The 70135-nt window shown below is 35.3% G+C and overlaps 6 protein-coding genes, 2 long non-coding RNA genes and 1 other non-coding gene across 16 annotated transcripts; 6 read left to right on the top strand and 3 right to left on the bottom strand.

Annotated features, from left to right (window-relative positions):
- Window positions 1-58: 58 nt before the first annotated feature.
- LOC104109477 (histone-lysine N-methyltransferase ASHH3-like) lies at window positions 59-12836 on the bottom strand. 3 transcript variants are annotated; one of them, XM_009618797.4, is made up of 15 exons: window positions 12685-12821; window positions 11515-11623; window positions 10719-10778; window positions 9672-9801; window positions 9351-9462; window positions 6031-6130; window positions 5221-5299; window positions 4973-5144; window positions 4779-4859; window positions 4487-4664; window positions 1762-1789; window positions 1583-1673; window positions 991-1039; window positions 807-888; window positions 59-480 (listed from the first exon to the last, which is right to left on the bottom strand). In XM_009618797.4, exons 3-14 carry the CDS (start codon window positions 10746-10748, stop codon window positions 811-813), a joined length of 1128 nt encoding a protein of 375 aa, XP_009617092.1. In that variant the 5' UTR covers window positions 10749-10778; window positions 11515-11623; window positions 12685-12821; the 3' UTR covers window positions 59-480; window positions 807-810. The 3 variants fall into 3 exon arrangements, with proteins under 3 accessions (XP_009617092.1, XP_009617091.1, XP_009617093.1); XM_009618796.4 differs by having other exon boundaries at window positions 11552-11623; XM_009618798.4 differs by lacking the exon at window positions 11515-11623 and having other exon boundaries at window positions 12685-12836.
- Window positions 12837-19844: 7008 nt separating this feature from the next.
- LOC104086352 (cysteine protease ATG4-like) lies at window positions 19845-26016 on the top strand. Of its 2 annotated transcripts, none has more exons than XM_009590602.4 (8): window positions 19845-20681; window positions 20798-20883; window positions 21354-21404; window positions 21603-21982; window positions 23748-23886; window positions 25213-25268; window positions 25354-25424; window positions 25531-26016. In XM_009590602.4, exons 1-8 carry the CDS (start codon window positions 20222-20224, stop codon window positions 25749-25751), a joined length of 1464 nt encoding a protein of 487 aa, XP_009588897.1. In that variant the 5' UTR covers window positions 19845-20221; the 3' UTR covers window positions 25752-26016. The 2 variants fall into 2 exon arrangements, with proteins under 2 accessions (XP_009588897.1, XP_009588896.1); XM_009590601.4 differs by having other exon boundaries at window positions 21354-21488.
- Window positions 26017-26620: 604 nt separating this feature from the next.
- LOC104086351 (inactive protein RESTRICTED TEV MOVEMENT 1-like) lies at window positions 26621-28134 on the bottom strand. Its single transcript, XM_009590600.4, has 2 exons — window positions 27849-28134; window positions 26621-27047 (listed from the first exon to the last, which is right to left on the bottom strand). The coding sequence occupies exons 1-2, from the start codon at window positions 28041-28043 to the stop codon at window positions 26727-26729; spliced, it is 516 nt and encodes a 171-aa protein (XP_009588895.1). The 5' UTR covers window positions 28044-28134; the 3' UTR covers window positions 26621-26726.
- A 1163-nt stretch (window positions 28135-29297) lies between these two features.
- Window positions 29298-30920, top strand: LOC104086350 (inactive protein RESTRICTED TEV MOVEMENT 1-like). Its single transcript, XM_009590599.4, has 2 exons — window positions 29298-29575; window positions 30342-30920. Exons 1-2 carry the CDS (start codon window positions 29390-29392, stop codon window positions 30657-30659), a joined length of 504 nt encoding a protein of 167 aa, XP_009588894.1. The 5' UTR covers window positions 29298-29389; the 3' UTR covers window positions 30660-30920.
- A 513-nt stretch (window positions 30921-31433) lies between these two features.
- LOC104086349 (uncharacterized) lies at window positions 31434-34112 on the bottom strand. The gene is made up of 4 exons (XR_684061.4): window positions 33975-34112; window positions 32725-32836; window positions 32426-32643; window positions 31434-31687 (listed from the first exon to the last, which is right to left on the bottom strand). It is a non-coding gene; the product is annotated as an uncharacterized lncRNA (long non-coding RNA).
- Window positions 34113-46968: 12856 nt separating this feature from the next.
- LOC104086348 (probable ribonuclease P/MRP protein subunit POP5) lies at window positions 46969-55839 on the top strand. Of its 4 annotated transcripts, XM_070188388.1 has the most exons (5): window positions 47115-47204; window positions 47853-48043; window positions 54787-54976; window positions 55083-55220; window positions 55385-55839. In XM_070188388.1, exons 3-5 carry the CDS (start codon window positions 54799-54801, stop codon window positions 55531-55533), a joined length of 465 nt encoding a protein of 154 aa, XP_070044489.1. In that variant the 5' UTR covers window positions 47115-47204; window positions 47853-48043; window positions 54787-54798; the 3' UTR covers window positions 55534-55839. The 4 variants fall into 4 exon arrangements, with proteins under 4 accessions (XP_009588891.2, XP_009588890.1, XP_070044489.1 ...); XM_009590596.4 differs by lacking the exon at window positions 47853-48043 and having other exon boundaries at window positions 46969-47204; window positions 54795-54976; XM_009590595.4 differs by lacking the exon at window positions 47853-48043 and having other exon boundaries at window positions 46987-47204.
- An 897-nt stretch (window positions 55840-56736) lies between these two features.
- On the top strand, window positions 56737-58586 carry LOC104086353 (uncharacterized). The gene is made up of 2 exons (XR_011411908.1): window positions 56737-56860; window positions 58110-58586. It is a non-coding gene; the product is annotated as an uncharacterized lncRNA (long non-coding RNA).
- A 1081-nt stretch (window positions 58587-59667) lies between these two features.
- On the top strand, window positions 59668-59740 carry TRNAA-AGC (transfer RNA alanine (anticodon AGC)). Its single transcript has one exon. It is a non-coding gene; the product is annotated as a tRNA-Ala (tRNA).
- A 366-nt stretch (window positions 59741-60106) lies between these two features.
- Window positions 60107-65394, top strand: LOC104086347 (formate--tetrahydrofolate ligase). Of its 2 annotated transcripts, none has more exons than XM_009590594.4 (5): window positions 60107-60451; window positions 61160-61309; window positions 61981-63156; window positions 63748-63894; window positions 64854-65394. In XM_009590594.4, exons 1-5 carry the CDS (start codon window positions 60296-60298, stop codon window positions 65127-65129), a joined length of 1905 nt encoding a protein of 634 aa, XP_009588889.1. In that variant the 5' UTR covers window positions 60107-60295; the 3' UTR covers window positions 65130-65394. The 2 variants fall into 2 exon arrangements, with proteins under 2 accessions (XP_009588889.1, XP_018622904.1); XM_018767388.3 differs by having other exon boundaries at window positions 60144-60451; window positions 64730-65394.
- Window positions 65395-70135: the final 4741 nt, after the last annotated feature.

Here is a 70135-nt window from a genome sequence, read left to right as displayed (position 1 = left end):
GCAAATCCTCTTTTGAAGGCCAAAGTAGAAACAGAATGTGAAAAAGATCAAGAAAAAATGAACAGAAACAAACACATTTGACCATATCCAAATTCAGCAAACTTTACACAATACACGAGCAATCAAGGTACAAAAATAGAGAGCTAACGAATTTCTCTCTTCTCTCTAGTTAATGAATTATGAACCACATAGTCAACTTGTTTATCAGAGATATCCGATACAATTGGAACGGGGTGACCTATTGTTACATTTGTTATGTTTATACATGGGAAAGAATCATCAGAACTTCCATCACCAGTTAAGGAGAGTACTAACATCAGCAGACTTATATCAACAAATGAAATTGGGAGAGGAAACATGCTACATTTGGTACAACAGAAACAAAGCTAGCGGGCCATTGCAATTTTGGATGTTGAACAACATATCGCATCTCTGCTGCAGATGTTGAATCATGTATATCTTTATCCTGACAGCTAAGACCTACAAAACAATTGTTCCGCAATGAACTCCTTAGAAACAACAAACAATAGTACTATGTCTAAATCCCAAACAAGTTGGAGTCGGCTATATGAATCCTCAGCGATCATGTCTCTCCATGCAAGCTCATATCATGCCAATATTATACAAAATAGAAATGAAGAGTAGAAGTTTTCTATATTTTCTACTGGTATATAATCTCTGACGACTTCTTAGAATATTATCCCTAATTAAAATTCAACCTTTAAACCTGAACTGGGTGCATGGATCCATTCTGCAATAGTATACAAATAATAGATTGAACCTTAAATGAAAAGTTGGACAAATACCTGATTACACAAGAAAGTTACAAAATTCCCAATCTTCTGTTGACATGTCAACGTATTCGACACTACCGTCTTCAAACATGATCTGTTAGGTTGGATTGGGGCGGATGAGGGAAGAACAAAAGTGAATAATCAGCCAAATCACGGGTGTCCGAGTTCCACAAGAAAAAATTCAAAGCTTCCTTACCAAATGTTTTTTGGTGATGCTGTCAAACTGTTTTATAATTCCAAAGGACCTGAGAAAAACAAGGTATTCAAGACCCACAGTAAGTCAGTAGGACTGGAAAAGGTAAAACATGAACAAATAAATGAGAAGAAACCGAAGATTAAATTGGCAACCAGTGGAAGAGTATCCACGGAAAAACTTCCTAGCTTCTAGGTTTAGAGGATACTGTCTTTATCAAGTTAACAAGATTGCAACCACTTTCATACTTGGCTACCACACACACATAAAGTTAGTAGACAATTCCTAATGCAAAACAATGTTTAGTACAAACCTGAGGATTACATAAGAAAAGCTATAAAAGAGACCTCAAAAAAGATTCCATGAAAAATGAAACCATGGATACCACATGTGAAACAAATTTCTAATTACTTCTCTGAATAGAGATGCAGGTTTCATGAAAATATCTCAGCATTAATAACTAAAATCTGAAGTTTGAATAGACTTCCTAGAAAGAAACTAAAATATTTCATAGTATACTACAGTATCTAATCATTGAAAAAAGATAGAAAAGATAGAAAAGATAGTGAATTTTACGAATACTAATGAGACATACCTTTGATCACAAGAGCGAATTATTCTTATAAGATGACCTACGCAGTTACGAGGACGCTGGATTCTCTGAGCAGAATCACAATTCCAACTTCCTAAACAGGATGAGATCCAAGTTAAATCAAAGAGACACTAACTTTCCTAACACAGATATCATGGAAGTCAAATGACTACTTAACCTACCTTTTGGAGGAACTCCAGTTTGACAACCCTGGTATAAAAGTAAATAAAAGGTTAATAAGTCCAATATCGGGGGAAACAGATAATGTATTATAGGAATCTGAAAGATAATAGAATAGCGTTCGAAATCGCTTCTTCGAGAAACAAAGTGTATGCAACTATTCGGTCTGTATCCATCAATGGAACCAAACCAAAGGCAGTAAAATGGGAGAAATATGAAGGAAATAGTCAGACATAATTAACAACATATAGGTACCCATAACTTGGTCTTTAAAGGAAGTGCAAACGAGATAACAAAACTTCCTTTTTTTTAAAAGCATAACTTAAGCTGGGAGATATTCTCTGTGGTATCCTATTGTTTTCTCTGCTTTTCCTCTTTGCACATATCAAAGTCATCTGCCTTCACTTCGAATGAAAATTAAACAAGGGAAAGGCATTTCAAAACCCTCGTTCTTCCTCAATAACATCAACCTTTTGAGAAAAAAATATAGAAGAGGTAACAAATCTGAGAAAAGAAAAAATAATAAGAAAACAAAGCAGAAAAGAGAGAATAATAAGAAGAAAGAGTTGGCCTTACTCAAATATTAGAGTGCTTTGCAGCTCCTTCAAACTATTTACGTGTATACATTTACGAAGCAAGAACCAAAACAAATTATCAAAACATCATTAACACTACTCTTATCAATTTCTGGGAAGAACTAGCTAGTTAGGTTAGAGTTCAAAGATTGCAAAACGCCAAACCACATCCTAATTAGTGAAGAAAATATTTTGACCCACCTCAGAATGATATCCTGTTATTATCCAAGACAGGCATCTAACACACTTAGTAGGCTCATAGATCTGGGATTACCATGACACTAGCCTCTGCCAAACACAAACACTAAGTCAGTCATCCGTCATGCATGCTTTTCCAGCTATCTTCATCTTACAAGAATCCTAACAGGTTATTAACTCATAACCAGAGGCGGGCCCAGGATTTATAGACAGTGGGTGCACCCGATCTTAATCTATATAGTTGGCTGTCGCCATAATGCATTTGATTAGTTGTTCGGTTCTGCGTTAATTTAGCGCAGTTCCTGACTGAATATATATTAACTTAGTTATATTTATTCAACTTATATATACAAATCGATCATCCAATTAATTAAATAGATTTAACTTTGATTTAATCAAATATTTTTACTTCCAGATGAGAATTGTATGTTTTACCAGCATTTTATAAATTATAGAGAATCACATCCATTCTAACGATAATACATATAAAAAACAAGATAGGTAAACTTAAATATTAAAATCCTGAAAAATAATGTAAATGGATTAGAAATTAATAAGATAGAAAAAAATTAAAGGAAAAGAAAAAAGGAGCAAAAGAAGAATGAAAAATGATAGCTAAGGACACTACCGGTAAGAACGGTAAGAAACAACGTGAGGGAAAAGGTGGAAAATAGTAAAAATAAGGAAATGACTCAGGAATTAAGGAAGTGCCATTTGCCATACTCAGTTTTTGCTAGAGTAAACTATCTTTGAATTCAAAAGAAGAAACAAAAAAGAACAGTTGCATGAATGGGTTTCAAATCCAAGACGCCAATCAAGGGAAGGCGCTTGAGCAGGCTTCTCGACCAACGGTCCCGTCCAAGTTTTTGTAAATAAGGGGGCAACTAAATTATTTAAGGGGTCCTCAATGTATATACAAATATATATATATATATATATATATATATATATATATATATATATATATATATATATATATATATATATGACATATATGCAGTGTTTTTATCGAGGCTAACGGGTTCCGGTGACCCCTCTATAATCAATGTGGGTCCGCCTCTGCTCATAACACACTTCATGTACCATCATGCAACCCTTGCACTTTTACTTCAGATGAAGTCTATTTCGCCCTCACATCCTCGTGTTACCTTTCTTTATATATTCTTCTTTGATAACCGTGGTGACCGTGCCAGCTTGCGCGCACCTTGACTAATTCCACGGGATACCTGCTACCTCCCACCAACAACATGCAGGTAGTGTTTTTTTGTCTCCGCTGCGATTTGAACATGAGACCTCATGGTTCTTAACCCACTTCATTAACTACTAGGCTACACCCTTGGGTGCCCCTTTCTTCATATTTCAAATACAACAAAGTAGCTTATGATCATCATTTAAACCTCTAGTCCACTAAGGGTTTGAGATAATTTTATGTTTTTCTGCAAACATATAAATACAGGTCACAGCCAAATAATGAAAGCAGAAAACCTCAGACCTTGGCAGTTGGCTATCTTATACAAATTATCTTCTTTACTGTATTAAGTTTCCAACAAATGCAAGAAATTTCATTTAGATAGATCATGTCATTTCGCATGGAAAAGTGATCTTCCAACTTCTTTCCAGGGAAAAGCAGCATGGTTCTTCCACAGGATGGCCCTGCCCAATTGGGAAAAGGAATGAAGGGAACTATTTTTAGACGGTAATTTCAAGCATCTTGTCCTCTTTACGACTCCCTCTAACAAAATTCAGAAAGGAGCAGAAATATGTATGGCTCGATAAAACTGAAGGTCATAATTTGCTATCAATTTCATTTTCGCAAACCACCAGGACAATTATGGACAAGCACTAACGAATTTGGTCATAAATCTAGTAAATAAACGTCCGCGAAAAGAATGAATCGACCCGACACACACACTGCTCTTATATCTCAGATCATAGACAGAGTAGAGATGCACACATGTTTTACAGATAGCAATGCTTTCACTTTGGGAGAGGACGCAGCAACTTGACATGCCACTAACTTTAATGCAGCATCTGAAGAGGAAAGTTTTCGTTTGTTAGGTTTAATTCCCAGCTTTCGCCTACATTTTACAGCACCACAGTGGCAATCTTGATCTGCGCCAAATTGAACAAACCTGCTACACTTGTTAGACTGAGCAAGGGCAAATGCACACTCGGAGATAACACACTGCTGACCGAAAATGCTAGGATGGCAGAAAACAATCAAAATAAAAATTCAATGTCCATACTGATAATCGTAGGTCAGATGCTCGCCCTTTTTAATGTCACGTGTCGCAAATATGCCAATTCTTGTCTCACCATCCATCAACCTGAAAATATGATTCAGTATGAAAACAAATAATTCCCACAATAGGCTGGTATCCCTGAGAAGAGGGTTTGAGAGAGCTACAAATGATTAGTAAATATTAAGCCGTTTATATACCATTTCTGCATCTCAGTATTTGGACAACAGCTATGATTAATGTATCTGGATTTGTTGCCCTTGTAAGTGGCATCAATCACCATATCCCGATTGATCTCACACAAGTAAAAATTTGTTTCCCCACTGTGCTTCATTTTCCAAAGTCTCTCTTCACATGTTTTGTCATCAATAACTGCAGTTGTAACAGCTCAGAATGTGCAAAACATGAAATACTCCTCGTAATAAGCAAGAAACTGAAAGAACTTCACCTTCTCCAACATATTCTATAACAAACTCTTTTCTCTTGATATCTTCACCTGCCTCAATCCCACTGCCACATTTCTCAGTCTGCATTTTATGTGTCAACAAAGCTTGACTATCATAGATGATTATTGGTTGGTTTTCAGAAGAACGAAAGTTGGAAGAGTATGAAATAAGCAACAATAATTTAATTCTACACCAGATATGTGAGAAAATGAAATGCAAAAATAGATATGGCAAATGGTACCACCCTGCATTTTTTGAGGCATTTGGAAGCTGGTACCATTTGGCAAATTTTATGTTTGTTTAGGTACTAATTGATTACTTTTTTTTACTGTATCATTTATTGATTGATTACTTTTTATGAATCCATCATTATATAATGAGCTTGACTTACTTCAGTCGGCTTGTAAACTCTGGTCCTCTTTTTAAATGAGTAAGCTTAGCAAACAATGATGTGAACGGAAAAACAACAAACAAAAGAGAACCTAAAAGAAAAGATGAACATGAAAGGAAAATTCAAAAACCTATGTTATGACCAAAGCACTAAGATACCAATCATAACTACTCAATCAAAGTATGTACAACCTCTTAAAAGTGGAAAAATAAGAAACATCAGGTTCTAAGCTTCTTTGGTGTCAATTGTCTGAAAACTGAAAATGCTCTATATGGGAAAGGAATTGTCTACACTCCTGGTAACAAAAAGACTAATAAAGACAAGGTCACAAATGATATAAATGATGACTCAATGCTGTCAAAATGCACGCAATAACTAACATATGTCCAAATATCCCAGTGTTCAAAGTTTATGTGCATACCATAACTATTTTCATCTTCTTCACAGGACGTTGATGGAATGGTTTGTTCAGACAAGCACTCCCACATTTACACCCTGAGGAGCAGCTAGACCACAAAATGCTGCAAGAAAAAGCAAAGTGAAATAACTAACAACCCACGACTTTACAGATGGTTTAAATGTCAAGATGCTGAAAGTAGTATCTCTTTTGCGCCTCAGGTGCTACTTCATAGGATTAAGGTTTGCATAAAAGTTATCCAACATAATCCCAAATTATGTAAACCCTGGATTGGATGATTCTGGATAAATCATCCAAAGAAGTCTCGCCACTTTATTTACAGGAGGGGGTAACTATAACTTTTCGCTGGATAAGCACCTATTTTTTTTTATGACCGAGAAATCCGTCTGGGGCCGATCCTTTGGACCAACCGCAGCCTTCGAAACACGGTGGATAATGGGTCCGCCCCTCTACCCTTCTCCACTTAAATACCAGGCTTTGCTTTGCATGGTGTGGGGGCTTGAACCTGTGACCTAAGACACAAATCCACCACCCTTTGCCACTTGAGCTAGGCCCTGGGGGTACTGGATAAGCACCTATTATGATATATAACATATTAAGGCACCATCTTCTTATTTCATCTCTTCTATTTTTTATTTTTTATTGAGAAGGTAACATTCATCTCTTCCTTTTTTTTCACGCCCAATCAAGCCTAGGCTTCCTGTCACATCCCCTTTCATCAAAGTCCAGCTTTCCTCCCACCTTAACCCGTATGCCAGGAACCTTGCTATTCTCACTCTTACAACATAGTCACGAGCTGCCTCCCTACCCATTTAGAAACCCCATCCTACAAGCACCACACTTGAGGATTAACCAACCCCCACCCCATGCGAGCCCTCTCATATCCCTTTCAGTCCCTCCTTCCCTCCCGTATGAAGACTCAACCCACACTCAACTTCCCCTTCTCTATTTTCCCTTCCCCTTCCTTATTCATCCTTCCATGTGAATTTAATATTTATCGCCTTTCTTTTCTTTATCTTTCCTGGGACAAGCTTTTTTTTTCTTTTTTCTTACGCAATTTTAGTTTGTTTTTTCTCAGATTGATGGATGATGATTCTGTGGCATGAAAAAATTAAGTTGGACTAAATTATAACTTCTAGAGTTTTTAAAAAATATTTAAATAACAAAAAGCAAAAGATGATGTCAAGGGCCTAATTGGGAAGTAGCAATAAAAGGCCATCCCATTGCAAGTCAAAAACTCCATTGGACAATGATGAGATATCTGGTCATTAATCAGGACACACCAAACATGTGACGTGACATATAATCCAACCCATAATCTCCTCATACCATCCTACCCAAAGAGAAGGCATATCCCATTCAATTACCAAACAGCTCCTTAGTGCAGTGACTACCTTCTCCTAAAACTAATACCACTAGTCATTCCATCAATTATTCACCGATAAAAAAGAGTAAAGAGCTTTGGTGTAGTGGTAAGAGTGCAGCACCTGGTGCGTGGATTAAGCACATGTCAAGGGGTCGAACTTTGCTGCAGACAAAAGTCTAGATTTTAAGTGGAAAAAGGTAGAGCGGCGGGCCCATTATGAACTGAGTTTTGAACCGTGCACCAGTGGTCCTTAGTGGTTTCTTGGTTATCAGAAAAACATTGAGTAAATTCATCTAACCCTCTTATACATCCACCAATGGTCAAATACATCTCACCATCAAACTAATAATTGCTAAGAATATATAAGACTACTTTTTTTTCTGATAAGGTAAAATTTTATTCAAAAGCAGTATCAAGAAGATACTGTGGCAAATACAAAGAGCCAGACTTGACACATTAAATCCATATAAAATCTAACAAGTCGAGCATATCCTGGAAATATAAAAATAAAATTTCACTCTTCCAGTAATACATATTAGAATACATATATATTTTCACTACTTGAAGTTGCTCCTTATTGCCCTCAGAGCATCTCCTATTCCTCTCAGTCCAGATGGTCCATGCTATGCATAATGGAATGGTCAACCAGATCTTCTTCTGAAATTTACCTGCATATATTGACTTCCGGCATCCTAACAGACTTCTGAGATTTCCAAGAATAGCACATTGCACACCATAAATTTCCATAAAAATGGTCCAAATCTGCCAGGTGTAATTGCAGTGCATAAAGAGATGATCAACAAATTCGCAGGAGTTTTCACATAGATAGCATCTGCTATAAAGCTTAAAGCCTCTTTTCCTCAAATTCTCCTGTGTCAAGCATGCTTCATGGACCACCAACCAACCAAAACAAGCCACTTTGGTTGGTGCAAAGTCTCCTAAATCAGCTTCCAAGGCCACATAGATCCCAGTTCAGTGTCTTCTTAAATGAGTTTTCTATAATAAGAATTGATGATTAAAACTCCTTTCTATTTAGAATTCCAGCACAATACATCTACCATCCCCTGATTTATCTTCACATAATGCATCTTTTGCAAGAAAAAGGTCCCCTTCATGCATTTCCGGTCAAAGAAAATCCTCCTGAACTTGAAGTCTGAAAATTCCAGCCATCTTCACTAAAGACATCAGCCATTAATACATTAGTATTATTCACCACACTGTGAAGGCAAGGAAATTGCTCTTTTAGCAGTCCAATACCATCGCAATTGTCTTTCCACATCCTAACACTTTGCCCATTTCCAACTATAATGCTAACATCTTGCTGAAATCTCCCCAGAAACTGACTATCTGTTTCCACACAGGAACTCCATAGGGTGTTTTCATTGCCTTAGGAGTCCAAACCCCTTTCTTCCATATTTGATCTCAATGACAGATTTCCAAGGTGCTGCCTTGCCATCATTGAATTTCCATAGCCATTTGCGCAGCAAACTTTAGTTATGAACTTCTAATTTTCTAACTCTAAAGCTTCCATCTTCCTTGTGTCTAATTATTGGGCTCCACTTAATCAATGAAACTTCTTTCTCTGAATTTATAAGTAAAATGTCAAAGCTAGATTACCCACATGGATGGAACCAAACAACCTAGTGACCTACCACCCTTTTCCTTTTCCTTTTCTTTTTTTATTTTTGGTGCTGTAGAAATTACAAACAAAAAGTGCAGACATATCAAATCCAGTGCAAGAATATCAGCAGAACATGTTACTTGCATATTAGGCCACGAGTACTTAGATATAGAGTCTATTAAAAATGCATGCAGTGCAGAAAATTGTCAGCTAGAACCATGTAAGAACTCCCAATCAACAAATTTATGCAGGTCATGGGGATGTAATTTCCAAAAAATATATTTAAGTCTATCAAAGCTCGGACTGCTAAATGAATTTTAATTGAGTCATCCTTACCCACACAGACAATCCCTGCCACACACGTCCGAAGATCCTGCTGTTGAACTGCAGGAACAAAATATGCCATCATCTTCCAGCCGCCGCTTAACCTTCTTGGTGAGGTATATATCTTACAAATAGTTAATACTGACACAACTAAAAACAGAGAAATGTTGAAGGAAGCTATACAAAGATAAGAAACAATGCACATCAAACAGAAGACCAAGGCAATTATCTTATCAATCAGTGTATAGAATTAAGAGATGTTTAATTAGAATACTATCAAACTTTTAAAGAGCATCTAATAGATCTACCATAATTAATTCTATTGAAGGATACTACGCTTTATATAGGTAAAGGGTGTGGGTTGCCATTTATTCAACCAATCTGGAAGTTCAAAGTCAACAGGATCTCCAATTTCACTTGTCAATTTGTTGAATACATGCCCAATCCCACCATGGACAGCACTCTGTGCAGAAAGGAAAATAAATTGCATATTAACAAGATGCTGATATAGCAAACATAAACACACACACACACACAACAGACTTCATAAGAGAAGCTCCGTAACAATAATATAAGAATAACATATCAGAATTCTAATAGGCTTTTTAGCTGACGCGTTTCTTTCCATTACGCTACTCTGCTTTTATCCTTGCTAAACTACAAAATGCTAATTTTTCAAGTAAAGGAATAATCCAGGAAAAAGAAAAACGAAAACAGCAACTATACAGTGGATACTTCTAGTTAGGCTGTGCTACTAAGGGACAACATTTGTGTCCAAAAAACTCTCCTTATAAGGGACAACATTTGTGTCCAACAGCAAATGACTTGTGCAGACAGGGACAGTAGACAGCAAGATGAAAGAGTCTATGCTGGGTCAGACGCAAGAATATATAATGGTCTGATATATTACTTTAGAAGGGATCCTTATCAAAGGAATAAGCTTAAAAGGATTATCTCATTTAAAACCAAAGCAGTAGTTTTATATAGCAAAAAGGACTATTCCATTTCACATATACAAAGGTGCTGGCGCGCTGCTATGTAACTTAAACTTAGAACCCGCAAAGTGCTAACCCCCTTTTATGTGAGAAAATTTTACTTGAATAGACTCTTTCCTTTGCTTTAGATATATTAGAAGAGAATTTTATTTACAGTAAAGTGCTGATTTGCCCCCTTTCTGAATCAATTAAGGAAGCTATTAGTACCTACATCTTCCCAATAAATAGGAAAAGAAATACAGGGTCATGAATAAACATGCGGAAATACTCAAAGGTCAAAATAACCTGCAGACCCCATTTACGTGGGGTAACTCTTTTGCAAGAAAAATGGACGTAAATGTTATGCTGAATAAAGAAATAAGATAGAAGAAAAAAGAATCTTGACCTTCTTCATAGCAGGCATGGGTTCAATCATTCAGTAGCAGCAAAAATCAGTTGCTATAGCCTATAAGGGCAAAAACAAATGAATCAGTTAGGAAGCAAGGAAGCCAATATAAAGTGTAGAAAATGCTATATCAAAAATCTCTTACTGAAAGTATGGCTAAAATCCAAGCTCACAAACCAAAGCATATACTATTACATATTGATGGTAATCATGCTCTTTGCTATGCGTGTTTCCAATTTGTGGTGCTAGTATGATTGAGTTTTCCTAAGATTTGAACTATTAGCTTTTATTGCACAAATCCACAAAAAATGATATCTCAGAACCATGAGTAACCTTAAATGAAATTAAGATAACTGTGTAATGCATTTGCAGTTTGGATTGCTGCAGACCTGAAGCAAGGTGGACTTAATCAAATGGATAAAAGATTATGAGGTTATCAGCAACATTCATGATTCATGTACTGGATAAAAAGATTAAGGACTTCATACTTTAGCCAAAAAGAAAAAAGAAAAAAATTCAGGAGTTGAAGTGTTTCTTCAAGTAGGTAGTATATTAATGAAGCGTGCAATATTGCCCTCAACGTATTCCAAACTCTATTTTACGTCCTATTCCCGTGTGATAGAAAATCCTCGACGCATTCCAAACTCTCTTTCGCATCCTTTTCTCACATGATAGAAAATCCAAAGACCAGCTTAAATTTTGTCACAGTGTCTCAAATTTGACAATATTTTGAAATAACCAGTTCTCCAAGCTGCAACATATTTACCAAACATTCTTAAAAAAAAAACATATTTACCAAAAGTATCTGCACACTAAGTATTTCTTCAGGATACCTAAGAAAAGCTGATCTTAGAAAATGATCGTTTAGCCAATTATTGATCTTCCAAGTTATGTTACCCTTGCACCTAGCATCCAGAAATGACCATTGGGTCAGTTTTAATATCACAAAGAATAAATACATGGCTAGTTACTATAATAAAAAACAATGTTTAGAAATGTAAAATAACGAAAAGAAAAAAAAAAAAGAGAAGAAAAGGAGAGAGAACAGTCAAAACATTGTAAAATTTTTGGGAAATAGGCAAGCAGAGAGTTCAATTTATTATTATCAATTTTAAGTTCACGCAACAAGCAGAGGCGGAGCCACGATCTCAGCTTTATGAGTTATAAATTTCAGAACGAAGACTTCAAGTGCTAATAATTGGGTTGTAAATTTAATTTTACAAATACAACAGAGGTTACTGGGTTCGACCGAGCATGCATACATGCTTATTATTGTCATTTAGATAGAAAACACTAATGAATTACTTCTTCCATCCCAATTTGTCAATCCCTTTTCACTTATTAAAGGTTAATTTTGACCAAAAATGAATCGGGCATATTAATACAATTCTGTAAAAATACTACAACATTTAATTATATAGAAATCAAGCTAGAGTACATCAGAACCAAATGTAAACAAATTTAAAGAGAAGTAATTTGAACCAAAACTCGGGATATGACAATTACTTTGAAACTCGTAGAGCAGTAATTTGAACCAAATTAAAAAAATTGTAGTGAGTTTTAAAACATCAGAACCAAATGTAAACAAGATTAAAAAAATCAAAATTTAACAGAAAATTTGGGAAAAGAAAAAATATTTAAAGAAACAACTAAAACCCATCTTGAGGAATTGCAAGCAAAACCAACTCTCAACACTAAATCCAACTTAAAACAACGCAAAAACAGAAAATATTAAAATCTTAACAACTGACAACAGTAGAACTCAAGAAAATTACTAGTACATTTTACTCAGAAAATAGAAAAACCTAAGTGAATTTTCAAAACCCAATTCAGAAAACTGAAAAAGGGCAACATTTTTACCCTAATATATAAACAAAAAGAAGGCTCAGTGTTTTTGCTAGCAAAGCTAAATGAGACGAACTAACAGAAGAAGTAGAAAAATAAATAAGAGAACAGAAAAACAAACCGTTTCCGGTGGAAAATGGTGGTCGGCAGCGATTACCGGAGAAGCAAGTGTTCGTCGCAGGGAATAGAGAGAGAGACGCTTCAAAAACAAAAAAAAACAAAAGGTGCAATTTTTTAAATAAAATGCATTTATAAAAAATATAATGGATTTTATAGAAAGTGACATTTATAGAAAGTCGCATGCAATGCGGTTTTATTGACCGATTTATAATTGGCATAAACTGAACAGTAAGGTGCTTTGTATTTGTAATTGGCAATTATGAGATGCTAAACGATTTATAAGTAGCAATTACACATACCATATGTATGTCGCAAACCGAATGCAATTTATATCGCAATTACAAAATGCAATATATAAGTGACAATTACTAAATGCTATTTATAAGTCAGTGTAGTCTATTGTACTAAGATTACACTCACCATTCAGAAATGCGACTTATGTCCAACAGCGAAATGGGATGAACAAATTAAGGAGTTGTTTGGTACAATGGTGGGATATCACATGTGATTAGTTATCACATTTTTTATATGGGATAACTAATCCCACTATTTTAGTATAAAAGTTATCATTGTATTAGCTAACACTACAAACCAAACATAGGATAAAGTTTATTCCAAACTTGATCCTGAGATTATTATCCATATCCCATATACCAAACAACCCTAAGAGTTATTTTACCTCGGGCCTTATCTGCCATCTGAACGGGTATTCCGTAAAAAAATATCGGGATTTTCTTCTATCCACTAAGATGGGCCGAACAAATTAAGAAAATAATAAGCAATGGTCTTTATGTTAAAGTTTGAGGTACGCTTACAGTACTAGCTTACCTTAAGTATGTTACAACAACAACAACAATAAATTCGGAGAGGATAGTGTTCACGCAAATCTTACCCCTACCTGGTAAAGATAGAGAGGTTATTTTCGATAGACTATCGGCTCAAAACAAGGTAAAGAGAGAGAAAGAAAAATAAGAACAAGAAGAGGAGGAAAAGAAGAAAGATATAAAAAAGAATAATTAACATCAACAGTAACAAAAAGAAAGTAAGATAACTCAAACGAACGAAACAACATCACATAAATAAACCTCTAAGCTAGCGTTTGGCCATAAATTTTCAAATTTGTTCTGAAAAATCTGATTTGGGTGAAGTTTGGTTTGAAGATGAAAATGTGTTTGGACATCAGTTTTCAAAACATATTTCCCAAATTTATTTTGGAAAAAAATGAAACATGACTTATACCCAGAAGTTTTAAAAACTATTACAAATACCCATCAATGTCATTATCAATAACATTAATTATATTATCGCAAACCATAGTACTGAACATAAATAAATTCGATACAAAATTATTATTTTTATAATGAACTACACGAGACACTATCAGGTGACCGAGAAGACGAAGCAACATTGTTACAAATTAATAAATAGTGGGCTCTTTTATAAACTATAAAAGTTTGGGACAATTTTAGAAAAATATAATAGTGATATTTTGGCCCAAAATAAGCTATTGAGCTGGTTTTGGGATTTGGAATTTTACCCAAATGCAGGCAAAATCTATGAACATGTGTTTGCCAAATAAAGCCCAAATTTATTTTGGCAAAATCTATGGCCAAACGGGTCCTAAGTGTATGTACTAAATGTTGCGGAAGCCAAATGTATATAGTGTGAATGAGTCACAACTACTATACCAAAAATTATGACAACCACTAAATAATAAACAAGACAATAAGACAACAATAAAAGAACACCAGAATTTACGAGGTTCGGCCAATTTTGCCTACTTCCTCGGACACAATCAATATTTTATTCCACTCCAAAATTACAAGTGAAATAATACTAAAGAGAGAAGATACAAATGCCTTAAGAAGATAAAAGGCAAATGAGAGGTGTATTTAAATCCTAAACATTAGGCCTCCTTTTATAGGGTGAAATTCTCATTCAAAATTGTCATCCACCGATGTGGTACTTTTGCCAATTTCAACAAATCTCCACCTTGGCAAAATTCCACATCTTCAATTTTCTCTCAATAACAAATTTTGGTTGTGTCTTCATCTTCAATCTTTAGTGTTCAACAATGTTGATCAAATCCAAACAATGTTGAAACTTGACCGCAGTCACCACTTTTGTCAGCATATCAGCAGGGTTCTCCGTAGTATGAATTTTCTTCACCGTGACTCCACCTTCTTCTATGATTTCTCGTACGAAATGATACCGAACATCAATGTGCTTCGTCCTTGCATGATAAACTTGGTTCTTCGCTAATTGAATAGCACTTTGACTATCACAAAAAATTATAATATTTTTTTGTTCAATACCAAGCTCCTTTAGCAACCCCTGAAGCCAAATTGCCTCCTTCACAGCCTCTGTAATAGCCATGTACTCTGCCTCTGTTGTAGACAAAGCAACTGCTGACTGCAAAGTAGACTTCCAACTAACTAGTGCCTTTGCAAAAGTAAACACATAACCAGTAGTGACCTTCGTTTGTCCAAATCACCCGCAAAATCTGAGTCACAATATCCAACTACAGACCAATTGCCTTCCTGCTCAAAAACTAACCCAACATCTACAGTACTATGAATATACCGTAGAATCCATTTCGCAGCTTGCCAATGCTCCTTTCCTGGATTATGCATATATCTGCTAATAACTCCAACGACTTGTGAAATGTCAGGTCTCGTACAAACCATTGCATACATCAAGCTACCAACAACATTTGCGTATGGTACCCTTGACATATACTCCTGTTCAGTTTCATCTTTTAGCGATATAGTAGTACTTAGCTTAAAATGGGGAGCAAGTGGCGTACTAATTGGCTTAGTCTTTTTATCTATGCCAAAATGCTGTAGTACTCTCTTCAAATATTCTTTCTGAGATAAACAGAGTTTCTTTGAACGTCTATCTCTTATTATCTCCATGCCAAGAATTTTCTTTGCCTCACCCATATCCTTCATCTCGAGCTCCTCATTCAGTTGAATCTTCAACTTATCAATTTCTTCCGAATTCTTGAAAGTTATCAACATATCATCAACATATAGGAAAAGATATACAAAGGAATCATCATTAAGTTTGCGCAAATACACACAATGATCGTATTTTCTTCTCTTGTACCCTTGCCGCAACATGAACTTGTCAAATCGCATGTACCATTGTCTAGAAGATTGTTTCAATTCGTACAACAATTTTTCAAGTTTGCATACCATATTTTCTTTTCCAGCAACTTTGAATCCTTCTGGCTGATTCATGTAGATTTCCTCCTCCAAATTTTCATGTAAAAATGCAGTTTTTACATCCATCTGAACTAGTTCCAAATTCAACTGTGCTACCAAAGCCAACATAATTCTAATGGAGGAATATTTTACAACTGGAGAAAATACTTCATTGTAATCAATTCCCTCCTTCTGAGCATATCCTTTGGCCACCAATCTTGCTTTGTAGCGAATATCTTCTTGGTTAGGAAATCTTTCTTTCTTTGCAAATACCCATTTGCACCCAATTGTTTTCTTTCCCTTCGGGAGATTGGCAAATTTCCATGTATGATTCTGATGAAGGGACTGCATTTCTTCATTCATGGCAATCCTCCACTTATCTTCTTCTGAACTTTGGATTGCGTCTTTATAAGTGGTAGGAACACCATCAACTACAATTGAGGTTGCACAAGCAACCGTCTCTATGAGACGAACAGGTTTCGTTATTGTCCTTTTTGGCCTGCTGGTTGCTATTGATTCAAGTTATTGTCGAGGTTCCTGAGTTGGAATCTCCCTCTCTACTGGCTCTTCTTCCAGAGGGTAATCTTCATGAGTTTCCTCCTCTGCTTCTTGTGTAGGAAAAATAAATTTTCCCTCAAACTCCACCTACTTTGATGCACCACCAGTTTGTTTGACATCTTCAACTGTCACCTTATCTGTTATGGCAGATTCATCAAAGGTAACATCTCTGCTGAATATAATATTCCTTGTCTCTGGACACTATAAGCGGTATCCTTTGACTCCAGAAGTAATCCCCATAAATATAGCCTTCTTTGCTCTTGGATCCAATTTTGACTCTTTCACATGATAGTATGCAATTGAGCCAAATACGTGCAAAGAGTCATAATCTACAGCAGGTTTTTCATACCATTTTTCAAATGGTGTCTTGCCATCAATAGCAGCAGATAATAGACGATTAATGAGGTGGCATGCATATATAATTGCCTCAGCCCAAAATTCTTTGCCAAGGCCAGCATTGGACAACATACACCGTACCTTCTCCAGTAAAGTCCGGTTCATACGTTCTGCCACTCCATTCTGTTGTGGTGTATGTATGACAGTGAAGTGTCGGACGATGCCATCATTTTCACATACCTTATTGAAATGATCATTTTTTTATTCACCTCCATTGTCTGTGCGAATACACTTGATCCTCCTGCCTGTTTGATTCTCCACCATCGTCTTCCATTTGAGAAAAATTCCCAACACTTCATCTTTCCTCTTCATTGTATACACCCACACTCTTCGGAAAAAATCATCAACAAAGGTTACAAAATAGTGCTTCCCACCCAGTGAATGTGTTTTGGAAGAACCCCAAACATCAGAGTGTACATAATCCAAAATGCCTTTAGTATTATGGATCGCTATACCAAATTTAACCCTTGTCTGTTTCCCTTTAACACAATGCTCGCAAAACTCCAAGTTGCAAGTCTTTACGCCTTTTAACAATCCTTGATTAGATAAAGCTTTCAAGGATTTCCCTCCAGCATGTCCCAAGCGCATGTGCCATAGCCCGGTTGCTTCTGCCTCTTTGTCATCACTGGATGTCACTGTTGCTGTCCCAATAACTGTACTACCACGATAGCGGTACATGTTATTGTTCTTCCGATTGGCCTTCATTACCACTAGTGCACCGGAGCATATTCTCATCACTCCATTTTCTGCAATGATTTTGAACCCTTTTGATTCTAGGGCTCCCACAGAGATGAGATTCTTCTTCAAACCCGGTACATGTCGAACATCTGTTAATGTTCTGATTATTCCATCATGGCTCCTTAATCTTATTGAACCAATGCCATATGAGGTAAGAGGGCTGTTATCCGCTGTGTGGATGACTCCATATTCTCCTTCTTGAAAATTCACGAATCAGTCCTTGTTAGGACACATATGATAGTTACAAGCCGAGTCCATCAACTATATGTCTGATGATGTTGATAACTCTGTTGTAACTAATGAGAAGTCTGAATCATCACAATCAGCTACATTTGAATCCATAATGGCCTTTCCATTGTTGTGTCTGGCCTTATTCTTCAACTTCAGACAGTCTTTCTTCCAGTGCTCCTTTTCTCGACAAAAGACACATTCATCTTTGCTGGGTCTAGATCTCGACTTGGATCTTCCCTTCTTAGTCCTCGTTTGATTTTGAGGACGACCCCTCACAATTAGTGCTTCTCCTTTTCCGCCCTTCTGTTTTTCTCCCTTTCTTTGTTCATAGCTGTACAAAGCCGAACAAACTTCTCTGAGAGAAATTTCGTCATTTTCATGGAGTAGAGTAGTTTCAAGGTGCTCGTACTCATTAGGAAGTGACCCTAACAACATCAAGGCCAAGTCACCATCATCAAAAATTGCATCCATATTTTGCAAATCTGTGACTAACTTATTGAAACTGGTGATATATTCATTCATTGTGGTACCAGGAACATAGGTGAAGCGAAACAGTCTCTTCTTCATGTATAATTTATTTTGATTGTTTTTCTTCAAAAATTTATCCTCCAGTGCTTTTCATAATTTACTTGCAGAAGTTTCCTTTATGTATGGATATTTCTGCTCTCTAGCAAGGTAGGATCGAATGGTACCGCAAGCAACACGATTGATAATTTTCCAATCTTCTTCTCTAATAACATCTGGCTTCTTTTCTTTAATGGCAAGATCTAGCCCTCGTTGAAAAAGAACATCTAGAACCTCGCCTTGCCACATCCCAAAATGTCCTGACCCGTCAAAAATTTCTACCGCAAATTTCACATTTGACACAATTCTTGTCATAAGCGAAGATGCCAACGATGACGTATTATTGACACTTGATGTAGATTCTTCTTGTTTATTGTCTTCCATTTTGACATAAATATTATTTAGTAGCTGACGACACAAATCAAGATTATTTCCTTTCTGGTGTGGAAGATCAGACTAAGCTGCAATCACATAGCATACTCAGACAGAACCTTGACTCAGTTACCAAGATAGATCTTTTGTGATGTGGAAGATCAGACTATGCTGCAACCACATAGCATACTTAGACAGTAACTTAGCTCTGATACCAATTGTTGCGGAAGCCAAATGTATGTAGTGTGAATGAGTCACAACTACTATACTAAAAATTATGACAACCACTAAATAATAAACAAGACAATAAGACAACAATAAAAGAACACCAGAATTTACGAGGTTCGGCCAATTTTGTCTACTTTCTCGGACACAATCAATATTTTATTCCACTCCAAAATTACAAGTGAAATAATACCAAAGAGAGAAGATACAAATGCCTTAAGAAGATAAAAAGGCAAATGAGAGGTGTGTGTAAATCCTAAACATTTGGCCTCCTTTTATAGGGTGAAATTCTCATTCAAAATTATCATCCACCGATGTGAGACTTTTGACAATTTCAACACTAAATAGTTTTTTTTGGTTTCTGATTTAATAATTTTTTCATTGTTCGATTTGACAAAAAATATGATTCAACCTTAAACACCAAAAAAGTTTCATCGAATCCTATAAAATACAAAACAAAAACTATACTAAATACCCAAAAAGCTAAAATTATACCTCAAAAAGCTGCACCAAACGCTAAAAAATAGGTCTAAAATAGTAAAAATTTCAAAAATTGTACGTCTAAATAGTTCTAGCTAATTTAACCCCCCCCCCCCTCCCCCCCAAACAGTTTTCATCAAAACTAACAAATAAAGTTTGTTAAATATTTGATGGAGATGGAAAACTTAATGGATCAAAATTGCTTAGTGCATACTTAAGAGACTACTTTTAACTTACCCTCAAACATAAGGACTATTTTTATCATTTTATCTTAATTTCTTCTTACTGCACTAATGTACATATATTATAGCGCTATGTACAAATTAATTACAACGCATACCTCTCTGGAATATAAATTTTTAATATATAACTTTTTTCTTTTCCTCAAATTTGTTCTTTCCTCATCCAAGACTATTTCGTAACGCCACCTTCTCCAAAGTTTTGACCTCACCACACTAAATTTCCTCCAAATTCCCAATCATTGGCACCCAAAATCCAATAAACTCACAATCTTTTCTTCAAATTTCAATCCCAACAACCCCAAAAATCTCTCAAAAATAGCCAAGTAATTTGCCAATTCTATATATTCGTACCATGTAAAATCCTAAATCCAATAAAGTCACAATTTTTTCTCCAAATCTCAAAACCCCAGATAAAATTCTCAATCTTAAAACCATCAAACTTGTCAAAAACAGCCAAAAATTGCCAGTTTTGCCAAGTTTTAGCTCTATATGCACCATGTGTCATGAATCAAAAATATAATCTTTGATGCCTAAAAAAACCCAAATTAGTAAAAGTTCCTCTGATTCAGATTCCCCAAGAAAAAATCTTGGTTCTTTAATTTCTTCAGAACCAGAACCAGGACCAAGCAGTAACATAAAAACTTCTGTTTGGTCTGGTTTTTTGGTTTCTCCTTTTTCAATATTTGATACTGAGCCAAAAGGGTGTTTAAAAAAAGGTGACTTAAGTTCAAAGAAGTATTATAATGGTATTGGTATTAATTGGACTAGTGCTGTGAAAAGAATGATGAATAGTGGCTCAATGAGGAGGATTTTTGGGATTAATAAAACTGGGATTCCCAATGGTTCTAAAAGTGATATTTGGCTTTTAGGTGTTTGTTATAAAGTTGTTCAAGATGATGATCCATCAATTGAACCAACTCAAAGTGAAGGTTTTTCAGCTTTTGTTGATGATTTCTCATCTAGGATTCTTGTTACATATCGAAAAGGTAGTTAAAGTTTTAATCTTTTTTTTTTTTACTCTTGTTGTGTTTGATCTGATTAGAAGTTGATTTGGTGTGTTAAAGATTGTGAATTTTGGTTATCTGGTTGAATGTAATTGCAGGGTTTCCTCCTATTGGAGATTCTAAGTATACCAGTGATGTTAATTGGGGTTGCATGCTTAGGAGCAGTCAGATGCTTGTTGCTCAGGTTTATTACACTGGCAAAATTCCTTGTCTTTCTTGCTTTAAGTTAGCTAAAATCTTTATAATCTTGCTTTGGCGCAATGGTAAAAGTTGCCGCTGTGTGACCACTAGCCTGTTGAAAAATGCAAGGCAAGGCAGCGTAGCCGTACATAAGACCCGGTGTGGTGTCCCTTCCCCGTACCCCGCGCATAGCAGGAGCTTAGCGAACCATGCTGCCCTTTTTGAAGGGAGCCTTGAAGCAACGGTAAAGTTGTGTTCGTGTGACCTATAGATCATGCGTTCGACCCGTGGTATCAACCACTAAAGTTTGTGGTAGCATCACACCCTTTGGAGTGTGGCCCTTCCACGTACCTTGCGGAATGTGGGATGCTTCATGCACCGGGCGGCCATTTTTATCTCTTGTTTTTTTTTCTTTTGAATTTCCAATGCTTACTCTATCTGCTGTAGTGATGTTGATGATTCCTGTATTTATAGGCTCTACTTCTTCATCGATTAGGAAGATCTTGGAGAAAATCTTTGGACAAGGTACTCGAAAGTCAAAACACTGCAGTACTTTCAGTTGTTAAAATGCTCAATTTCCAATTTAAAACCACGATATTTCACAATCAGGTTCTCATCTCCTATCTCTTATGTATAAGAAAAAAGAAAAGAAAAAGATCAGGTTCTCATCTCATACATATATTGTTTTAGCATGAGAATTTATCATGTTATCTCGTTGTGCAGCCGCATGACCAAAAGTATGTTGATATATTGCACCTTTTTGGCGATTCGGAGGAGTCAGCTTGCTCTATCCACAACCTCCTTCAAGCCGGGAAGACATATGGCCTTTCTCCTGGATCATGGGTGGGCCCATATGCAATGTGTCGCACTTGGGAAACATTAGCACGCAGCAAGAGAGAAGAAACGGGGAATGCTGACATGTCTTCTCTCATGTCTTTCTATGTTGTATCTGGGGATGAAGATGGAGAAAGAGGCGGAGCGCCCGTGCTCTGTGTTGAGGACATTGTCAGGCATTGTTCTGACTTGTCAAACGGCGAAGTTGACTGGATACCTGTTCTTTTCTTAGTTCCGTTGGTTCTTGGACTTGACAAAATCAATTCAAGGTTTCCTTTCATTTCTCTTATTTTTATTTATCTGCACTGGTAGTGTTGTATGATGCAAAACTCTTGCCTATTTATTATCTAGTATATCTCTCTCAATTACCGTCATAAATAACTTAAAAGAATTTGCCAAGTAAAAGAAGATTGTGGTTGAATGATAATTTGTTTGTGTCGTAAAACAAGTGGTGCTTTGTTGGGGATCTGTAAGCACTTTAGTTCTATAATTACTATTTCATTGCCGGTTTTGCTTTATTTCATTAATCGAAACTGTTGCAGAGGTAACTGATACTTCGTGGCTATAACGACTACTTCGCAAAGGGAAAGTGCTAGTAAAGATCTTTATTTTACGGAATGAGTGTCTAAAGTGTCTATAGTTTTTCATTATTTTACGGAATGAAGAGCCACTCATACCATTTAGGATTTAGATCTCATTAACCTTGGACGAGTTTTTAGCATTTGTTGCAAAAGACTTGTCTTGGGGGAATCAGGCATCTTCTTTTCTAGGCCAGAAGACTTTTCTTGGGGAAACCAACATCTTCTTTAAGAGGAGCCATGGTAGATACCTTGATTAGTAGTGTAAAAAACCCCAGTAAACACTAACATAAGGAACACACATAAACATAATAATAAAATAAATAAATTTCTGGATCATGCTTCATAATCTCAAAAACAAGACTAATAAAAATACCACAAACTCTTTTGAAGACTATCTAATCACATAGCTTGATCTAACTATTATTTCAATGGAACAAGTGCGGATACAAGATGGACACGATATCGTATGTGATTCAAGGTCTCATACTAATGTTTCCTGCCATGCAACACTTTCGGGTTGTCCTCTTGAAGTAAGAACATGAAATAGAAGAATGGCACTACCAGATATAATCTTTCCTTTTCTTGCGCTATAAACTAGCTGAAAGATACTTGTAATTAACAAATTAACGACAGCATGAGAAATTCCATATTCTAAGTGACTATAAATCATGGCTGCTTCAGAAAGTATAGCCAGCCCCAAGTCCGGAAAAATAAGAAGAGTTGCGATAGGTTGATGAGTCCTCTTCACTGTATAAGGTGGAATGCGTGCTAATGACCCATAAGTTGACCCTAACTAATTTGAGATTGAGGCTTAGATGCTCAATTGATGTTTGATTAGCCATGATTTCTTTTTTTCCTAATGGTTTATTTATGATCTTTCTTATATTTATCATAGCTCAAAGATTTCCTGGCTACTGGCCTATACACTCATTTAATTGAATTTACATGATTAGTAGTAGATCATTCGACGTTTATGCTTATCACCGTGGACAAGGTGATGAGAATTCCATGAGTTAGTAGTAGGGCATATATTTTTGTGACCATTAAATTTGACTTGGCAAACAAGGCGTTCACACTTGTTTCCGTGATCCTAAATGTCGATATTCATAATACTACTCAATTCAGGAAAGTACAGTTAGCAGCTAGATTTATTTGCAAAAGTAAGTTGTCATCTGGTGGTTTAAGAAGTAACATTTGCAAAATATATTTCCTTATTGAAAATGGAATATAGATTGGTCTTTGATGTCTGTACTCGCACAAAACACGTTATGGCTATCTCGTGTTTTCTTTATTTCCATGTTGATTTATGGCACGTCAGGCACTGCGAGAAGGCCATATCTAACGGAAATTAAAATTGTAAACTGCATTGATATTTGACGGACGATTTACTGTTTCTACTATAAAAACCGGAGCATTCTCTTTACTGAATCTCCATTATCTTCTTCTACGTTAGGTATCTTCCTTTACTGGCAGCTACATTCAGTTTTCCTCAAAGCCTTGGGATCCTAGGTGGCAGACCTGGAGCCTCGACTTACATTGTCGGCGTGCAAGATGATCAAGCCTTTTATCTTGATCCACATGAAGTTCAGCCAGTAATTGTTTCTTTCCTTTTTATCGTATTTATGCCATTTCACATATTCTAGTTGGAATTTCTATAATTTATTACTACTTAAAATCTAGGATAAAGAGACGATCCTCAAAATCAAACTTTTCATGTTTAAATGTTATAGATGGAAATCAGCTTATCTCCGTGCTGGCTGACGACTTCAACAATCTATGGAGTAATAATTACCACCATCAAGAATGTCATGATTGTTTGGTCTTTGTTACCTTTTTTATGCTTATTAAGATTTGAAGTTTTTTCCATTTAATTCACTAGTGTAGAGAAAATTGGTGGATTTAATGAAGGAGATATGGTTTTCTAGCTAGCATTATAGGTCGGCTTTTGCCCAGAATCCTTCGTTTTTTGTATTAGGAAAGATGTCATCCAATACATTCGAAAACAGCAGCACTCAGTATGGGATAGTATAAGAAGCACTCAAATGAAAAATATCATTCGGCTTTTTAAAGTTGATTTAAGAGATCTTACTGTTTGCTGAAACCTGAAAGCATACCGTTCTTTTAAAGCTTTTCTTGACTCCTACTTGGAAAAAACTTCTATGCGGTTTTGAGTGGAATATTCTCTAACAGATCCTCGCTGCTTTAGAGGACTTTCTTAGAATCTTCTACAGGTTAAAATATTAGCCTTAATGCTGGAGCAGGAGAGCTGCTATATAACAAACAATCACCAAATTACATCTTTCTGTCCTCCACGTCCTAGGTTCTTGACATCATGGGTTTTTTCCCCCAAAGTTCCATTTTCTGCTGCCTCAACATCTCCGCATTAACCAAGATCAATATTTGATTATCGTCATCTGAAATGCTAGTGCGGTTGATTAATCGTCATCTGCAATGGCTGTGAACAGCTTTGCTAGTCAATTTCCCCTTTTGGAGAACCTTCTATGTAATTTCATAAATTTCGGTTTGGGACATTATTTTCGGTGGATTTCTAAAATGTTCCAGCATATTCATTTCAGTGGTTTTGATCCATCAGACTCCTCTAGTTTCACTTTCCGGCAACACCAAAAATGCAAATCAAAAAAATTAATTGGTCCCTGTATGAGCTTTCCCATTTAGTTTTTTTTTTTTTTTGCGGCGAGTGGGACGGGTAAGGAATCGCATCTCTATTAGACGAGTATTTTCTTGATTGGCTCTTCTGCTTTCCTACCTATTTTACTTGTTAACTGTCTTTATGGTGCTTGTAATCTTGTTTGTCCGGTGATTTTAATATTTGAAGTTTTTGTGGATTTATCTGTCTGATGAGCAGGTTGTTCACTGGATGTCCGCTGTAACGTTCTCATTATATGTCTGATGTGCAGGTTGTTGATATTAAAACGGACAAGTTAGATATTGATACTTCATCTTATCACTGCAAGTAAGCTAATACTCATTCTAGTTTCTCATCTGATATTTCCATTTCTAGTTTTAATCACATTATAAGCTTTTGACTTCGATTGCAGTACTCTAAGGCATTTCCCTCTGGATTCAATTGATCCATCCTTGGCAATTGGATTTTATTGTAGAGATAAAAGTACGTCTGCGTGTTTCTCCAATTGTTCCAGAAATCGTTGCACTTGTTTTACCATGGCTAAGATGAGTCGCTTCTTGACCCCTAACTTCTGTATACTTTTCTGTAGGTGATTTTGATGATTTCTGTATACGAGCATCTAAGTTAGTGGATCAATCAAATGGTGCTCCATTGTTTACTATAACTGAAACCCGTAGCTCCCCAACAGCAGTTGAGTATAACGACAGGGTGACTAGTAATTCTGGGGTTCCGGAACTGGATTCCTTCGATGCTGTGGGCCCAGGTGAATCGGATGGTGGTAGACCTGAAGATGAGTGGCAACTACTTTGATGTGAGAACACTTCCAGGATTAAAAAGTTGTAAATAATTTCGTAGGCGGTCTGCTTGATTTCGTCCGTGGCCTTAATGTGTTGCAACTTGTTTGGTGCACGATTTCGGCTAAATTACTGCTGTAAGATAGACATACTTGTAGGATCCTCCTTTTGCCTTGCAATTTGATGTTGTCTATAAATTATCCAAAAGTGGGATGGTGTATGGTTCAATTGATTTTTTTTTTCTAGTCCAAATGCAGAAGATTGAATAGTTGTTCCCCTAATCTTCCCTTTTGTGTTGCTATTTTTTTTAATTATTTTCTGGTCTTATTTTTGGGTGTTATTCTTACCTTTTTCTGTCCTGAATTAGGGGCTTGCTTAGTTTTAAATTACTTCACTTGGTTTTGTTGAAGTTTGAAGTTGTTCATTAGTTTACATGTAAGTTATAGGTAGGCACATGAGCAAGTCTTTCTTCAAGGTTTTATTCAAGGTTTCTAAATTTGAGAAATAAATCTTGGTAAAGCTTCAAATCAAAAAAGAAAGAAAAAATCTTATTACCATCAAATGTATATTTTGTTTGCTTTAGATATCCAAAGGGCAGCTCGATGCGTTAAGTTCCCGCTATGAGTGGGGTTCGGGGAAGGGTCGGACTATAAAGATCTATCGTACGCATCCTTATCCTACAAGAGGTTATTTTTACGGCTCAAACCCGTGACCTTCTGGTCACATGGCAATAACTTTAACTTTACCAGTTTGCTTTGGGTATCCAATACTTGAAATTCACTGACTCAACTAATTTGCATTTACGCCACTAAGTCTACTTAGGGATTAAAGTGCCTCTCTATCGAGAGATTTTCTCCTTTTAGAGTTTTGACCCGAGACATCTGATTCTTTTCTCAATGAACCTTGACAAATCTTTATATTATTCATATTATTATGAGTACATGTGTTGCTTTGAGATTGAAACTAGTAGATATTTTTACAATTTGTACACTTAGCAATCAATTACATCTATTTTATCATAATCAATGTCTTTGCTAATTGAGATTGGATTGATGTAAACTCCAAAGCTTTCAAGTAGACCATTACAAATTGTGCCATGAAATCCATTGAGCCAACCATAATTTCCAACATTTATGTTGAATTCTGTATCTTCGCTTCCCATATAATTAGGTTTATTTTTTGGAAAAGGTCCATATGAGTTTTTGTTGGTCACAAATGTGATGAATTTCAAAACTCTATCTGTTCCATTTGCCCCAAGTCCATGCCTACCATTTACTCCAATCAGAAATTCAGAGGGATAATCTAGCTTGATCTGCAAATTTTTTGAAAAAAAATGTTAAAGATAAGAAATGTTGACATGACAAGATAAACGGGACCAGACGTGTTACGGTAGTAAAGTAAAATCATCTTTCTCCTCTCGAGAGTCGAGACACTAACAATTATGCCTTGACCTCAAGGAAATCAGGATCTCTTATATAAATCCTCATTGATCATGTCGCTTCCTTACTGGCAGAAGTAGAATTATGTATATCTTTTATGAAGAGTCTCCTAATTTTTCTAGAAAAACTTGATTCGTTTACCAAAATGACTTTGATTCATAAGTTGTGTACTTATTTAGGAGTTTTTACGACCCAAACATAGATAATGAAATCATAAAATACAATAGTCCAATTTTTTTTAGTGTCAATTTAAATCTAATATAGATGGTGACTTGTGATTGTGGATAGTAGAGATTTTAATAGATGTTGAAATTCAAGAGGGTATTATCAACAATAATACAATATATTCTTCAAATGTACACTAAAAAATGTCTAGATATGCCTTCAACATCATAATTGTTGTTACTTGATATTAGTGGTTATCTAGTTTACAATTATATACAATCAAATCTCTTTATAATAACCTCGTTGTTTTGATATTTTTTGGGTGTTACAGTTAAGTATTGTTATATAAAACATATATTATAACATAATATGAAAAAATAATTTCAAAGCAAAATCCGACTGTTATATTGACGTATTGTTATATAAGATGACTCTTATAGAGAAGTCTGAGCGTAAAAACGAGTTTTTCTTTAAAAATTCATAAAACAAAATATAAAAATGGAACTTACCATTTCCAGATGTTCGATAAGATCACCACGTCTGCCTGATAAAGAAAAGTTTCCATCTTTGATATATAAAAATTGGAGATGACTAATTGTTCTTCCATAGGAAATGAAAATCATTGCAATATCACCTTGATCAACATCATCCCATTTTGCTCCTTTCAATTTACTATTTGCCACAGTTTCAATTTTGAATGCCATATTATATATATGCCTTTTACAGAAGTAATTTACTGAAGAGAAATAATTTTCTTGGCCCCAAAAAAATAACCAAAGAAAGACAATTAAGTTGTGAATTAATCTTTAGGTTTACCAAGGACCTTATTATACTACTTTTTTCCATTAATTTATGCCTTTCTTGAACGTGAATTTGAGATTTGGAATTTACTTCAACGAGGTGAATTAGTTCTTTTCCTTTTTATGAAGAAATGTTTAATGTTGTTTATTATAAAAACATTCCTTCGCAGGTTAGAATAATGTACAATAGTTATTACTTGATATTCTTTTCTGTTGTTGAGATACAGAATAGTGACCCCTTATTGTGCAATTATTTTTATGTTTCTAATTCAGAATAAACTACAAAGCTTCTTTTAGCATTATTTCTCCGTCGCAAAATACTTGTCACGTCTGACTTCTCGAGATTCAAATATATGAACTTTGATCAATATTTTTTTTTTACCATATTGATACGAGAAGAATTGCAAATTATAGTATTTTATGTATAATTTTTGAATATCTAAATTTTAATTTTATAATATTAAATTAATCTAATCTAATTTAACTTTACAATATCTTTTTGTATTTTTCATCACAGTAGTTGTATATACAAGATTAGAGGAGCAAAGGGCTCAAAATAGAAAAGAGAATATACAAATTAGAATTCTTGATTGATAGGAAATCAGGATCACAATAAAAGCAATAAATACAAAATATTGCAATATCTTTGGTATAATAGCTGGTGATTAGCATTGCTACCTTTTTGTTTTTTGTAAGTAAAGTATATTATTTACCAAGGAAAATATGTACAAGTATAATCAGAATTGCTACCTTTATTTATTTCTTTCTTTCTTTCTTTGTTTAAATGTTTTTTAGTAGGCGTTTGAACATAAAAATTATAATTTTTGAAAAAAAATAATATTTAAAATTTAAAATTATATTTGAACATGCACTAAAAAATATTGAAATCTTGTGATTGGAAAAACAAATTTTTGAAAATTTTTAAAAACTCATTTTCTTGATGGACAAACAAATTTTTGATTTTTATTGACAAAGGGGTCCTCATTTACTTTTTGTCCTCCTTTTTTCCACCTTAGTTTTCCTTTTTCTATTGCCGAGGAAAGTGGGTAGTATTTCAAATTTGAAAAGTGACATTTAAAATTTGAAAAGTTCCCAAAAGTCATAGCATGTTAAAAACACTTTTTTACAATATCAATACATATACTTTATATTAACAATATAAATACACAAGGTTCTTTGAACATATATTTTATCTTTCCCTTCCACAAACAATATTTTCTACCACTAATTAAACATAAGAAATCATAATCATGATTAAGGTTTGCCCATTTATTGGATTGAATGGTGAAATATGGGATGATGAGGAAGATAAAGTTGCCAAGATTTTTATATCTCATGGTAGAAGAGTGAACTTCATTCAGTTTCTGTACATCAAAAATGGATCCTTTGTCTTGTCCAATAAACATGGTGGTGATGGAGGCTTAAGATTTGATACAGTGAGTTTTTAAGTTTATTATTATATTTTATATGTTCTCAATTTTTATATGAAGAGGTTGTGAGTTCGAGTCATCCAAGAGAAATGCGGTGAGTTTTTGGAGAGAGGGAACCGAGGGTTTACCGGAAATGGCCTCTCTAACACACGGTAGGGCTAAGATTTGCGTACACATTATCCTTTTCAGACCCCACTAATGAAATTACACTGGGTTGTTCTTGTTGTTGTATTTTCTTTTCTTATATTTTCACGAATTTTGAGTCGTGAAAGCAAGTCAGATGATATCTACATCACATCTCTTATGTACGGCCCTTTTCGGGATCCTATGTTGGATGTCTTATGCACAGGCTGCCCTATATCAAATATTTCCTGAACCTATTTCTGAAAATTTTACACATTAATATGTCTCACAACTACAATTTGAGAATTTGATGTGTTTCGTATGACAGAAGACATTTTTCCGAAGTATTGTGTGAAAAGATTCTTAGAAAATATTGTGTGAAAGTGCAATTGTTTGGTGGAAATCTACATTTTTAACTGTTTTTATTTTCGTAAATTTTGGTTTAGTTTTTTAAATTTAAAGTCTCCTCTAAAAAAAATAAGTTTTCATTTTTTGAAAGTTTCTAAAATCCAAACGGATAAGTTAAGGAAAAGCGAAAATCTAGATTTTTTTTTCAAATACATGTCATAGCCTCGTAAGTGACCTGATTGTATACATATTTTTATATCGTCAGTGTATATAACTTAAACTCATGATTTTTTTATTGCAGATTAAACTTGATTATCCCTCCGAGTTTCTCACTTGGATACGTGGTTACTATGTGGATTTTCGTCCTATAGTTATTCAACCTGCTACTTATGTGACATCAATCACATTTGGTACAAACAAAGCTACTTATGGACCTTTTGGAAGCCATGAAAGTTGTGATATTGAGTTTGATTTCAAGTTTGGAACAGATGCATCTTTTGGTGGATTTCATGGCACAACTCATATTCATTATCTTGAAAGTATCGGTGTTTATATCAAACCAATTACTTGCCCTACAATAGTAGAGAACAGGGAAGCAGATAACAGTAATGTTTCATGAATTTATGAAATTCGAATTTAGTGAGAATTGAGTAGTAACTCACTGATAAGGCCGTTCACTGATATAAACTAATGTTTTCTTTATCTTTCTCTTAGACGTTCCTCTACCTTAAAAAGGGACTTAGATAGGAGGGCATGTACGTTAGTAAGTAGTCGAGCGGTTTCTCTATCTTCTGTGATGGAGTGTGGTTCTAGTTTATAGCATGTTATGTGCTCCCTCTTCTCCGTATCAGTGCTATTATTATTATTATTATTATTATTATTATTATTATTATTATTATTATTATTATATCCTTAATCATCAATTTTTGTACTAATGTTGTTTCTTATATTCCTTTATTTTCTTCTTCCTTTTCTATAGAAAACAGTATCTTTACTAAGGTACTGGGTTTTAAATTTTCACTAGATCTTTATGTTTTCTTTATCTTTCTCTTAGACGTTCCTCTACCTTAAAAGGAACTTAGATAGGAGGCCATGGATGTTGGTAAGTAGTCGAGCGTATTTCTCTCTCTTTTATTGTTATGTGCTCCCTCTTCTCCTTATCAATGCTATTATTATTATTCTAGTATTTCCTTATTCATCAATTTTTGTACTAATGTTGTTTCTTATATTCCTTTATTTTCTTCTTCCTTTTGTGGCAAGGATCTATAGAAAACATTATCTTTGCTAAGGTATGTGTCCACCCCACCATCTACCCCACTTGTGGGATTATATGTTGTTATTGTTGACAAATATGTTTATGTTTTTGCACATTTATTCAACTAGGACTAAGGGATAGCAAATATGCATTTCACTGTTTTTTGCTAAACATATCTCCAAAATGAATGAATGCTTTGATTACAGTTTTAAACCCAATGACACGTTATGCACGGTAAAAAGTCTAACACTGTGCTGCTCCAAACTTTTGTAAGTCTATAACATTGAAAATAGAGGTAACTTTGCTAGCTTCTCTGCCTTCTCTTTGATTTTCTTCATCTTTATATATGATCTTCACAGCATTTGTTCTATACTCGTCTGTCACAAAATTCACTGCAATGCAAAAGGGTAAAAAAATAATTTCAGATGACCACGTCAAAAGGCTGGCTCCCATAGGTTAAATCATCTTGACAATTGATACATATAGGTTAAAAAAAAACAAGAAAAGCTGTAATGCAATGCTTTAAAATGTTACGCGATGTTTTTTTCTCAGTTTATTTTCCTTTCTGGAAAACTGCAGGAAATGCCCTAATCAAGAACGATAGAAGGTCTACTAGTAATTAATTGCATCGTTGAGTAAATCAAGCTCAATCATAATCACTGCAAGACGAGTTGAGAGCGAGGCTTGAAACCACTATACATATTAGAAGACTAACTTGACAATGGAATGCTTGGAAATTGAATATCACAGGGTAATTCAATGAATGTAAAAGACGATTCACTTGGATCACAGTATCACAATTCACTTTAAAGGGGGAGCACCAAGGACTTCAGAAATGAGTTGTGTGCTTTTAAATCTTCAGAGACATATCACTTATGCATAAATGTTCAAGATATTGCAAATTTGATAAAAGGTTTTCAACTTCTTCCTCGTTATCATCTAAACCAGTAAGATCAAGAAATAATAAATCAAATAAAAGCACTTCTTGAATGGAAGAATTTGTATCCCAATCAGAGTTGTAAAACAAGCTTTTAACTTGGTTCTTGATGGGCAAAATATATATAATAGTCCATAGAATCAGGACAAGGCTTAGGACAAAAGGACTAGAAAATTCACGCAAGAATACTTACTTTATGAGTCGGGGGTACTTGCATTCAATCCTTGATGGAAATTTACAACGGATTCAATGGTGGCATGAGTGAACTGCGCCATAAGTACCTCCATCTACGTGAGAGAACACTTGTTCTTGCTGCATCTTTTAGGGGTAACCAACAAAGAATCTGAATGAGCGCATCATCGTCCAACTTGTTGATAGATTCACCTTCTGAATAGATTTTTTCTTCACGAACTGAAAAATAATAGATGAATCATTTAGGGGTAAATAATAAAGGAACAAGCGTTTTACCATCCTACTTATTGAGAGATTCACCTTCTATATTGATCTCTTTTCCGAAAATTGAAACAGTAGTAGATGACATTGCCGTTTCCTTTGTCATCTTTGGGATCTGAGAAGCAACACAACAGGTGTGACTTTGGTTAACCTAATGCAGAATCAGCAATAGACTCAGAATTTGCTCAAGCAGATATGAAGCTAACAGCAAATGGAAAGAGTTTTCAATGCAAGTAGAAGGAAAGGTGTGCTAATCAAGTATCAGATTCTTTTCTTTCTTTTTTTCCTTTTTTTGATAAGAAGAAACCCCCGAGGGCCAATGGTGCACGGTCAGAAACTTGATGGATAATGAGTCGGCCCCTCTATCCTTCACCACTTAAATATCTGACTTTAGTCTACGGCAAGGTTTGAATCAGTGACGTGCGCCGAGGCAGATTTAAGATTTGGACTTTATGGGTTCAACTTCCAATATTCTTAGCATCGAGCTCATTGTATTTTTAAAGTTATGAGTTCATATCTACTAGTTTTTGTAATTTTAGTGAATCTTTACACATAAATTTATGTTCCTCGTCGAACGTACTGGGTTCAGTTGAACTCGACACTCCTATGTTGCATCCGCTCCTGGACGAGCGCCTAACCCACACATCACAAGTTGCTCTTATAACTAAACCTGTTTATTTTGGTAATCAATTTCAAGAATTTGATCATCATCTTGAGTTAAAGATACAAAAAGAGGAGCAATTCAAGTTCCCATTAAACTTCAACAAGGGAAACTGGGAAACTACTTCTCCCAATAGTAATACTGGGAGTTAAATCTTCTAATACGAAGTGTATCACTTCATGATAATAAAACATACTATAATTATTATTAAGTTCAAACATTTTTCATTTCTCTACCTAAAATTTCAACTCGAAATTTAGCTCAAGTACGTAGCAAAAATTGTAATGCATATAACCAGGTCACCAAAAAAAATTGATTCTATAGAAAATCAATTGTTTTTTCTTCTTACCCATATCATTTTTTAATGAATCAAAACACAAAACAATTTTTGTTCCACAAGAATCTTAATATCAATACTCCCAAAACCAAATCCAAACACTCACCAAGAAAATCCCCAAAACAGAACTAAACTCCCAAAAAAAAAAAAAACGTGAAACATAAAATGAAAACTTTATTCGTAGAAACAAGCAGCCAGTTTATATATATGTGTGTGTGTGTGTGTGTGTGATTTTTCCCTTTTAATTCTCAAGAATTGCAAAGCATTGAAGCACAAATAAAAAAATTGAACCTGACCGGGAAATTGGCCGGCGAGATGGTGACGGGCGGTGGCACACGGCAGCTGCGGCGGAGAGAGAGAGAGAGAAATTTTGTTTCAGTGACCCAAATGTCCACTTTTGTAAGTGTGTCCTCACTGCCAAAAAGGGTTCTTTAAAGCATTTAACATGCTACGATACTGGTCAAAGAATTAGATTAATTACCATTTTAAATTTGTTAATAATTAATGTTTATCCTAATATATTTTATATACTTACTTTATAAATTATATGATTGGGTAAATATTTTTAATATATTAATGCAAAAATAAGTAAGTTAGTTATTGTTTTTAACAAATTATTATTAATAATGGTTATATAAATATTATGTAATCTATGTAAATAATTTGATAGTGTAGATATTTTTTCTTCATAAGTGCATAGAACTTTTAAAATCATTGAAAAATAATGAGACATTAAATGCAAATTAAAGTTTTTATATGTTTTTATTATTTAACTTGAAATAAAGATTTGAATTTGAAATAAGATTTGAGTGAATATGTCAAGTGAACTATTTTATGGATTTCATCATAAAATTGTAAATTTTTGTTCAAATGAAATTTATATTCAAACTCAATTTTAACTTTCAAATACTTTCTTTCAACTTCAACTACACATTTTTAACTTTAACCAAATACTAAAACAAACCTTTGAAATTTGAAAATAAAGATGAATCTCACATGTTATAGTGTAAAAGATATATCATATACTATAGGCCAAATATGTGTACAATCCCTTAAACTTTGCTCCAATTTTCATTTTGACACTTTAACTTAGCGTTTTTTCTATTGAATACTTTAATATTATATAAAGTGGATCTATTAAACACTTTACTCATAATCAGTAAAAACAATAAGGTGTGTGTACTTCACACATGAATGACTTAGCAAAATGACAAATAAGAGGGAGACACGTGGCATTTGGGCCCAAATAGTCAAAAAGAAGTTTTGAAAACAAAAAAGATTTATTTTATACATAAATTCCCCCAACAATTCCATCGTCTTCTCCGCATTTCTCCACGGTTCTATTACCTTCCACCAATAGCCGCCATGGACACTATCTTCTCCAGTTAAACCGAGAAGCAAAATGATCATACTGTTAATCTAATATTCCTAAAACTTCAATCTAAAAGAAACTTCCAAGCATTCAAACATGGCGTCTAAAGAATCCGAGATCCAATCTATTGAACGAATTTCAAGAGGAAGAAGACATCAATTAAAGTAAAATTTCTCCAAAAAAGAAGCCGCAAAGTTCGAGCAAAAAATACCACCATCAAGAGGCGACTGCAACTGCTGCCACCACTGTTGTCTCGGGATTTACGGTGCAATTCATTTTGACTGTCTCAGGCCATCTGCTCACAATTTAACTAATGAATTTCACGGTGCAGTTTATTTTTTTTATTAAAACTACTGAAATGGGCATTTAATCTGTAGTCGTCGCTGCTGAATTTTATAGTATTTTTTGTGGCGTGAAGGAGTTTTCTGGTCGGTGTGAGGAAATGATAAAGGGGATGGTGGCTCGGAGAGGAGGAGGAAGAAGAATGTAAAACTATGCTTTTCTTAAATAAAACAAAAGAAAAAAAATGATTATGGTATTACTTCACACGTCTAAAGAGAGGTGAGACACACTCTTTTTGCCACATCATTAGACGTGTTCAATAGGCATAATTTATATGACGTTGAAGTGTTTGATAGGTACAAGCTTTAGTTAAGGTGTTAAAATAAAAACTAGAGTCAAGTTTAAGGGGATGTCTAGGTATTTGGCCTATACTATATTATAAGCGTGAAGACTTTTAGGTGAAGTTGTTTTACCAAAATATCCTTTAAACATTAAGTGACGATTTTATCCTTAGAGCAAAAAAAGGGAGAGATGATTATTATATTTCATGAGTTTTGTAGGCTGAATTTGTAAGTTTAATTATCTTAATTAGTCTTAATTATTTGTTTCTCATCTTCCACGGATCAGATGATCATTTTTATTACATCTATTTTGTAAGTTTAATTATTTTCATTATTCAGTCTTGATTGTTTGATTCTTTGTCTTCCAAAGTTACAATGTAAAAAAATGTAAAGGTATTGTTGTATATGGGTAGAACCGGACTCTATGCTTGATCGAGGCATCTGGAACAATAGATCGAGGCTCGGCACCTGCGTAAGAAATTGAAGTTACAAATATGACTAAGCTCGATATCGAGAATCGAAGTTCGAACAAGATCATCTGATTTGCCCTCAAATTTATCGAGGGTACGACCGACCCCGCTTCTAACGACCTCGAAGAAAAGCTTTGCTAACTCACACGATAAGTATCTGTGATTCTCGCCACTCACCAATCATTATGGCAAAAATTACAGGATTAAGTCAAAAAGGGAGCCAACAGTCTACATAGTTTCCTATAAAATAATATCTTAAAGGTTTTTCTCCTTGTATATATAAGAAAGGAATGAAGTAAGTCTAGGACACATTGTAACATACTTAAGAGTACAAGATACCATTTTTCAAGCTTTGTTCATATTATTCTAGTTTCAATAATATCACATCTAAATTCGAAGAAAATTAACCTTGGGAGGCTTAAGTTGTTCAATTTGCATGGTTTATATTTATTTATCTACTTATTCTTCCATATTAAATTTGATTTCTCGCTTTGTATCAAATTATATCACGTATTCTTAAAATCGCGTATAAATTCAATTGTTATCTGATTTTTTGGGTAAATAGTTTGGCGCCCACCGTGGGGTTGAGGATAATAGTGGTTATTTGATACAAATCTTCATAACACACACTACTTTACACTTGCTATTTGAAGTATCTTTGATCTCAGGAATGACAAACTCTCAATTGGCACCTCTACATATCGACAACGAGGCTGGTCATCAAGGTGAGAATAAAAATATGGCGCCCGTTAATGCAGGGCCACCCGCTGATATCATTGGGATTCAGACTGCAGATCCAATCGATGTAAATTCACATGTGGCCATCGATGCGAATTTGCGGACCGACCCTGAAAATAGCGTCTGTGGTGGAGCTCGATCTGCAGCTCGAAACACACAGAATATTGAAGAAGACGGGATTAGTCTACGCATAATCTTCGAAATGCTACAAGCTCAACAAATGGCGATAGCTCAGTTGTAAAGTCAAACCCAGGCACCGAGCAGCGTTGAACCCAGTCCACCCAAAGAAGTCACCCGCAGAACGGAACCGGCCGTGGAAAGGTCGAATGAATAAGAATCGGGGACTAACCCCGAAATTATAAAAATGTTCGAGAAGCTGACAAAGAGGATAAAGTCAGGGAAAAAGAGGATCGAAGCGAACGATAAAAGGGTCGAAACCTATAATTCTAGGGTAGATCAAATCCCAGGAGCACCCCCGATATTAAAGGGACTGGATTCCAAGAAGTTCGTGCAAAAACCTTTTCCCCTGAGTGCGGCCCCAAAACCGATCCTCAAGAAATTTTGCGTGCCCGAAATACCTAAGTACAATGGAACAACCGATCCAAACGAGCATGTGACCTCTTATACATGTGCCATCAAAGGGAATGACTTAGAAGACGACGAAATCGAATTTGTTTTGCTGAAAAAATTTGGGGAGACTCTGTCGAAGGGAGTCATGATATGGTATCATAACTTACCTCATAATTCTATTGACTCATTTGTTATGCTTGCAGACTCTTTCGTAAAAGTACATGCCGGTGCCATCAAGGTCAATACTAGGAAATCAGACCTTTTCAAAGTCAAACAGAAGGATAACGAGAAGTTCAGAGAGTTTGTGTCCCGTTTTCAAATGGAACAAATGGATATGCCGCCAGTCACTGATGATTAGGATGTTCAGGATTTCACTGAGGGACTCAATATTCGAAGCTCGGTGACTTCGAAGCAATTAAAGCAAAGCCTGATAGAATACCCTACCGTTACATAGACCGATGTACACAATCGGTATCAATCAAAAATAAGAGTCGGAGATGATCAACTTGGTGCACCTTTGAAATCTATATATCATGCCAGGACTCTTGATAGACCCAAAAGCGACATCGATCGTGAACCAGGATCAAACGGGAATCGATATCGGCCCTATAATGGAGATCAAAGGAGCAGTGGGTTGGGGCAGAACCCCGTGAGGAACTATAGGAGAAGTGATCGAGGTCGAAGAAATCGGGGGCTCATGACCAAAAATGGCTTCGACGGGACCATTAGGCCTAAAGAAGCACCAAGGCTATCAGAGTACAGCTTTAATGTCAATGCTGCCGCCATCGTATCTGCTATCGGGCGCATCAGTGATACCAAATGGCCCCGACCTCTACAATCCGATCCAGCTCAAAGGGATCCTAACCAGATATGCAAATATCATAGCACTCACGGTCATAGAACGGAAGATTATCGACAGCTGAGGGAAGAAGTAGTCCGTTTATTCAACAATTGGCACCTTCGAGAATTTTTTAGCGATCAAGCCAAGAGCCACTTTAGAAACAAGAATTCTAACAAACCAACAGGACAAGAAGATACCGAACCTTAACACGTCATAAATATGATCATCGGTGGAGTTGACATACCACAAGGGCCAATGTTGAAACGCACCAGAATCTCCGTCACCAGGGAGAAACAAACTCGAGACTACATACCTGAAGGAGCCTTATCCTTCAACGACAATGACACAAAAGGGATCATACAACCTCACAATGACGCACTAGTAATATTTGTACTCATAAATAAAACTAGAATCAAACATTTGTTAATTGATCCAGGTAGCTCGACCAATATTATTTGGCCGAAGGTCGTAGAACAGCTCGCTCTACAGGACAGGATCATGCCAGCAGTCCGAGTCATAAACGGGTTCAACATGGCATGTGAAACCACCAAAGGGGAGATAATGTTACCGGTCAACATCGTCGAAATCGTACGAGAAGCCAAGTTTTATGTAACCGAAAGGGATATGAGGTACAACGCCTTTCTCGGAAGGCCATGGATCCACAACATTAGAGCAATACCCTCAACTCTTCTCCAAGTGTTAAAATTCCCAATCCCAGGGGGGATCAAGGCAATCTATAGGGAACAACCAGCCACTAAAGAGATGTTTGACATCAAAGAAGTAATTCCGATATCAACGCTCGCAACACCGAAGGAACCGAATTCTGGCACCGATCAAAAGCCATATGGCAATTACCGATTCCAGTGACGATCCGATCGGATAAGAAAAAGACTTAAGAAGACTATGATTACGGGGTTACCCAATCTTTTATAATCCCGATGACTCTGACGCAACCAAATCAACGGTCGAAGAGCTGAAGCAGGTTGTATTAATCGAGCATTTGCCCGATCGGAAGGTATACCTGGGTACGAGATTAACTCTCGAGTTCAAAATTTTTTTTATTCAATTTCTTATAGTTAACATAGATTGTTTTACTTTGTCCCATCTTGATATGACAGGGATCCCACCAGAAATAACCACTCACAGACAAAGCATGGACCCGAAAATTAGTCCGATGAAGCAGAAGAGGAGGCCCCAGTCCGAGGTCAAACATGCTTTCATCAAGGACGAGGTATCTAAACTCCTAAAAATAGGGTCCATTCGAGAGGTTAGATACCCGGATTGGTTAGCAAACGTAGTGGTAGTCCCTAAAAAGGGGAATAAACTAAAAATGTATGTAGATTACAAAGATTTGAATAAGGCATTCCCCAAATACTCTTTTCCTTTTCCCAATATCGATCGTATGATCGATGCCACGACCGACCATGAGATCCTCAGTTTTCTCGATGCCTATTTCGGGTACAACCATATAAGGATGGACCCGGGTGATCAGGAAAAAACCTCCTTCATCACTAAAAATGGCACATACTATTATAATGTAATGCCGTTTGGATTAAAAATGCCGGTGCCACATACCAACGCCTAGTAAATCGGATGTTTGAAGAACAAATAAAAAAATCGATGGAAGTTTACATTGACGATATGTTGGTTAAATCCCTGCGAGCAGTGGACCTTTTAAAGCATTTTCAAGAAATCTTCAGTATATTAAAAAAGTACAACATGAAGCTGAATCCGAAAAAATACGCATTCGGAGTCGGGTCAGGTAAATTTTCTCGGGTTCATGGTATCCAACCGAGAAATCGAGATCAACCCTGACAAGATCAAAGCTATCGAAGATATCACGATAGTGGACAATTTGAAGGTCGTGCAAAGACTAACCGGGCGCATCGCCGCCCTGAGGCGATTCATCTCGAGGTCCTCCGATAAGGGTCATCGATTTTTCTCATTGCTGAAAAAGAAAAACAATTTCGCATGGACCCCGGAATGCACACGTGCCTTGGAAGAACTTAACCGGTATTTATTGAGACCACCGTTGCTTCACACCCCGATGGCATAAAGCTTATTTGCCATTGCCCGAATTTAAAGGCTAAGTCCGTTCCGAATTAATAATACTCGATGGCATAAAGCTTACTTGGCATTGCCTGAATTTAAAGGCTAAGTCTGTTCCGAGTTAATAATACTCGAGGGCATAAAGCTTATTTGGCATTGCCCGAATTTAAAGGCTAAGGTCGTTCTGAGTTAATAATACTCGAGGGCATAAAGCTTATTTGGCATTGCCCGAATTTAAAGGCTAAGGTCGTTCCGAGTTAATAATACTCGAGGGCATAAAACTTATTTGGCATTGTCCGAATTTAAAGGCTAAGGCCACTCCGAGTAAATAATACTCGAGGGCATAAAGCTTATTCGGCATTGCCCGAATTTAAAGGCTAAGGTCGCTCAGAGTAAATAATACTCAAGGGCATAAAGCTTATTTGGCATTGCCCGAATTCAATGGCTAAGGATGTTCCAAGTTAATAAAACTCGAGGGTATAAAGCTTATTTGGCATGCCCGAACTCAACGGTTAAGGCCGTTCCGAGTTAATAAAATTCGAGGGTATGAAGCTTATTTGGCATTACCCGAATTTAAAGGCTAAGTCCAGTCCGAGTTAATAAAACTCGAGGGCATGAAACTTATTCGGCATTGTCTGAATTTAAAGGCTAAGGCCAGTCCGAGTTAATAAAACTCGAGAGCATGGAGCTTATTTGACATTGCCCAATTTTAAAGGCTAAGGCGAGTCCGAGTTAAAGAAACTCGAGGGCATGAAGCCTATTTAGCCTTAACCCAAAAAGGTAAAAAAGGCAAGGTTTGTTCAAACCTTCGAACACAACCTATTTATTTCATGTTAAGGAATCTCGACCTTTGAAAATAGATAATAAAGCAAGAAAGAAATTTGGAAGCTATGAAAGAGACCTTATATATATATATCAAAGCTTTTACAAAGGCTGAATAGGCTCGCTACATGTCATATACAAAGGCCAACTTGCCTCAACAAAAGAAACAATACAAAAATTTGAACAGCCTAATCTTCACCGGGGGCTGCATCATCGCCTTCGGAGTCTCCTTCACCACCGGATTCGCCCGATTCTTTAGACGCATCGGAATCCTCCTCGAGAAAGGCTAGCCTTCAATCATTGGCTTCGCATGTCTTGGCGTTCTCAATTTCGTTCAATATGTCGAAATTCTGAGCATGGACTCCCTCGAGGGTCTTCCTTCAGGATTCCCATCACGCATGCTTCACCATACTTTTTTGCTTGCTCCTATATAGCCTCAGCATCAACTTTGAGCTGGGCCACCCTTTTATTAGCTTCGTTTCGGGCTGCAATGACTTCTAACTTGGCAGCCTGGAACTTCTTGGCCAGATTCTCTTGGCTAGAAACAACTAAACTGAGATGAGATTGGAGTTCCTCGATCGTTGTGGCATGTGCTGAATTCTTCTCCTTTGCAGCCCGAAGTTGAACCTCAACAGAAGCCAATTGTGCCTGGGCAGTTTCTTTTTCCGAGGCCATACGATCCATATTTTTCTTCCATTTTTAGGCCTCAGCCTTCACCACGTCCACCTCTGCCTGAAGCTTCCCGACCTGGTAATGTCTCTTTTGAGCTTGTAGTTTTTGGTCGTTAGCCAAAGTATTTGAATCATCATCTCTAAGATTGAATATTCGTATTACCTGCTCAAGCAAACCGGCATGCTCATTCCGAACCGCTTCTAAATCGGCCTGAAGCTTCTCACTAAGTAGCTTATAAGTATCCTTCTTCTTGGAAAGCTCCTGAGTCTCGGCCTCGTGGCGCTTGAACTCTTCCTGGTATCGGAGAAAGGCCTCATAATGAAGCATCGAGGCATGTAAACACAAAGGAAGATGTTAGGATTATTCACTATTGAATCTAAGTATATAACAAAGGGATATGCGAAATTATCCGATTCAGTGCCTGTTGAGCTTCGTTGAAAAGGAAGGCGCCTCTACCTCATTCATTTTGATTTGATCTTCAGCGGTCACCAAGCACCAAAGGTAACTAGCAATTTCTATTAGAGCGGAAAGAACCCGGGCGTCCTCCGGGATAGACATATAAATTGCTCGCCTCCGAGTAGGATCAACACTTGGGGCAGGGAACTGATTCACTAAATTCGGGCTCGATGAGGATCCGTCAGCTCCTGGGGACGGTATCTTCCTTGGTACCGGTAGGTCACTCAAACCGGTAACATCCTCCGAAGCAGTGGAATCTAGGCCATCGAAAAAATTATGAAAAGAATCGGCTACTCCTTAGGCCCCTTCGCTGAGGTTACCTTTCAATGCCTGAGCCTCATTTATCATAAAAGTTGTAAAGGCACCCAGAAAGGTCAATCACCCCAAGCTCCTCTTTGGGTGCGTTATCTTCTGACCGGGATGTACTGGTCATATTTTCTTTCTAGACCGCACCGGCTCGGGCTAAATCGGTCTCAACCCTCTCGGAAACTTCGACCGTTGTTTCTTCTACGGCCTCCATGGCTCGAGGCATTTTGAAGCCGCTTCTCACAGGTGCTGGTTTTCTTAGGTTTTTGCGCAAGTCGCTTCCTCGGTCTTTTCCTTTCGGGGACAGAGGGACTCAGAGCTTTTCTTTTCTTCTTCTCTTTACCATGTTTCAGAATAGGGGGTCAACATGTATATCATCGTCAGCTGTGGGAGGCCTCATCTCGACGTCCTTTCCTAAACCTACAAAATAAAAATATAACGGATCAAAGATTGATGATGAAAAAATGGGATCAGATGTATTATTAGGGAAAACCCCTTACCATGATTACGGGCCTCCCATCGGCCCTTCGAGAGCTCACGCCATAAATGCTCGGAGTAAGGTTTTTGTGTCGCGAAGCCCTCGACCCACTATTTAAGTTTAGGAATAGGGTTCGGTATTTGGGCGACAACTGCATTACATAACATCAATGAGAAATCAACTGAATGAAAAGTAATAAAAAGAATACCAAAGGCAGAGCTAAACTTACGTTTCATGTTCCATTTATCGAAAAATAGCATATTCGCATCCGGGATTAAGTCCGAGGTCCTCACTCAGAAAAATCGACCTAACCAGCCCTGGTCTCGATCCTCGTCGATACTAGAGAATAAGGTCTTGGTGGCTCGGTATGCGAGCTTAATTAACCCTCCTCGGTAATGTTGAGGGCTCTACAAGCGCATGATATGGTCGATGGTGAATGGGCATCCCTTGACCTTGCTCACAAAGAATCGAAGCAGAATAACGATCCTCCAAAATGAAGGATGTATCTACCTGAGCATCACATCATACCTTTTGAAAAAGGCTATGATAACCGGGTCCAAGGGACCCAACGTGAAAGGGTAAGTATAAATGATTAAGAAACCCTCCACATGGGTGGTGATTAATTCTTCAGAGGTAGGAACCATTACGAGTTTGTCTACCCAGTTGCAGTCCTCTTTGACTTTTTCGAGAATGCTTTCCATGATCGTACATATGTACCTCGAGAGCGGTTCGCATCGACCCGGTACCATGGGAGTATTCTAAACTTTGAAATCGGCCATAGTAGGGCTCCTAGTAGGGATGTATGATCTGAGAGGGGGTTCCTCAATAGCAACGTGAGGAGCATTTTCAGAAGGTTTTGAAGAAGAATGTGCTTCTTTTTTAGGAACAGACTTTGAAGTTTTTGCAATTTTTATAAAAAAATGAATGAAAATAGATTGTTGATAAGGGGAAGCTTTGAGGTTGGCAATGAGAAAATCAGAAGATGAAGAAGATGAAGTTCTTAGAACAAAAGAAGGATGTGAGCGTAAAAGTTCTAACAAACGGATTAAAGGGTATTTATAGGTTCCTCAAGCGACGGCTCATCTCCCGAGGTAGCCGACCGTCGACTGACATACATTTAATGCCTCGAAGGCCGGACTGACGGGACGTTTCCACTATTCTTATCACCTACATCATGTACCCGACGTCATGATTTATCGAAGTAAGGACCGAGTGTTCATATCGTTTTTAATCACTTATTCTCCGAAAAACGAGGGGACTATCTGTATACGGGTAGAACCGGGCTCTATGCTTGATCGAGGCATCTGGAACAATAGATTGAGGCTCGGCACCTGCATACGAAATCAAAGTTACAAATATGACCAAGCTCGATATCGAGGATCGAAGTTCGAACAAGATCATTTGATTTGCCCTCGAATTTATCGGGGGTACGACCGACCCCGCTTCTAACTACCTCGAAGAAAAGTTTTGCCAACTCACACGATAAGTATCCGTGATTCTCGCCACTGACCAATCATTATGGCGAAAATTACGAGATTAAGTAAAAAAGGTAGCCAACAGTCTACATAGTTTCCTATAAACTAATGTCTTAAAGGTTTATCTCCCTGTATATATAAGAAAGGAATGAAGTAAGTCTATAACACATTGTAACATACTTAAGAGTACAAGATGCCATTTTTTTCAACTTTGTTCATATTATTCTGGCTTCAATAATATCACATCTAAATTCGAAAGAAATTAAACTTGGGAGGCTTAAGTTGTTCAATCTGCATGATTTGTATTTATTTTTCTACTTATTCTTTCATATTAAATTTGATTTCTCGCTTTGTATCAAATTAGATCACGTATCCTTTAAATCACGTATAAATTCAGTTGTTATCCGATTTTTAGGGCAAACAATTATTGAAATAAATAACATTGATAAATTGAGTATGTTGCACTACTCCTCGAGGTTGAAGTCCTCCATTTTTTCATGATAAAAAAAGATGGTCTTACTGGGCATCAGTTGGAATAGAAGTATATTGTTTCATCAATTAGAATTTGCTTATCGGGTAAGGTTCATATGGCATTACCACTGATTTTCTCACGTATATTTTGTTTGATAGGACACGAACAAGCTTTTGATCATATCATTCTTGTGCCTTACCACATATTTTTCCATTTACTAAAGCCCATTTCATCCTTTGTTTTATTCTTTCGACTCTTAATATTATATATGTTTTTGGAGATCAATTAGAGCATTTCTTTACGAAACTCTGTCAAACTGTTTATTTTTTATTGATCTATAGCATTAGATATTTCTGGGAGTCAGATCTAAAGTTGTGTGTTTTTAGTAAAAATTTGAATCTTTTTGTTTGCCTTTTATTGTTGCCTTAGTAAGATTTTTTATTTAGACTTGTGTATCATTTTTACATATTTTTATGATATTTTCATTTGACTAGAAATATGCAAGTTAATTAATCGAAAATGTGACATTCATTCCTTTTTAGTGAAATTCAATAATATGCGAATAATACAATAAGATATCTAAGAACATGGGTATGATTTATACCTTTGTTGAATTAGCAAGTTAGCTACATAACTTCACCATTCACCATTTTTATCTTTTTCAGAAACTTCATTTTTTCCCTTTATTTTTATCGTTTGAGTCAAATAATCATCAAAGATACTTATATGGTTTTAAATAGTTTACACTCACTAATAATGGGTACACGCGCAACGCGCCTCTAAGTAGCGCCAACAGTATTGGAAAATTTTTTTTGACCAAGGAACTTTCATTTAAATTTGAAAATTTATCTCATCCAAGAACTTTCATTTAAATCTAGAAAAAAAAGTTCTTTGTTTTTAAGTAGGAGCCCCACTGTTTTGTAAGAATGTATTTAAGTACACATTATCTAACTCTCATGTTAATTTGTTCGTCATAAATGATAGTTGGATATTGCAAGTTTATCACATTATACAAATGGGGGTTTGGTGAGTTATGCATATGCATAATTTGTCAAATATTCTGTTGCAAATTACGCTTTAATCTTTATCATCTACAACACTTTCTTTCCCTATTTCCCTTTTAGCAATTTTCTTTTCAAATTTCTCTGTGTGTTGCCTCTACCGAGTATTTAACCACAATATTATCTATTATTTATTTATTATCTATATGTTATTACTATTATACATATGAGAAGCCTGATCAATGTAAAAAGTTTGAATCATCAAATGTCCATTACAAATTGAATGACGTTTTATCTTTTAAAAATAAATATCTTCCATATAAAATATGTCTTGAAAATTTTAGCTTCATAACTAAATATAATCTTCTTCTAATTAAAGGTGTTTACAATCTTTTGGTATCAAAAAGCTTCGAGGTATCAGATCAAAACAATATTCTCGTCCAGCTTAATACGAGCTAATTATATTTTTTCTTAAATTTGATAAAATTTTCTCTTCAAATATTCTTCCTTTATAGAGTTAGTTAAATACGAACTCACTAATAATTTTTACAAAAACTCACTCTTTTTTTTACTTTTTAAAATTTTATAAGTCAAAATTTCTAATAATATTTATATGATTATTTAAATATTTTTAATCAATAATTCATATGGGTCACATGTTCAACCCGCGTGTCCAGAGTCTAGTTAAGGAATAAGAAGGCGCAATGTTATCGATAAATCTCATACAAATAAAAAATTAGAGTACTAAACTCATACTATATATTTTTCAATTTTGAGATATTATTTTATCAATGATTTTTATAAGTAAATATTATTATCTAAGTTTTATATTGAATTTTGTACTATGTTGAAAAATATTTTAGGAGCCTACTATTTATATTTTTATATTAAAATTTGACTAGGCTTGAAAGTATATTTAAATCGATTAAATTTGTCTTTCATGCGCAAGAAAAAAATTGAGCAAACAGACCAAAAGAAAAAGAAAAATATTTTTTTCTTAACCTTTTCCCTTTTACAAAATCCGTCCCTCTCCCTGTCAATAAACCAAAATCCTCCTTTGCTGCCCCTCCGCCAAACTCCGCCGTTACTGTCGCCATCGCCGTCACCGGCGCACCTTAACCGCCGTGACTCTGCTGCCTTCGCCGTCTCCCCTGTATCTTCCACCACCAAATTTCAGTAAGTTGCTCAATTTCCAGAAATAATTGTTTTTTACATACTTAATTTTCGGTTAGATTAAAGCACTGGTGAAAATTATGTAGTCTTCCTTGCAAAAATCTAGCTCCCAAACTTCCACTCTGGCCATTTTGAGTCTGCACAGTAAAAGTTTTGCGAAAAATAAAATAGAAGAAACAATTTTGGCTTTAAAATTTGTTAAAACGGGCTTGGGCTAAATATTTGCACTTGAATGAGCTTCAACACAGATTTTTTGATTTTTATGATTGAGCATATTCAGAAAATGGGGTGTGAAAAGGTTCAATTTCCAATGCCGCACTTTTAGCTTGTTATGTTATTTTGTGATAATATTGTTGAAAGTTTATATTTTGCTCTAGATTACCCTAGTTATTGTTGTTCAACTGTATTTGTAAAACAATTATGGAGAAGATAAAATAACATAAATGTAAATGAAACAGAATTTGATCCGAGCCCACTGAATTCACAGTGTTTCCTTAAGGAATTTAATCCCCTCCTAGTACCCAAGGTTGTGGATTATTTCCTCCCAGGATAGAACAAATTACACACTGGTGTAGCGATACTTCAAACACCAATGTTTCAGCGAACACAAAAATCGGTAGCAAATCACACTTACTGATGCTTTGTTTGTAGTTAAAACAATGCAGAAGAAAGGAGGAGAAATCAGAAATTCGTATGGAAAATCTAAGAGAATGGACTGGTATTTATAGCCAATATTGAGCTCAATCTGAAGAGGTGCAACTCTTCAAATCCGAAGAGGTGCCAACTATTTCTTCAAATCTGAAGAGGTGCAAACTGTTCTTCAATTCTTCAGATTTGAAAAGGTACAAACTGTTCTTCTGAAGAGGTGCAAACTGTTTTGTAAATGTGTTTTACAAAAAGTGAAGGGCATATACTATTACGTTTGGATTTAATATTAATATTCCGTTTACAAAAAACCGTATATTTAATAACAATTCTGTTAATATTTACTATTAACAAATAAATTTGGTCCAAAAAATTAATCAATCAATCGATCATTTGACCGAATCCGAATCCGAAGCCGAAGCCGTAGCCAAAGCGAAGCCGAGCGAGCGAGCGACGACGACGGCGCGAGGCTTGCCTTCTTAACTCTTTAAGAGCTAGAAGAAGTGCAATTGTATATATAGTTATATACCCATCAAAATCTCTTCCTTTTCCAATATGGGACAATATCCCTTTTGTCAAGGAGGAAAACTCAAATATTTTCAATTTTCCTCCATTTCCCATTCACCCTCTTTTAAGCTACATTTATGCTTAAAAAACCCAACAATCCCCCACATGAATGGGGAATGGCTATATCACGGAAATATGCATGAAAAACTGTGTGATTCGCAAGCAAGGATTAATTGTATCAGGATAAGTAGGTTTCCCTTTGAACTTTCCGTAGTGAACTTATGTCGGATATACTCGGTCAATCGGTAGATTTGATATCTTCGAACTGTCGAACTTTGGTGTATACCTAGACAACCATAAGTCACACAACCGACCCTTAACCGTATTTGGCTCTCATTGTTGTGTTCGTTTCAGCCATGAACACCGCCTGGTTTAATAAGTGCGTAGAGAATTGGCCTTACAAAATTCTCCTTGAAGCGGCTAACACTTCACACTTACATAAGTGATTCCTAAACATGTCATCCCGTAGATACATTATTTGATATACCCCGTATCAAATTTAAAAATCATTAAAAAGCCTTAATGCTTTATCCTTGGTACTGAACATTATCTTATCACGAGAATGGACCAAAATTTTTAGTTGACAATGTTGAACCGTCATTAATGACTTTGTTTGATCTCCTTGAACCTAGATCTTGGGATCTCCAGTCTTCTAGGTAGAGTTACCGCCACAATGGCTTGTTCTCGGCCATAGTCCCATTCCCCTCGATGATTTCTCAACTACCTCTCTAGTTAGGCCTTTTGTAAGTGGATTCGATACATTATCGCTTGACTTTACATAGTCAATCGTGATAATTCCTCTAGAGAGTAATTGCCTAAAGGTTTTATGTCTTCGTCGTATATGACGAGATTTACCGTTATACATCACGCTCCCAGCCCTTCCAATTGCAGCTTGACTATCGCAATGTATGCATATTAGTGCCAACGGTTTGGGCCAAAATGGAATGTCTTCCAAGAAATTCCGGAGCCATTCAGCTTCTTCACCGGCTTTATCTAAGGCTATGAATTCAGCTTCCATTGTAGAGCGGGCAATACAAGCTTGCTTGGACGACTTCCAAGATACCGCTCCTCCACCAATAGTGAATACATATCCACTTGTGGACTTAGAATTAGTTGAACCGGTGATCCAATTTGCATCACAATATCCCTCAATCACCGCAGGATATTTACTGTAGTGCAAAGCAAAGTCCTGGGTATGTTCTAAATATCCCAAAACTCGTTTCATTGCCATCCAATGAGATTGACCTGGATTGCTCGTGTATCGACTCAATTTGCTTATAGCACAAGCTATATCTGGTCGTGTACAATTCATGATGTACATTAAGCATCCCAACACACGAGCATAATCCAATTGTGATATGCTTTGGCCTTTGTTCTTTGCTAATGCAAGATTCACGTCAATTGGAGTCTTTGCAACTTTAAACCCTAAGTGCTTGAATTTTTCAAGTACTGTCTTAATATAATGAGATTGTGACAATGCCAGACCTTGAGGAATCTTATTGATCTTAATCCCTAGAATTAAATCAGCAACTCCCAAGTCCTTCATATCAAACTTGCTAGTTAGCATACGCTTAGTTGCATTTATGTTGGCAATGTCATTACTCATTATTAGCATATCATCCACATATAAGCAAACAATGACTATGTGATTTGGAAAATTTTTAATGTACACACATTTATCACATTCATTTATCTTAAAACCATTTGACAATATTGTTTGGTCAAATTTCGCATGCCATTGTTTGGGTGCTTGTTTTAGTCCGTAAAGAGACTTAACAAGTCTACATACCTTCTTTTCTTTACCAGGAACCACAAACCCTTCAGGTTGTTCCATGTAGATTTCTTCCTCCAAGTCTCCATTTAAGAAGGCCGTCTTAACGTCCATTTGATGAATTTCAAGCCCATAAACCGCAGCTAATGCTACTAACATTCGTATGGACGTAATTCTTGTAACCGGAGAGTATGTATCAAAATAATCAAGACCTTCTCGCTGTCTATACCCTTTGACTACAAGTCTTGCCTTATATTTATCAATAGTGCCATCATCTTTCATTTTCCTCTTAAAAATCCATTTAGAACCCAAAGGTTTATTTCCAGGAGGAAGATCAACCAATTCCCATGCATGGTTATTCAATATGGATTCTATTTCACTATTGACTGCCTCTTTCCAAAACAATGATTCCGAAGAAGACATAGCTTCTTTAAATGTTCGAGGCTCATTTTCCAATAACAAAGTCACAAAATCTGGTCCAAATGAAGTAGACGTTCTTTGACGTTTACTACGTCTTGGATCCTCCTGATTAAATATACTTTCTTTTGTTTCTTCCCGAGGTCGTTTAGATCCTTCACCAATCGACTCACATTCCTTGTTATACGGGTATATATTTTCAAAGAATTCAGCATTATCTGATTCTATAACCGTATTATTATGAATGTCGGGATTTTCTGATTTATGAACCAGAAATCGATATGCTTTACTATTGGTCGCATATCCTATGAAAATACAATCAACGGTTTTCGGTCCTATTTTTACTCTTTTGGGTTTAGGAATTTGCACTTTTGCCAAACACCCCACACTTTAAAATAATTCAAGTTGGGTTTCCTTCCTTTCCATTTTTCATATGGAATGGATTGTGTTTTGCTATGGGGTACTCGATTTAGTATCCGGTTAGCCGTAAGAACGGCTTCCCCCCACAAGTTCTGTGGCAAACCAGAACTTATCAACAATGCGTTCATCATCTCCTTTAATGAGCGATTCTTTCTTTCCTCAATCCCATTGGATTGGGGCGTGTAAGGGGCAGTTGTTTGATGAATTATTCCATATTCTAGACATATTTCTTCAAAAGGAGATTCATATTCGCCACCCCTATCACTTCTTATCATTTTAATTTTCTTGTTAAGTTGCGTTTCAACTTCATTTTTGTATTGCCTGAATGCATCTATTGCTTTATCTTTACTATTAAGTAAGTAAACATAGCAATATCGAGTACTGTCATCAATAAAAGTTATGAAATACTTCTTTCCACCGCGAGATGTATTGACTTCATGTCGCAAATATCTGTGTGAATTAAGTCTAAAGGATTTGAATTCCTTTCAACTGACTTATAAGGATGTTTAACATACTTAGATTCCACACATATTTGACATTTTGATTTGTCGCATTCAAACATAGGCAATACTTCCAAATTAATCATTTTTCTCAAGGTTTTGTAATTGACATGACCCAAACGTATATGCCATAATTCATTTGACTCAAGTAAGTAAGAAGAAGCTGAAATTTTATTATTATTCTCAATAACCATTACATTCAGCTTGAAAAGGCCCTCAGTGAGGTAACCTTTTCCTACAAACATTTCATTCTTACTTATTACAACCTTATCAGATACAAAGACACACTTAAAACCATTCTTAACAAGAAGTCCAGCAGAGACTAAGTTCTTTCTAATCTCGGGAACATGAAGGACGTTGTTCAAGGTCACCACCTTACCAGAAGTCATTTTCATAAATATCTTTCCAGATCCTTCAATTTTTGCCGTTGCAGAATTTCCCATTGAAAGCGTCTCTTCGGGTCCAACAAGAGCATATGTAGCAAATGCTTCTCTAACAGCACAAACATGGCGAGTGGCTCCAGAATCAATCCACCACTCCTTAGGATTTCCTACAAGGTTGCATTCAGAAAGCATAGCACACAAGTCATCGATATCTTCGTGCTTTTCAACCATGTTTGCTTGACCCTTCTTCTTGTCTTTCTTTGGAGCACGACAATCTGCAGATCTGTGTCCAGCTTTTCCACAGTTGTAGCAATTTCCGTTGAACCGCTTCTTGCTTGGGTTGCTTTTCGGTCCATAAGCCTTCTTCCTCTTTCTATCCTCAACAATGTTTGCTCCCATTATTGTTGAGTTTCCACGTCCTTTCTTTTCAGCAGCTTTATTGTCCTCTTCGATTCTCAACCGAACAATGAGATCTTGAAGGGACATCTCCTTTCGTTTGTATTTCAAGTAGTTTTTGAAGTCCTTCCACAAAGGAGGCAACTTTTCAATCATTGCTGCAACTTGGAACGCTTCATTGATGACAAGACCTTCAGTGAAAATTCTGTTAGTAGAAACAATATAATTAATACTTTCAACATTAGTATTAATTTGACTTATACCTTCAGCAAGGAGATCGTGAATAATCACTTGCAATTCTTGGACTTGGGTAATAACAGACTTGTTATCTACCATTTTATAGTCCAAAAATTTAGCGGCAACGAATTTCTTTAACCCGGCATCTTCCGTTTTGTATTTCCTTTCAAGCGCTGTCCACAGTTGTTTTGACGTCTCCATATTACTATAGACGTTATACAGATTGTCCTCTAGTCCACTAAGAATGTAATTCTTGCATAGAAAATCAGAATGCTTCCACGACTCAGTCACGAGAAAGCGTTCATTTTCTGGAGTTTCGTCGGGCAGAACAGGAACATCTTCCGTAATGAACTTCTGCAGACTTAAAGTCGTCAAGTAGAAGAACATCTTTTGCTGCCAGCGTTTGAAGTCAATCCCTGAAAATTTTCCGGGTTTTTCTGCCGGTGCTAGTGCCGGTGGTGTTCGGCTTGTCGATGCGTTGGCAGTTACCATAGGAACAGTCTGGTTCCCGTTGTCGTTCGTCATTTCTGTAAAAGAATGACACAAACAAGCGTTAAAATCACGTAGATTTTAATCTCCACTGGAGTAGAAAACCACACAGGATTTAGTCTCTAGAAACAGTGAATATAACACAAATACAGAAAAGAATAAATTCCTTAAGCTTGTTGTTCAACTGTATTTGTAAAACAATTATGGAGAAGATAAAATAACATAAATGTAAATGAAACAGAATTTGATCCGAGCCCATTGAATTCACAGTGTTTTCTTAAGGAATTTAATCCCCTCCTAGTACCCAAGGTTGTGGATTATTTCCTCTCAGGATAGAACGAATTACACACTGGTGTAGCGATACTTCAAACACCAATGCTTCAGCGAACACAAAATCGGTAGCAAATCACACTTACTGATGCTTTGTTTGTAGTTAAAACAATGCAGAAGAAAAGAAGAGAAGTCAGAAATTCGTATGGAAAATCTGAGAGAATGGACTGGTATTTATAGCCAATGTTGAGCTCAATCTGAAGAGGTGCAACTCTTCAAATCCGAAGAGGTGCCAACTATTTCTTCAAATCTGAAGAGGTGCAAACTGTTCTTCAACTCTTCAGATTTGAAAAGGTACAAACTGTTCTTCTGAAGAGGTGCAAACTGTTTTGTAAATGTCTTTTACAAAAAGTGAAGGGCATATACTATTACGTTTGGATTTAATATTAATATTCCGTTTACAAAAAACCGGATATTTAATAACAATTCTGTTAATATTTACTATTAACAAATAAATTTGGTCCAAAAAATTAATCAATCAATCGATCATTTGACCGAATCCGAATCCGAGCCGAGCGAGCGACGACGACGGCGCGAGGCTTGCCTTCTTCTTAACTCTTTAAGAGCTAGAAGAAGTGCAATTGTATATATACCCATCAAAATCTCTTGCTCTTCCAATATGGGACAATATCCCTTTGTCAAGGAGGGAAACTCAAATATTTTCAATTTCCCTCCATTTCCCATTCACCCTCTTTTAAGCTACATTTATGCTTAAAAAACCCAACAGTTATTACTCCCTATGTAAAACAATAAACTTTCAAAGGGGCATTGTTATGCCAAATAACAATTAATTTCCCTGTTTGGGTGATGTGAAATGCACTTATGAAATTTCATAGGAGTGTAGGAGTAAGTTCAAAAGATTTGAACATATAAAATCTAATGATGGTTTCACATACTTTGATCATATAAAATCTAATAATGTTTTCAGATAAAATAAACAATTGACATATTAAATCCCCGTCTCTTCAAATTGTTAGATACTCTAATACCAAGCAAAGTCTTTTGGGATGTCCAAATTGTTGCTGATGTCCCCTTGGTTTGTAAAACTTTGAAGTTCTAAGCGATCTCTAAAGGTTAGACATTTTATTTAAAAACGGAGGTGCAGCTGTTAGCAACTAGTAAATACAGCCTCCCATGTCATGTGTTTTGACTGTGATTATATTCAATTTAAGACCTGTGAATTCACTTGATGCCTTCATAAATGGGGTTGATTTGGAATTGCATATATAGTTTGTTGAAGCCACTGATCCTGCTTCCCTATGTTTCATTCAAAAAAAGATGATATACATGGTCTGTTTTTCCTTAGGCAATTTTATAAAGTTACATATTCTTTAGCCAAGCTATTTTATTTGCTGATTTGTCTTGGTAGTTTCTATCATTTCAGTACTTAATCTGGCATATATTATGTTATTAAAATTGTTGCTCATTAGGTAAAAAGGATCATGGTGGGATTTAAGAATAGATATATGGTGATGGAAGTTTTTTTGGATCCAAATAAAGATACTGGAGTAGATGAGCCCATCATAATCACTCAATTTAACTTGACCAAAGCCATCAAGGATGTTATTCTGACAAACTTTGGTGAATGTGGCCTCGCCTCATCCACGAATTCATTTCAAGGTTAGTTGATTAGTTTTAGCTTCTTCTTTTTTTCTTAGCATGGAGTTTGCCTGCTTTCCTCTTCTTGGAAGTTTGGTGCAGTTTCAGAAGTTCATATTTTGTGCAGTGAAGTATGTGAATCCAATTACAAAACTTTGTATCATACGAGCATCAAGAGAGGAGTATCAAAGAGTTTGGGCTGCAATAACGATGGTCCGGAGTGTAGGGAGTTGCCCCGTGGTGTTCAACCTACTAGACCTAAGTGGTGAGTTCTAGTGTTAAAAAGGTTCTTAAGTGGAATGCAATGCTCTCTTTGAAGTCATTTTAACATTGTTCTCTGAATGGCACATAGCCTTGCATTCTTGTATTCATTGATAGTTCTACGTTGCAGTAAATATAACACGGTACTTTTACATTTTCTCCTCCCAGGTAGCATCAGGGCATGTAGAGCTGCAGCATTGAAATGCGATGAATTGAAATTTCAGCAATACCAGTCGTTGGCCGGAGCTCGCGTTACACCAGAGATTCAGCAGCAAATGCAGAACTATCTAGACAAGATCAAAGTTTTGGAACACTAATATAAAGAAGTGGACCTTGGTCCTAACTCAAGCTCAAAAACTAGCTCCTTCCCTCTCTTGAATTGCAAACACCTGTCGAGATTCCCTAGGGCATCGACTGCATCCCCTTTCCGACATCAGATTTACCAGCAAAAGCCTACAATGCCTCGCAATGCCTCATTAAACATATGTGACATGTGCTTGTGCGAAAGTAAAGCACGTTAGCTGGTTAAAATTTGTGTTCTCAATTGTCAACTGTACATTTGCCTTTAGAACTTGATTAAATTGAAGGTACATGAAGATAAATTTGGGATTTACCATGTTTCATTGCCTGGTTTGCTTGCCAAAATTTATTCCAATTTTCTTTATATAGGAAAAGCAGGGAGCAGTTAACCGCCAATTGGAGGTAGCATATACTCTTTCTTTTGTTTTTTTCTTTAGCTTTTGTTGGGTTACTTTCTCGAGTTATAAGACTGTTGAGTATACTGATAATAATGCCATCTACACCATGGCTTCTTTCAATTATAATAATTTTAAAATTATATAATATGCTTATAAATTAGGCTGCAAAGTTACATAATGAATGTGTGAGGTAATAGAAAAGACACGAGAAGGTAAGATAGTTGTGAGGTAATGAAATTTTAAGGATTAGCTAGTTTTATTTATCATTAATAACTCAATCAACGAATCCTTGCAAGGTTATGAGGACTAAAAGTGTAAAATTGCATATTATAGGAGAATCAACATAATTTTGCCAGTGAGGTTGTTGGGGCAAGTGGATAAATATAGGAATAGGAATAAGGATAACTTAGTCCATATATTAATTATTAGTCCATATATTTATTATTACTATGTAGGCATTTGGACATAAAAATTGTAATTTTTGAAAAAAAAATAATATTTGGAGTTAAGTTGAAATATGGTATTTGTAATTTGAAATTATGTTTGGACCTGAATTCACTTGAATAAATGTTGCAGTTTTGTGAGTGAAAATTTTTTTTTTTCAAAAAAATTGCAAAATTTCATAATGAAACAAATTTTTAAGGAATTTTTTTTTTGGACAATCGGGGCCATGAAGAACATAAGAGTGTGTATGGATTTCATTGTATAGGGGCCTTAAGTATTTGATTTAATAATATAGGGGGTGTAGTTAAAATTAAATGATATTATAGGGATGTTATTGTTAAAAATACCTCGCCTGAAAAATATACGAGGTGCTTTAAAACCCTCACCGGCGACCCAAAGCCCTCCGCCAGACTCCACCGTCACCGCAACGGGGAGTCCACCTTCCCCGCCGTGCCGCTGCTGCCTGCGCGGTGGCCCGTGTCTTTTCCACCACCAAATTACAGTAAGTCGCTCGAGTTCCAGCAATAATTGTTTTTTACATACTTAATTTTCTGTTAAATTAAAAGCATTGGTGAAAATTACTAGTCTTCCTTGCAAAATCTAGCTTTGTCCCAAAACTTCCACTCTCTGGTCATTTTGAGTTTGTTCAGTAAAAAATTTGGCTTTAAAATTTCAGTAACCGTTAAAACGTGATCGTATAAAGTTTTTGTTCTTGAATGAGCTTCAATGCAGATTTTTGATTTTTATGATCGACTATATTCACAAAATATGGTGTTAAAAGATGATAAATATTGCTATTTTATCTTGTTATGATTATTTTTGTAGCTTGAATTGACATAAGAATGAGGTCCATATTCGAGGACACATGTAAATGGATGATGTATATTTGTGATCTTAGTAATATTGTTGAGGGTTTATATTTTGCTTTAGGTTGTCATTATTATTAAATTTTTTCCGCTCGAATAACCTGAACCTAACGGCTTGTTTGGATGGTTGGTACCTGTTGTATTGCATCGTATTGTTACTTTAAATACAATATTTATTTTGATTGTTACTTAAATTTTATTAGTATATCATGTCGTTAAATCCATCGTTATGTAACAACGTAAAGTGACACTTTATGGAATGACCGATTCAGTGTGGTCGCATCGTTACCTTATTTTTTCTTTTATCTTGCCCTTCCTTATTATGAAATAATCTTATTAACTTTTACCCTACCTTTTTATATAATAATTCTATCTCATATATTACTTTTTCTTTATTATATTACAAGTTTATTCTACATATAACATGTTGGTGCATGACATCATGAAACGCCGGCAATCAATACAGTCTATCCAAACATTATATACATCAAAATGATACAGTACAATACGATATATTATGAAATGATACATAACAACCATCCAAACAAGCTGTAAGCTAAAATATACCAAATGAATCAAATGTATACCCTATATGTACATAGCAAAGCGTCTATATATGTTCAAAGCAATGTGGCTCCTGGAACTTCCAAAAGGGTAAATTTTATAAATGGAAAAGACAATACTAAGAAAGTGCATCTAAATTTACATATTGTGCAACTCCCCGATCATATCTAACAAGGAATACTTAAGAGGAGTGCAATGTTCTCTTTTGAGATCTTTTTAACATTGTTCTCTCAATGGCGCGTAGCTTTATGTTCTTGTATTCGTTGATAGGTCTACATTGCAGCAAATATAACGCAGTACTTTTACATTTTCTCCTCTCAGGTAGTATCAAGGCATGTAGGGCTGCAGCATTGAAATGTGAGCAGTACCAGTTGTTGGCCGGAGCTCGCCTTACACCAGAGTTTCAGCAGCAAATGCAGAACTATCTAGAGAATATCAAAGTTTTGGAACACTAGTGTAAAGAAATAGACCTTTTGCATAACTCAACCTCAAAAGCTAGCTCCTTCCCTCTCTTGAATTGCAAACACCTATCGAGACTCCAAAGAACATCGACTGCATCCTCTCTTGGATAGCATATTTTACCCGCGAAAGCCTACAGTGCCTTACAATGAGCCAATGCTCAAGTGTTTTCTCCAGCCATTGTCCAACAACCTGGTTATTTCATTAAATTATGTGACACATGCTTGCGCGAAAGAATACCTACTAACATGAGATTCTCTTTTTGTTAACTTTGACATGATGCCATTTAATACTTGCCTGTAGTATCGTTGTGATAATGACAATGCTCTCATTTTATCATTCTTAAAGTACTATTGGAAAAATAGCAGTGTCGCAGAGCTAAGAACTCTTGTTTGTATCATAGGAAATGAATGAAGAAGAGCCAAAGCTAAAGAGGTGAAAATTAGTGAGGGATTTGCTTTTATTTTCCATTGTTTTATTAGTAATTTGAAGAGTATTTGATAGCTCAAAGAAATTTATTTGCTATATATTTATCTATAAACAAACAGAATTGCTGGCTATTCAGACAAGATGCTAAGCCAGTGAAGGTATGTTTAAAATTGGTTCATTAAGGATCAAAGCAAGCTATTGCCTATTAACCACAAAGAAAGCTGCTAAAAATATCCGAAAGAGATTGAATCAATTGGCTCTAGAACTCCATATGAGATTGAATCTACAGTACTTAAGAGTGAAAAATAATTTGTATCCAATTCAAAACACTACAGACCTGGAGCAATTAGATTTAAAATTTTGATCTGTAATATGAGAGACTTTTTAATCTGTAAAAATCTTTTAACCGTGATTTTTCAAATATTATCCAGCCCGAATAGGATTTTAAGACTCGCTTAAATATAAATTCAAGTTGAACCATACAAACATGAAGCTTAGCTTGACTCATTTTGAATCTCACTCTTTGAGAGCCTTATTAGGTCTTTGGATAATATTTGGTTAAAGTTAGAAAAAAAAAATCTGAAAAAAGATTATTTAGAAGTTGAAGTTGACATGAATAACTTCATTTAAAAGGTTGAAGATTTGTTAATAAAATTTATTATTTTACTTGAAATAGTTTTCTAACAAGTTTTTCAATATTGTTACTGTACGTTCGACATCGATTACACCAACTCTCATACAAGCTCCCGGCGGTTCATTCATTTGACCATAAATCAAGGCTACTTTTGATTTTGCACTATTTTCTTTAATCACTCCAGATATGAAGTTTAAAGAAAAATAATTATTGATAAAAGAACTTCAATTTATTTGCTTAATAGACAGGCAAATTGAAAAAAAATCATAACAATATTTATTTAACAATAAAATACTTCGAAAAGCACACATATGATAAAAAAGTTTTATTAGAAAAAGAAGAGGTCGATTAACAGAAGGGGATGTAGCTCAGATGGTAGAGCGCTCGCTTAGCATGCGAGAGGTACGGGGATCGATACCCCGCATCTCCACTTTTTGAATAATCTTAACCTAACGTTTTTATATCTATATTTTTTCCTCTTTTAAAGATGGTGTAGATTATATTTTTCTTTAAATTGATTTTATCCGGTCAGATAAAATGGAATGGACGGTATATAGAAAGGTTAAAAAAAGGGGTCTGCATTTAGGAGTAGGAATCCGCGTGTTCATTTTTTTCCCTCCAATTGTTGGGCTTAAATTGAGCGAACTCAAGTCCGCCACAAAAATCTAAGTAAGATTGGCACAAAGTTCAATGCATCACACGTTAGATAAGAAATTACCAAGAAATAATCCCCACCCACCCACTCACCTACTCCATTACCCCATCAAAATCCTCAAAATAGTGATAATATTAATCTAATACAAGGGTGGATATATCTTCAACAAAGACAAGAACTCTGTTTTTTCACTGACACCCTATTGCCAATAATTGACTTAGAATCGTCTTTCTTTATATCTGAACATTTATCTGATCCAAAAGTACAATCTTGAATATACCCAAATAAAGGAAAACTCAAGATCTTAAGTTTTTTAAAGTATAAGAAATCATGGGAAAAACAACAAGGAAACTGGAAGTGGTTTCTCCTGTACCAGCAGATATAGATATTGCTAATTCTGTTGAACCTCTTCATATTTCTGAGATTGCTCAAGAACTCAATCTTAATCCCCAGCATTATGATTTATATGGCAAGTATAAAGCAAAGGTAATACCCTTTTTCATAGGTTATTATTGTATGCAGATTCATGTGTTAAGATATGTTTTACTTCTGTTTGGTTTTTGTTAGTACCCTATTGTTTTTGTAGATTTTGGTTTACTTTGGTATCATGTTTATATGTGTAATAGTTGGCATTCGGTTTTTATTAAAGCCTAATGAAAGAAAACTCAGAGTTGAGATTACAAAAGATTTCAATTGCTGATACTATGGTTTCATGTGAGCCTCATTAATTGTACAATTGTAAATTATTTTTTTGTTTCTGTTATGTTATACTTTTCTGCATTAAGTGCTTTGTGAGATTTTGCTTGGTCTGGGGATGCATGGATGTGGTTCCTTTTGTGTTTTGGATAGAAAATGAAGTTGATTACTGCAGCACTGCTATGTAGTCTATTACCTGACTTCTTAGCCAATGTAAAAAAGAAAGATTTAGGGGTATTCATATGCTATAAAAATACTTTTTTTGTCACCTATTCATAAAAAAAATACTATCTTTCTTTGCTGAATGATTATTACATGTGGGGTACTTCGATTTTGCAGTTTCTCAGGGTTGAATTTCTTAGAATGAGGTCTTTTAGTTGAAAACAAGTATGCATAAGAGGATATGAATGTGACATCTGCTTTTGTGTATTGCTATTAATATGTTGGCTTTTCTTTTATGGTTGGTGAGTTGATATGCTGTACTTGTTGTGATTCCAGGTGCTGTTGTCAGTGCTTGATGAGGTTGGAGGAAGTGAGGACGGGTATTATGTGGTGGTTGGAGGGATAACTCCAACCCCTCTTGGAGAAGGGAAGTCCACTACCACGGTCGGTCTTTGCCAGGCTCTAGGAGCTTTCCTTGATAAAAAGGTAACTTGAATTCTCTATAGGATGTCTGTCTCATAAAATTAGAGAAATGAATGGTTCTCTGTATCTTATATGTGAAGAAATATGGTATATTATTTGGTTTTGCTGGATATCAGAGAAAAGTTGAAAAATATTCATGTTATGGCTTTTTTCTTCTAGCTGATGACAAATTTTGAGAAGTTGGATAGATAAAACAGGTGTTTTTCATTTGAGGTATCAGAATCAAGATTTAGATTCCGTTATTCGAGTCAGAGTCTTCATTTTTGAAGATATCCTTTTTGGCTTGTATATTGGTGCTACTTGGCCCTCTCCTTATAATGCGATTAAAAGAGAATTCTTGACAGAGGAAAGTTTTGGTTCTTTTTTGCTGAATCTCTCCCTCCTGAATTTCGCTCATTTCTTCCTTTTTTATCCTAATTTTCTTAGAGACTGTAACACCCCATCTAGCTTTCAAGTCAATCTGGTATACTTGAAGGATTATATTTGCAAGTAAAGTTAAATCAGTAACTTATAGCTGACTAAATGATGTCCATGCATTTTTATATTTTTATAATAATGCACTATGATTGGTTTTATGTTATCCTGATAAGAAGTCATTATCAATGTCAGCGTTTGCATCCTAGATATGCTGTCTATTTTTTTCTATGACCAGTTTCCTTTCCTGGTGCTCTCAGGTTGTCACGTGTGTCCGCCAACCATCACAAGGACCAACATTCGGAATCAAGGGTGGTGCTGCCGGAGGTGGTTACAGTCAAGTGATACCAATGGATGAGTTCAATCTTCACTTAACAGGAGATATTCATGCAATTACAGCAGCAAATAACCTTATGGCTGCTGCCATTGATACGCGAATCTTCCACGAATCTTCGCAGTCTGATAAGGCTCTCTTTAACCGGTTATGCCCGCTGAATAAAGAAGGTAAACGGAAGTTCTGTGACATAATGTTTAGGCGTTTGAAGAAACTTGGTATTGACAAGACGGCCCCTGAAGACCTTACTCCTGAAGAGATCAATAAATTTGCTAGGCTAGATATAGATCCCGCTTCCATCACATGGAGAAGAGTTATGGATGTCAATGATAGGTTTTTGAGAAAAATTACCGTAGGTCAGGGCCCCGAAGAGAAGGGGATGGTGCGGGAGACAGGATTTGATATTTCAGTTGCCAGTGAAATAATGGCAGTTCTAGCCCTCACGACATCACTAGCTGATATGCGAGAGAGGCTGGGGAAAATGGTAGTCGGGAATAGCAAGGCTGGTGATCCAGTTACGGCTGATGATCTTGGGGTTGGAGGCGCTTTGACCGTCTTGATGAAAGATGCCATTAACCCTACTCTTATGCAGACTCTTGAGGGCACTCCTGTTCTTGTTCATGCTGGTCCTTTCGCAAATATTGCGCATGGAAATTCATCTATTGTTGCTGACAAGATTGCATTAAAGCTCGTCGGACCTGGTGGCTTTGTGGTTACAGAGGCTGGCTTTGGTTCTGATATTGGGACAGAGAAGTTTATGAACATCAAATGTCGATATAGTGGCTTGAAACCTCAGTGCGCTGTTATTGTGGCCACTGTAAGAGCCCTTAAAATGCATGGTGGAGGACCTGACGTCACAGCTGGAAGGCCTCTTGACCGTGCCTATGTAACTGAGAATGTTGCACTAGTGGAAGCCGGTTGTGTGAATCTGGCCAGGCACATTTCAAATACAAAAGCTTATGGTGCAAATGTTGTGGTTGCCGTCAATGCGTTCGCAACTGACACTGAAGCAGAACTAAATGCAGTTAAAAATGCTGCATTTGCTGCAGGAGCATTTGATGCAGTAATTTGTACTCATCATGCTCATGGTGGCAAAGGAGCGGTAAGTCTTTTGTGCAATCATTGCACTTCTATGGAAAAACAAAATGATGTTTTGAGTAGAAGGTTGAGTACCAAACAAAATACACATGCTAAAAAACTCTAAATTTTCAGTTAAGAGAAGCATATATCCAAATTGACAATATAAGTTTCTGCAGAATATTTGGTTCGGGATTAACTAAATATCCTAACGATTCCATTATAGAGCCAACAGCGCATACATGATTGGCTGTCAGTTAATTGGTCCTTGGCGTGAAGCTAATTTGTTTTAGTCATAATGGTTGACATAATTATTTGTTATTTAGTTTTGCTTTTCTGGTTGTCTGCTGTTTACCAGTTTAGAAGTATTAATCAATTGCACATTTTTTATTAGTTTGGATCTAGTTTACTAATTTGTAGCTCTTGCACTTTGACATGAATTTATGTGATGTAATGATCGTATGACAGTATGATAACCTCTAAGTTGTTTTTTCCTCCATCCTTATTTTGGACAAAAACATGAAAGAAACATGTAAATTTGTTGTGTTGACCCTTTTGCTATGGGGTTTACTAGTTGATAATATGAAACACTGATAAGCTGGAATTGTTTATTCAGGTGGATCTTGGAATTGCGGTTCAGAAGGCCTGTGAGAATGCAACACAACCTCTAAAGTTCCTGTACCCGCTAGATATAGGTATAAAAGATAAAATAGCGGCAATAGCAAAATCATATGGTGCTGATGGAGTAGAGTACTCTGAACAGGTAGGCTTTTCTATTGCTCATACCTATTACTGCACTTTCTTTCTGATTTTATCTGTGTTTCTCTCACCAGACGTTAACAAATTCAGAAAAGCATTTTTGGTGTTTAATATCTTTAGTAGTTCTCTTTGATGTGAAAGTTAGTTTACATTCCATATATGCTTTGCTTTGTTAGGCCTGTTATCTTTGACTTGTCTGAATAGATTGCACTGCAGAGCGATTTTGCATCATGGTAAAAATCAAGGATAAGAGTGGGTGACTTTTCTTTACTTTCTTTTTGAATATAGATTAACAGTGAATTGATTATTGATTTTAGTTCAGATGCAGAAAAGTTTTCTATAGTAGTAGATTAGTTGCAGATATGAGTAAATATTGGCGACATTATCAGGATATATGATACATATAAAGACATAACATGGAGATCAACATAACATGACTTGTTAGACTGCGAATCAAGCCTTTTCTCGTGGCTTGATTAACACTCTAACCTTATCTTGCCTTTGTTTGCTTCTGTTTTTTCCTTTTATAACCCTTTATGATTAGCATAGTTATGCTGCTATATCTGTCTTCGCTCTAAACCCAGTTGTGCTGCTCTTTTTGTCATATCTTTTTAACAGGACTTTTGTCTAGGCACGAGCTCTTGTATGGGATGATAGTTTCTCTCTTATATATATACACACACACACACATACATTTGGTGAAGTTCGCTGTAATTCTTCTTATATTGTTGTGACCTTTAAATCTTCTGTTGTTTTCCCATAAATATCATTATACAACCATTTAATCGTGAGAACTCCCTATATGCCGCATTTAATAATATAATTTTTCAATAATCCAGGACTTGAAGTTTTTCCTTGTAATTTCCTGGTAGAAGACTTTGATATCGTTGAAAGCATTTACAAACATCGGAATTCTTTTGGTCTTTATCATTAACACAAGGAGTTTGATATCTGTGCTATTAGGCTGAGAAACAGATTGAGATGTACAGCAAACAAGGATTTTCAAATCTGCCAATTTGCATGGCTAAAACACAATATTCATTCTCGCATGAAGCTGCAAAGAAGGGCGCTCCAAGTGGATTCATCCTGCCCATCAGAGATGTTAGGGGAAGCATTGGCGCGGGATTCATTTATCCACTAGTTGGCACGATGAGCACAATGCCCGGTCTGCCTACGAGGCCTTGTTTCTACGAGATTGACATTGATACCTCTACTGGAAAGGTAATTGGTCTTTCTTGAGAATCTTGGTAGGTTGCACTGTGTTTTAGCAGAAGTGAAGAGTTTGTCTGCAGATAATGTTACTGCTCCGAGCCACTTGTGTGTTTCTTATTGTGTACACTAATGTAACAGAATAATTGTTTTTCTGCACCCTGACATTGATTGAATAAACCTGGATATTGAGTTTAGTATATCCACAGCCATTTGTAAGTCGGACAAAATTAGAATATGTTTTGAATCTTGCACAAAGATTACAAATTTGTGTTCAAAGAACATTATTTTGCAATGTTTTTGTCATTTCTGTTAATGTGCTCATCTTTTAAAAACTTGAGTTTTCTACCTGGATGATCTCTTTACAAAATATATTCTCATAGCTAATCATACTTCTTGTTTATTGCAATAATAGCAAATTTTATTACACATGTAGCATTATATATAACTTTAAATAATGGGTTATATGATCACTTTCTTATCAAGTGTTAGTGAAATGCGTCAATCTCTTTGTTCTTCTATATTCATATGTCAAGATATATTAAATTCTTATATCTTTTTCGAATTTGAAATGGTATTTTGATAATTTAAAATTAAATAGAACATATCATTATATAAGTTCATATTTATTTTTATGTTTAATTATTAAATTCGATTAACCTTGAAAGTATACATTAACGTAAAATTATTGTCAAACGATTAAAACATAACTATCATGTATTATTAAGAAAATTCTTCCATAAGAATATTTTAATAGATCATATATTTGTCAATTTTTTCAATTTTTACTAAACATATATTTACTTATCAAAATTTAACAAAGTTAGATTGAAGTAATATTCATATAACAAAAAAAAAAAAAAAAACCCCCCGAAAAATCTAACAAAATCGAACCAATCCAAACCGATATAGTTGGTTTGGTTTAGTTTAGATAAAAATCGAACCAACCCGGTTTATATATATTTCATGTATATATTTATTATTATTATTATTATTATTATTATTATTATTATTATTATTATTACACAATCAATATATATAATGGTTGAGGAATTTATATTAAAATATATAAAAATATACATGATTTTTACTTGGTATATTATCTGGTGTAATTTATACATGGTTTACATTGTATATAAGTTATCTAATATTTTGTACATAGTTTATTATAATTTATACATGACTTATACAATGTATATTATCACAATTATGAGATTATATTCTAGGCTTCCATATGTATATTATTATACATGTTATATTCCAGATTTGTTAGTTTCATTTTTTTTTGGTAAATGAGAATAACCAAATAATGTAATGTGAGTAATAATTAAGTACAAATCTTTTTGAATAGTGTAACTTAATTAACCTTTTTTAAGGAAATAAAATGCTTTGGATGCGTGATTTTGGGTCCAAGTTAAAGCTATCTGCTAGGGAATAAATTATTTAATTGCCGTGTATGTAAAATACACTGCTAGGTTTGTGAAAACATTTCTTAAATTTTGCCTACTTATGTTTTGTACTCTTTAAACTTTGGGCTATTTGATTTTGGCCCAAGTTAGTCCTATTCTTGGGCTGGTGTGAGATCTAACTAGCAGCCCATAGGGGGCAAGTTGGGGGCGAAGATAGCTACTTTTAAGCCAGCTATTTAAAATATATTCATAATTTATAATATATTTAAAGATTAATCAATTCACCCAAACTTCAGGACTAAGTCTCCTGGATTTGGAAATTCAGGACTTAGTGTCCTAAATTTTTGAGCTAGTTTGAAATTCAGGACTAGTGTCCTGAATTTCTGAACTACTAATTTAAAATTCAGGACATAAGATTCGAACTTCTGGACACAATTTTCGAACTTTAGGACACAATGTCCTGAAGTGTTCTGAATTTCTGAACTACTAATTTAAAATTCAGGACATAAGATTCGAACTTTTGGACAGAGTTTTTGAACACACGATATCCTGAACTTTAAACTTTGAGGTTTAAACTCTAGGACGTCGTGTCCTGATATTTGAGCGAAATCGGCTAATATTTAAATACATTGTAAGCTGTGAATATATTTTAAACAATATGCTTAAAAGTTGACACCTGGTATCATTTCCACGTAAGTTGGGGGTGTACCAAGTGAATTAGCTGGGCCGTTGGCAGGATTCTCTTTGGGCTTCTATTTATATATGTAAATTCAGCCCATTTGGTGCAGCCTTTTACAGCTCAATCCGGCCCATATAATTATAAGCGTACTGTTTGGTTGCACAAGTGTAATTACACAGTTAAATTAAATTTTAAATAAAATAATTATCAAAACTTAAAAGTTAATTTAATAAATATATGCCTATAAATATTTTTATATAAGTATAAATGATATTAGATTTGGTATTTAAGATGCATACTTTTTCTTGAATATAAATTAATTAGTAATTATATATTTATAACTAATATTGTACAAATAATTGGTATATATTTTTCAAATTAATAATATTTAGTTTAATAAATTATAAAAACTAAAAATATACGTCTTGTAAGAACATCATGGAATGCATATTTGATAAAATAAATTAATATTTTTAAATATATTGTCATAACATTATTTAAATTTTTGACAAAACTAATCTATCAATTCTAACTAAAAAATGAACAACATGCAATTTGAAATAACAAGCCAATACTACTTAAACAAGTAAAGTGGAACCATAAATATAACACAAATTCAAAATTCAAAAAAAAAAAAAGTTTAACGGATGTCAAATTCCAACATAGTAAAAATAAGTTTCAATACAACTTAAGAATAGGAAACATAATAAGTTTTTAACCTCATTCAACAACGAAGTTCTACTTTAATGACATCACTCATTATGTGCCAAGTTTGCTAATGACTCATTATTTCTAATATTATGAGGTGTAGTTTCAAAAACTAGAATAATAACGCAGTTATGCTAAATGAAAAAAATAAAACAAATAAGAAATTAATATATACAAGCAATTACATGAAATCATAAGAAGTAAAGGTAGCGAAACAAAAGATAAATAATGTACAAAAAAAATATATTTAAAAATTTAAAAAGAAATTAAAATAATGGAAATAAAAAGTTATAAAGAAAACAAATTAAAATAAAAACATAAAGAAACGAAAATAAAAAGTAACCTTGTAATTATACAGTGTAATTACTACCAATTCTCCCCCTTCCCCCCTCCCCCTTCCCTTGAGAATTGGAGAGTGTAACTACAACTCTCCAATTATACCCCCAATTCCATGTTGACCAAGTAAGTAATTACTTGGCCAGACAAATATGCTAAACTGTGTAATTACACCCAATTACAACAAAATCTAATTCCTAGGTGGCTTTCCAAACATGCTCTTAATGACTCAAATATGAATCTCTTTCCATTTGAAGTGTTTTTAAATTTTAAAGTACTACTCACTCCTGTTTATAATAAGTGACTGTTTTACCTTTTTATTTTGGTCCAAAATAAGTGTTCATTTACATAATCAATAAGTAATTAATTTATTTTTCTAAAATTTGCCTTTATTTACATATTCTATTGTGTCAATGTAACAATTAATTAATGTTAATTTAATGAATACAACTTTTTTCTCTAGGAGTTCGTATTTCCTTAATGAATATACCAAATATAAAATACTCACTTATTGTGGAGCGAAGGGAGTATTACAATCACCGTCATTGGGGTAGTAAAGAACCTTTGAATCAACAAGACATGTGGAAACTGAACCCGTACAAACTTCAAGATTCAAAAACCCTGAAATAGATGGAGAGACAGTACTCTCTCCGGTCAACAATAAGTAATTTTTTGGATGTGTTCACGCAGATTAAAAAATTTATCTTTTAACATTAATTAACAATAAAATTGACCATATTAACCTTTACTATCTCTTCACATAAACACCCCTAACACATACTCTAATATTATTTACTCCAAGGGCAATGTAGAAAAAAAATAATTAATTTATTCTTGAAATCTGAAAAAATCACTTATTTTGGACAAAAAATGACCAAAAAATCAATTATTGTGGATCAGAGGGAGTAAGTGGATTAAAAAAAATAATAGAAAATGATAATCTTTTTATTTTTTGGATTAATTGAAACTTATAGTTTGCCATAATTATAGAAGCCATAGCTCTAGGATCTGGTTCTTTTATTTACACCAACCTTACTGTACAGACAGAAAACTAGTAGTATAAATTACTAGGTTATTGTAAGTGGTCCAATATAAGGTATATAGCGCAGTTAATTAATCTTAAGATCTATGATTATGCCATTACATAGAATTGGGCATGAGAAGTGGTTAAAGTGCCAGTGTCACATGATATTTTAATTTAAAGTCTCAATATTTTGTTAAGTAATTCTCAACTGCTAACTGTGCTTATCATCCGTAAATGCTTGCCATTTTTGAAGTTAAGATGTAGGCTAATGAGAAATGATTTTTTTTTGCCAAGGTATTAATTGCACTGCAAGTTATACAATACCTATAAAGTATTAACATATTCTCTCTCTCGTCTCCCTCCTATTATTGGCTTTATTTTTTAGAAAATTTTAACGTCTCGCATCAACCTAATAAATATATGACATGTGTCTTCACATACAATAACGGAACTAAAATTTTTATTAAGGGTGTCGAATATAAAAAGTAAACACACGAGCATAATAAGAAGAGTCAATATATAATATATATACATAAAAATAAAATTTCGACCTAACTAAATCGTGTAATTTTCTGACGAACGAATGTCCCTTCGCATAAGGTGGCTCCTCCACTTTTCACATATACTGTTATTTGTTATCTTTAAACTACAGTAAGTTAATACACATTCTCATATCAATTTATGACGTAAGTACAATAAGTTAAACTAGTTTGATATAAACACCACTTACAAATAAGTTTTTGCCACATTAACGTGAAGCATAACATATTCTCTCTCTCTAATATTATTAGCTTTATTTCTTAAAAAGCTCAAATAATGAGAACAAAGTTCATTAGTTACGTAAACTCCACCTTGGGCTTGCAAAAAAGCAATTATCTTC

The sequence above is a fragment of the Nicotiana tomentosiformis genome, chromosome 11, assembly GCF_000390325.3.
Source record: "Nicotiana tomentosiformis chromosome 11, ASM39032v3, whole genome shotgun sequence".
Taxonomy (NCBI): domain Eukaryota; kingdom Viridiplantae; phylum Streptophyta; class Magnoliopsida; order Solanales; family Solanaceae; genus Nicotiana; species Nicotiana tomentosiformis.
The sequence above is the reverse complement of the archived record's forward strand: the minus strand, read 5'-3'. Positions and strand labels throughout refer to the sequence as shown.

Excerpts from the sequence above, each read along its gene's own strand:
- LOC104086352 (XM_009590601.4), top strand. The coding sequence starts at position 20,222 with ATGCCTAAAAAAACCCAAATTAGTAAAAGTTCCTCTGATTCAGATTCC. Across the intron at positions 20,682-20,797 it reads TCTTGTTACATATCGAAAAG|GGTTTCCTCCTATTGGAGAT; the intron begins GTAGTTAAAGTT and ends ATGTAATTGCAG. Across the intron at positions 20,884-21,353 it reads GTCAGATGCTTGTTGCTCAG|GCTCTACTTCTTCATCGATT; the intron begins GTTTATTACACT and ends CTGTATTTATAG.
- LOC104086348 (XM_009590596.4), top strand. The coding sequence starts at position 46,969 with ATGCGCAAGAAAAAAATTGAGCAAACAGACCAAAAGAAAAAGAAAAAT. Across the intron at positions 54,977-55,082 it reads ATCCACGAATTCATTTCAAG|TGAAGTATGTGAATCCAATT; the intron begins GTTAGTTGATTA and ends TATTTTGTGCAG. Across the intron at positions 55,221-55,384 it reads CAACCTACTAGACCTAAGTG|GTAGCATCAGGGCATGTAGA; the intron begins GTGAGTTCTAGT and ends TTCTCCTCCCAG.
- LOC104086347 (XM_009590594.4), top strand. The coding sequence starts at position 60,296 with ATGGGAAAAACAACAAGGAAACTGGAAGTGGTTTCTCCTGTACCAGCA. Across the intron at positions 60,452-61,159 it reads ATGGCAAGTATAAAGCAAAG|GTGCTGTTGTCAGTGCTTGA; the intron begins GTAATACCCTTT and ends TTGTGATTCCAG. Across the intron at positions 63,895-64,853 it reads GAGTAGAGTACTCTGAACAG|GCTGAGAAACAGATTGAGAT; the intron begins GTAGGCTTTTCT and ends CTGTGCTATTAG.
- LOC104086350 (XM_009590599.4), top strand. The coding sequence starts at position 29,390 with ATGATTAAGGTTTGCCCATTTATTGGATTGAATGGTGAAATATGGGAT. Across the intron at positions 29,576-30,341 it reads GAGGCTTAAGATTTGATACA|ATTAAACTTGATTATCCCTC; the intron begins GTGAGTTTTTAA and ends TTTTTATTGCAG.
- LOC104086351 (XM_009590600.4), bottom strand. The coding sequence starts at position 28,043 with ATGGCATTCAAAATTGAAACTGTGGCAAATAGTAAATTGAAAGGAGCA. Across the intron at positions 27,048-27,848 it reads TTATCGAACATCTGGAAATG|ATCAAGCTAGATTATCCCTC; the intron begins GTAAGTTCCATT and ends AAAAATTTGCAG.
- LOC104109477 (XM_009618798.4), bottom strand. The coding sequence starts at position 10,748 with ATGATTGAACCCATGCCTGCTATGAAGAAG. Across the intron at positions 9,463-9,671 it reads CTTTACCTATATAAAGCGTA|ATATATACCTCACCAAGAAG; the intron begins GTATCCTTCAAT and ends ACTATTTGTAAG. Across the intron at positions 1,040-1,582 it reads ATTCGCTCTTGTGATCAAAG|GTCCTTTGGAATTATAAAAC; the intron begins GTATGTCTCATT and ends TGTTTTTCTCAG.